This window comes from Cololabis saira, chromosome 16 (genome assembly GCF_033807715.1).
Source record: "Cololabis saira isolate AMF1-May2022 chromosome 16, fColSai1.1, whole genome shotgun sequence".
NCBI lineage: Eukaryota > Metazoa > Chordata > Actinopteri > Beloniformes > Belonidae > Cololabis > Cololabis saira.
Window position 1 is genome coordinate 811,994 of NC_084602.1, and position 71,339 is coordinate 883,332.

A 71,339-nucleotide genomic window follows, 5' to 3' on the forward strand; every position below is an offset into this window, starting at 1 on the left:
CAGACGGCTCAAACCTGGATTATTTTATTAAAATGGTATAAACAATGTAAAGTTGTGATTTGTGAAACCGTTGTTGCATTTGAAAATATAAATTGACTCAATTTCCCTGTACTTTTGGCAGCCAGCCCCTCAGACCACAGTACATGGTCCAGTCGTCTCTACAGAAAACACGGGTTGTGAGTTTGACACCTTTATTGTCTTTGGGTAAAATGCTGCTTCTTGTGTCCATCAGACCACCTGAGACCCGGTCCTGACCAGAACCTCGGCACGGAGACGGCTCAGAGTTTCCTGTTTGAAACTTCCCTTGAGACTCATGTTGGGCCAGGGCTCATCTGGACCAGTTGCTCTTTATCTCCACCAGTAGGTCAGGGCCAAACATGCTAGAAGCTGTGCAGTTGTTTCACTTCCCTTGAGACTCAGTGGTTCTGATGAGATGAAGAGAACCGGTCCAGACTGGTACTTGGATCAGTGCAGGTGAAGACAGGCGCGTCTGAGATCCTGCAGATGGAGGTTCTGACCCGGCAGTGGGCTGAACACTCCTGGATCTCAGCGCCACGTTGGCACAAATCCCGTCGGGTTAAAGGAACCACGTCAGTCTGGTTTGGGTCAAGTTGATCTGAGGTTCCAGTTTATTCATAATTCAAATTCAAAAAGACGTCGTAAATCCCTGAACGCAAATTAAGAAAGTGAAACTAATGAATAATTTAATTTAATGAGGTGTCTCCATCTCGTGTTCCACAGGGTTCTGGACTTGGACCGTTACTTTATTCTCTACACACGCTTGCTAATAATCAGGCAGCGTTTGTTGCAGATGATACTCAGATACACGTATCCCTGAAACCAGATGAGACCAGAACACCAGCTGCTCTCAGAACCATCAGGCTGCTGGTTCAGATAGAACTTTGTCTTTTTTAGTTTCTGCTGTTATAAACCTAGATGTTTGGAGACCTCCCGTGATGCACAAGGTCATTACATTTGCTGCAGCCTCATTCTTTGCTCCGGAAGGATCTGCTACTCTCAGGAAGCCAGAAGGGCAGAAATAAAGACAACAGATTTAAAATGGAGCAACATAGATGTTTATTATGAAAAAAAAAAAGTCACTAATCATCTAGTCATCTAATCAGGACCGAATCTGCCACGGTTTAACTTTACACTCAAACATCTTTTACACAGTGAAGTTAATGAGCCCGGGACTCCTCCTTCTCTTCAGGGGGAGGAGCTTCCAGCAGGATATCAGACAAAAAACATCTAAAATATCAGGCTGCTCCTTCAACTCATTTTATTCAGGTGTTTTAAAGTAGAAATCTGATGGGTTGAAGCAGCAGAAAAGAGCTGCACCTGCCAGGAGGCGGAGCCTCTCTTCCTCTGAGGCCGCTGGTTGGTCGGGGGGGTCACATGTTGTTGAATCCCATCATGCCTTTCATGTTTCCAGCAGCTCCCTGCTGGAACTGACGCATCATCGACTGAAGGCCCGCCATGCCGCCTGAACACACACACACACACACACACACACACACACACACACACACACACACACACACACACACACACACACACACACACACACACACACACACACACACACACACACAACACACACACACACACACACACACACACACACACACACAAACACACACACACACACACACACACACACACACACACACACACAGTGTATCACATTGTGATATCCTGACCAAAAATAAACTAAAAAAACTATTGTGCAAAAAACCAAAACAACCCAAAAAAAAGAAGAAAAAAATCGAGAGAAAAAAAAAAAAAAAAAAAGATCACACACATGAAGAAAAGAGCTGAAAGTTCACGACTGCTTCACGAACCAGAACTGGAAATGCGTTGCTACCAAACGAACCAATCACAGCCTCTCCGTCTGCGTTGGGTCTGCGTTGCCTCCACGCGTAGTTACATTTTTTGGGAGGTGCAGGTCAGGCTACGGTGTAAGCTACGGAGAGACTCCCGCGTAGCCACCGCGTAGGTGTAACGCAGAACCAGAATTCAGCCTTCAGTCTGATTAGCAGCCAAGCTAAAGTAGTTAACTCCCAAGAAGGGGACGTGTCAGCGCCTCTGGGCCCGTTTGTCCCGCCCATTTCAGTCTGTTCCTACCAACATGGCATCACAACAAAAAAGAAATGAGGCTTCAAAAGAACTCTTTAGAAAGCTCTTGAGGACATCACAGTCCAGTTCTTTTTGAAATCTATAGAACCGCACCTGGACTGACCAGAACCAATCTGAACCGCCCCAAATGTACCTGAATAAACCCAACCCAAAGCAGCTAAAGGGGTTTCCTGTTCCCTCGGGGTCGTACAGGTCTGATGGTGCAGGGGAGGAAGACTCTTACCCATATAATAATGATAATAATAATAATAAACTAATAATAATTACCCATATGGTGCAGGACGCGGGGGTCCATCATCTTGGCCATCTGTTGGTTCAGTTTGGCCATCTGAGACGGGTTCACGTTCTTGGACATGTCTCCTCCTGCAAAGATGTTCAGTCAGGACTCGGGTTCTGGTGTCTGGTCTCAGGTTCTGGTGTCTGGTCTCAGGTTCTGGTGTCTGGTCTCAGGTTCTGGTGTCTGGTCTCAGGTTCTGGTGTCTGGTCTCAGGTTCTGGTGTCTGGTGTCTGGTGTCTGGTGTCTGGTGTCTGTCTGTCCCCCCCCCCAGTACCTTTGAACAGCCCTTTGATGCCTCCCATCTTCTTCACCATCTGAGCGAACTTGGTGTACTGAGTGAGCAGCTCCTGCACGTCTCTGGTGGCCACGCCCGAGCCCCGGGCCACCCTCTGGATCCTGTTGGGCTGCTTACTGAACAGCTTGGCTCCGTCTTTGCTGTCCAGTTCTGAAGGAAGACAACCAGTCAAACCAGTCATGCCACTATAACACTGCACCACTTACACTTGATGCACGAGTAGCTGAGGCCCCGCCGGTCAGGACCGGTCAGTGCCAGTTAGTGGCCAGTTAGCTGACAATCCTCAACCAATCCCGGTGTGGGAACTGTTCAGAGAGAACCGTGGAGTCGGCACCTGTTGTGTTCCCTGGTTATTGCTACTTTATACCGCTAGGGGGCAGTGTTGTAGAGCAGATATTGTTGAGACGTAATGTGTATGCAGAGTAAGAAAGAATAGATGGTACTACTGAAATGTATGATACTACTACGATCTGCTGCTGAGTTATATTTTGCTGTACTGCTAGTAAGTTTAGTAAACAGCATTTTTGTTCTACATTCCGGCCATGTCATTGAGTTGCCAACACGACAGCACCAGTCCACTGATACCGAGTGTCCTGTTTGAAACTTCTCTTGAGACTCATGTTGGGCCAGGGCTCATCTGGACCAGTTGCTCTTTATCTCCACCAGTAGGTCAGGGCCAAACATGCTAGAAGCTGTGCAGTTGTTTCACTTCCCTTGAGACTCAGTGGTTCTGATGAGATGAAGAGAACCGGTCCAGACTGGTACTTGGATCAGTGCAGGTGAAGACAGGCGCGTCTGAGATCCTGCAGATGGAGGTTCTGACCCGGCAGTGGGCTGAACACTCCTGGATCTCAGCGCCACGTTGGCACAAATCCCGTCGGGTTAAAGGAACCACGTCAGTCTGGTTTGGGTCAAGTTGATCTGAGGTTCCAGTTTATTCATAATTCAAATTCAAAAAGACGTCGTAAATCCCTGAACGCAAATTAAGAAAGTGAAACTAATGAATAATTTAATTTAATGAGGTGTCTCCATCTCGTGTTCCACAGGGTTCTGGACTTGGACCGTTACTTTATTCTCTACACACGCTTGCTAATAATCAGGTTGTCTTCTTTCAGAACTAGACAGCAAAGATTGGGGCTGTAACTAATCTCAGGATAGGGTACAATACACCATATTGAGATAACGATACGATATTATAGCAGTATTTTTTAACAACCTTGAATGAGGAACATATGACTGGAAAAAAAATTTGCGTTTGCCCTATTGTTACAGTTTGTAATTATTTATAACTGTTTAAGTTTTAAAGAGAAAGCCAGTCCAACCATTTTCCACAAACTGAACTAAAAGTAAATGTCAGGTATGCAAGTAAAAATATTTTGCCACAAACTTTCTCATGTATGACTTGACTTTTTTCTTTTCCAGAAATTTAACAACTAAAATTAAATAAATAAACTATGAAAAGTCACAAACTCAAATTGCAACATGACTGTTATTTAGTTTATGACAGAGCTAAGAGCTTCACCTGCTCCAGCCTGAGGCCGTACGGTCTGGGGTCCAGTACACTGTCATTAGGTCCAGCTCTGGTTCTGGTTGTATAACGTCTAGAACACACGCGGATCAGGACTGGTGTGTGTGTGGTGTGTGTGGTTACCTTGGTCGTTCATGCTGTCCATGATGGTCATGAGCTTCTTCAGTCTGGCCATCGACTCCTGCTCATTCCCTTTACTCATGAAATCTGTTCCGAAGCCTGGAATCATCCCCTACACACACACACACACACACACACACACACACACACACACACACACACACACACTCTAAATGTTGTGCTTTCCACAGGTAACTGAACCACAGCCGGTGCAGTAGATGCTCACTAACAACCCCTAAAACCCCTTAAACCCACTAACGCCCCCTTAAACCCACTAACAACCCCTTAAACCCACTAACAACCCCTTAAACCCCTAACACCCCCTTAAACCCACTAACTCCCCCTAAAACCCACTAACAACCCCTTAAACCCACTAACAACCCCTTAAACCCACTAACAACCCCTTAAACCCCTAACACCCCCTTAAACCCACTAACGCCCCCTTAAACCCACTAACAACCCCTTAAACCCACTAACAACCCCTTAAACCCACTAACAACCCCTTAAACCCCTAACACCCCCTTAAACCCACTAACTCCCCCTAAAACCCCTTAAACCCACTAACTCCCCCTAAAACCCCTTAAACCCACTAACGCCCCCTTAAACCCACTAACAACCCCTTAAACCCACTAACGCCCCCTTAAACCCCTAACGCCCCCTTAAACCCACTAACGCCCCCTTAAACCCCTAACACCCCCTAGCAGGCGTGTTCAGGTGAGAGCAGGCGTGTTCAGGTGAGAGCAGGTGTGTTCAGGTGAGAGCAGGCGTGTTCAGGTGTGTTCAGGTGAGAGCAGGTGTGTTCAGGTGAGAGCAGGCGTGTTCAGGTGAGAGCAGGTGTGTTCAGGTGTGTTCAGGTGAGAGCAGGTGTGTTCAGGTGAGAGCAGGTGTGTTCAGGTGAGAGCAGGCGTGTTCAGGTGAGAGCAGGCGTGTTCAGGTGAGAGCAGGTGTGTTCAGGTGTGTTCAGGTGAGAGCAGGTGTGTTCAGGTGAGAGCAGGTGTGTTCAGGTGAGAGCAGGTGTGTTCAGGTGAGAGCAGGTGTGTTCAGGCGTGTTCAGGTGAGAGCAGGCGTGTTCAGGTGAGAGCAGGCGTGTTCAGGTGAGAGCAGGTGTGTTCAGGCGAGAGCAGGTGTGTTCAGGTGAGAGCAGGTGTGTTCAGGTGAGAGCAGGTGTGTGCAGGTGAGAGCAGGTGTGTTCAGGTGAGAGCAGGTGTGTTCAGGTGAGAGCAGGTGTGTTCAGGTGAGAGCAGGTGTGTGCAGGCGAGAGCAGGTGTGTTCAGGTGAGAGCAGGTGTGTTCAGGTGAGAGCAGGTGTGTTCAGGCGAGAGCAGGTGTGTTCAGGCGAGAGCAGGTGTGTTCAGGTGAGAGCAGGTGTGTTCAGGTGAGAGCAGGTGTGTTCAGGTGAGAGCAGGTGTGTGCAGGTGAGAGCAGGTGTGTTCAGGTGAGAGCAGGTGTGTTCAGGTGAGAGCAGGTGTGTTCAGGTGAGAGCAGGTGTGTGCAGGCGAGAGCAGGTGTGTTCAGGTGAGAGCAGGTGTGTTCAGGTGAGAGCAGGTGTGTGCAGGTGAGAGCAGGTGTGTTCAGGTGAGAGCAGGTGTGTTCAGGTGAGAGCAGGTGTGTGCAGGCGAGAGCAGGTGTGTGCAGGTGAGAGCAGGTGTGTTCAGGTGAGAGCAGGTGTGTTCAGGTGAGAGCAGGTGTGTGCAGGCGAGAGCAGGTGTGTTCAGGTGAGAGCAGGTGTGTTCAGGTGAGAGCAGGTGTGTTCAGGCGAGAGCAGGTGTGTTCAGGTGAGAGCAGGTGTGTTCAGGTGAGAGCAGGTGTGTGCAGGTGAGAGCAGGTGTGTTCAGGTGAGAGCAGGTGTGTTCAGGTGAGAGCAGGTGTGTGCAGGTGAGAGCAGGTGTGTTCAGGTGAGAGCAGGTGTGTTCAGGTGAGAGCAGGTGTGTTCAGGTGAGAGCAGGTGTGTTCAGGCGAGAGCAGGCGTGTTCAGGTGAGAGCAGGTGTGTTCAGGTGAGAGCAGGTGTGTTCAGGCGAGAGCAGGTGTGTTCAGGTGAGAGCAGGTGTGTTCAGGTGAGAGCAGGTGTGTTCAGGCGAGAGCAGGCGTGTTCAGGTGAGAGCAGGTGTGTTCAGGTGAGAGCAGGTGTGTTCAGGTGAGAGCAGGCGTGTTCAGGTGAGAGCAGGTGTGTTCAGGCGAGAGCAGGTGTGTTCAGGTGAGAGCAGGCGAGAGCAGGTATCAGTTTGAGATCATGATCTGTCCATCAGAGGCTCCTCCTCCTGGAGCTCTCAGATGGGACGGGGTTGCATCAAAGGAAAGCTCTGATACAATCCAACAGTTCCCTTAGCGAGGCCATCATCATCATCATCATCATCATCATCATCATCATCATCATCAGCTGTTCCTGACTGGATCTGCTGGTGCTGGTGTGTGATTACCATGATCTGTCCAAAGGGGCCCATCTTCATGATGTTCTGGAACTGCTCGTACATGTCTCTGAGGGTGAACTGTCCTGCAGGTGAGAGCGCACAGGTGAGACACGCCGTCTGACACCGACCTGGGGTGCAACTACCTACTTTTTGAGGGGTACGCAAAAACGTTACAGCAACCCCCCCCCTCAGCCTCAGTTTCTTTTGTTTCCGTGTATAAATCTTATTCATTCATGAATTTGCATTCCAGTCTTTTATTTCAAGTTCCATACATACATATAACAGCAGAATGATCAGCTCAATCACAAACTAAAAAGAAATTATGACATCTGAACAACAGTTTGTACCGTATGTAACAATGTTAACACTAAATTGTAACATGTCGTGCCTTTGCACTCGCCCATTTGTCAAGAATGTCCTCAAATGAAATAGACCGTGCCACACTGTTTTCAATAGAGATCACTGCTAACTGGGTCAAGCATCATCTCTGTCATTATTGACTTGTCATGTCTGCCTGCACTAATTTTCCCGAAAGGACACAAGTTGGTCAGCAGAAATTAAACTATACTGAGCATCTAGGTTTTTGTGCAACAAGCATTTTTAATAGCTTTGAATAAATTGCACATCTTGCTTATGCAATGTTTCAATATAAATCATATTTAGAAATTAATTACTTAGTATCAGTGGCCAACACTTCCACCTAATATTAGAAAAACTTCTTCACTTCCCCTGTCTGATTCTTTCTCTCTCTTTTCTTGTGAAGGAGCAGAGGTGCGTAATCAGTGACGTGCTGCTGTTATTAATCATATAAATTACACATAAACGCTGTTAAATACAGAAAATGCACACTCCAAATAATTCCCCCCCCCCTGTTGTTTTGGCGCCCCGATGCGCCGCATAAAGTGCATACACACTTTTTGCACCACTGACACCGCGGGCGGCACCGCGGGCGGCACCGCGGGCGGTGGGATGCCAAGCTCGCCTCCTCACCGTGTTTCAGCTTGTCGATCAGCTCCTCGTTGTCGTCCAGCTTCAGCTCGTTCACCCTGTCGATCAGCCCTTCGATGTCGCCCATCCCTGGGAGAAGTTCAGACGTTTCAGTGACAGACAGACACCAGCAGCAATTCTGAGGTGATAAAAGAGACTGCAGACTGCAGCTGCCACCACTCTCCTACACACATTTCTTACAGTCCGTCTGTAAAACCTGTAAAACTCCAGGATTAATGTTCAGATGGACATGGTGTTGGTACGAGGACCAATCCTTGTTTCTCCCGAGGGTGGTAGAACAGGTCCTGAGCTGGTTCTGGTCTGTCTCAGAAACATTCTGGTGGTGGTTGGCCAAAGGTCAGACTGAACCCAGCACTACACTGCAAGTGTCCTTGACAGCGTTTCCTTCAGACTCGCTGCTGTTCACTTCTGAAACACGTTTGGACGATGTTCACCGACTCCAGCGGGCGGAACCACAACCCGAACTGAGAAGGTTCTTACCAAGAAGTTTACTGATGAATGGCTGAGTCTTGAAGGGCTCAAAGTCGTCGATGTGTTCTCCTGTGCCGATGAAGATAATGGGACTCCTGGTGGCCGCCACACTGCCAGGAAACCGCACAAGGAGGAGAGTAAACCAACACCTTAGTGACATCGTCACACACAGAAGAGGCTGGACTTACGCGCTCAAAGCTCCGCCCCCCTTGGCGTGTCCGTCCAGCTTGGTAACGATCACAGACGCCACATCCACTTTGTCTTTGAAGGCCTTTGCCTGAGCCTCGCAGGCCTGACCGATGGACGCGTCCATCACATACACAATGTTGTCGGGTTGCTATGGAAACAGGAGCATCCTCTCACCACTGAAGGTCCAACATCTGCTGCCTACTCACAAGCCCACTGTGGTGCTTTCAGGTACTCACCACAGCGTTGGACACCTGCAGCATCTCCTCGAACAGCGAGTCCTCCTGCTTGTGTCGTCCACTCGTGTCCACGATGATGATCTCAAAGTTCTCCGCTTTGAACTTCTCCACACCCTCGGCGGCAATCACCACGGGATCCATCTCTGTGTAACTGAGCACAACTCTGGGTCAGGAGGGCCCCAAACGCCCCGCTCAACGCCGTCAGGAGGGCCCCAAACGCCCCGCTCAACGCCGTCAGGAGGGCCCCAAAAGCACCACTCAACGCCGTCAGGAGGGCCCCAAACGCCCCGCTCAACGCCGTCAGGAGGGCCCCAAACGCCCCGCTCAACGGCGTCAGGAGGGCCCCAAACGCCCCGCTCAACGCCGTCAGGAGGGCCCCAAACGCACCGCTCAACCCCGTCAGGAGGGCCCCAAACGCACCGCTCAACCCCGTCAGGAGGGCCCCAAACGCCCCGCTCAACGGCGTCAGGAGGGCCCCAAACGCCCCGCTCAACGCTGTCAGGAGGGCCCCAAACGCCCCGCTCAACGCTGTCAGGAGGGCCCCAAACGCACCGCTCAACCCCGTCAGGAGGGCCCCAAAAGCACCGCTCAACCCCGTCAGGAGGGCCCCAAACGCACCGCTCAACCCCGTCAGGAGGGCCCCAAACGCACCGCTCAACGCTGTCAGGAGGGCCCCAAACGCAACGCTCAACCCCGTCAGGAGGGCCCCAAACGCACCGCTCAACGTGCCCCCCGCTCAAATGCCGAGGCGTTCCCCTCCTCCAGAGCATCTCCTGGTCTTACCACATCAACATCCTGGTGAAGAATTCCCAGCAGCAGCTCCAGCACCTCTAGAGCACGTGTCAGACTCCTGTCCTGCATGTTTTAGATGTGTCCCTGCATCAGCACACCGTGATACAAGGAGCTGTGTCACCAACAGAACTGTTCAGACCTCTTCGACAAGCTGGTGACGAATCAGAATCAGGTGTGTTGTTGCAGGGAAACAACTAAAACATGCAGGACTGGAGTCCGACACCCCTGCAGAGACTCCGACACTAGAAACTCCCACTACAGGTCCTAAACCACTCCGCCACTGTGTTCCTGAGTGGGAGCATCATTCTCTCAGCAGAGGGGACCCCAGGGACCCCCAGGAGCTCCCTGGGTACAGGCTGAGAGCCAGGAACCACCAAACACCTCAGTCACCCTGCAACCATCAGGAGACACCTGCACCAGCTGAGGAGGAGCTTGTTGGATCTGAAACAACTTCCTGTCACTGAGACCATCTGCTGTAACATCTGGACAGCATCTGGACACGTCCCAGTAACACTGCTGCTTAACAGCGTCTACTGTTAATTCGCTCGTGCAGCTTTGAGACACTGATTTTCCTTTGATGGAGGTGCTGCTGATTCTGCTGGACACAACAGCATCGGTGTGGGGGAGTATAGAGGGGATTAGCATGACGTCACAGATGAGACTTCACAGCAGGTTACGCCCACTGAGTGTCAGAAAGACTGAGTGTCAGAAAGACTGAGTGTCAGAAAGACTGAGTGACAGAAAGACTGAGTGTCAGAAGGACTGAGTGTCAGAAACACTGAGTGACAGAAAGACTGAGTGACAGAAAGACTGAGTGACAGAAAGACTGAGTGACAGAAAGACTGAGTGACGGAAAGACTGAGTGACAGAAAGACTGAGTGACAGAAAGACTGAGTGTCAGAAAGACTGAGTGACAGAAAGACTGAGTGTCAGAAAGACTGAGTGACAGAAAGACTGAGTGACAGAAAGACTGAGTGACGGAAAGACTGAGTGACAGAAAGACTGAGTGACAGAAAGACTGAGTGGCAGCGTAAACTTTCAGTTTGAGCAACTGGAAAACATCTAAAATGGGAAAGAGCTGTTGTGCGATCAACTGTACTCATAGATTTAGCAAGAAATCAGAGTTATCGTTTTACAGACTGCCGAAAAATAAGCTTAAGAGAGACAAATGGATCGCTGCAATTCACAGAAACAACTGGATTTCAGGCACCAAAACGTGGATTTGCGGTTCCCATTTTGTATCAGGTAATGTTGGATTTTTGGGTAGCTAACGTTAAACGGTCAAATCATAAAGTTCGGTGTCCTCATCACTTTAATTTCACCAACAAATCCTGCCTTGAAGTCGGACCAAGAGTCAAGACTTTTGTATTTCCCCGGCGTAGAAATTAAGTACATATAAATATCAGGAAACTGGATTCGTGGCCAAATATTAATGTCTATGGACCACTGGTTCTTGGTAACTGTACCAAATATTAATGTCCATAGACCACTGGTTCTTGGTAACTGTACCAAATATTAATGTCCATGGACCACTGGTTCTTGGTAACTGTACCAAATATTAATGTCCATAGACCACTGGTTCTTGGTAACTGTACCAAATATTAATGTCCATGGACCACTGGTTCTTGGTAACTGTACCAAATATTAATGTCCATGGACCACTGGTTCTTGGTAACTGTACCAAATATTAATGTCCATAGACCACTGGTTCTTGGTAACTGTACCAAATATTAATGTCCATGGACCACTGGTTCTTGGTAACTGTACCAAATATTAATGTCCATGGACCACTGGTTCTTGGTAACTGTACCAAATATTAATGTCCATAGACCACTGGTTCTTGGTAACTGTACCAAATATTAATGTCCATGGACCACTGGTTCTTGGTAACTGTACCAAATATTAATGTCCATGGACCACTGGTTCTTGGTAACTGTACCAAATATTAATGTCCATAGACCACTGGTTCTTGGTAACTGTACCAAATATTAATGTCCATGGACCACTGGTTCTTGGTAACTGTACCAAATATTAATGTCCATGGACCACTGGTTCTTGGTAACTGTACCAAATATTAATGTCCATAGACCACTGGTTCTTGGTAACTGTACCAAATATTAATGTCCATGGACCACTGGTTCTTGGTAACTGTACCAAATATTAATGTCCATGGACCACTGGTTCTTGGTAACTGTACCAAATATTAATGTCCATAGACCACTGGTTCTTGGTAACTGTACCAAATATTAATGTCCATAGACCACTGGTTCTTGGTAACTGTACCAAATATTAATGTCCATGGTCCACTGGTTCTTGGGGTAACTGTACCAAATATTAATGTCCATGGACCACTGGTTCTTGGTAACTGTACCAAATATTAATGTCCATGGACCACTGGTTCTTGGGGTAACTGTACCAAATATTAATGTCCATGGACCACTGGTTCTTGGGGTAACTGTACCAAATATGAATGTCCATGGACCACTGGTTCTTGGTAACTGTACCAAATATTAATGTCAATGGACCACTGGTTCTTGGTAACTGTACCAAATATTAATGTCCATGGACCACTGGTTCTTGGTAACTGTACCAAATATTAATGTCCATGGACCACTGGTTCTTGGTAACTGTACCAAATATGAATGTCCATGGACCACTGGTTCTTGGTAACTGTACCAAATATTAATGTCAATGGACCACTGGTTCTTGGTAACTGTACCAAATATTAATGTCCATGGACCACTGGTTCTTGGTAACTGTACCAAATATTAATGTCCATGGACCACTGGTTCTTGGGGTAACTGTACCAAATATTAATGTCCATGGACCACTGGTTCTTGGTAACTGTACCAAATATTAATGTCCATGGACCACTGGTTCTTGGTAACTGTACCAAATATTAATGTCCATGGACCACTGGTTCTTGGGGTAACTGTCAAGTCCAACTGACTTTAATTTAAGCTGATAATCATCTGTTATTCCGTCTTCTCCACTAGTTTCAATTCAATTTTATTTATATAGCGTCTAATACAACAGATGTTGTCTCTAGACGCTTTCCAGAGATCCAGAACATGAACATAAACATAAACATAAACATAAACCCCCGAGCAATTATTATATAAACAATGGCAGGTAAAAACTCCCATAGTGGGAGAAAAGCCTTAAGCCAAACAGTGGCAAGGAAAAACTCCCCTTTAGGAGGGAAGAAACCTTGAGCAGGACCAGGCTCATAAGGACCCGAAGGCCAGGAGGGTCCCCCCTCTACACTAGCTGTAGAGGGAGGAGAGCTGTAGAGAAACAGCTGCAACACTAGTTGCCACTCAGTGTGAGTAAGGGGGGAGGGGGGGGGTCCAGTGGGGAAGTGACGTCAATGCAGACCCTCTATTTGGGTTTCCTTTTTACAAACAGACTTCCAGAAACAACTGCCGTGTGACTTCCTGTTTCCAGGTGTTGGACTGGGCTTGGTGTCAAGCATCAGCATGAGAACTAGGGCTGCAGCTATCGAATATTTTATTAATCGAGTATTCTACTGAAAATTCCATCGATTAATCGAATAATCGGATAAAACATATTTTTGTTTAGTTAAAGAGCAATTATAAATATACATAAGATGTTAGATGTTAATTGACATCACTAAGACTAAATTATATAATACAGTAGGTTCTTGGATGTGCATTTAAAAACCCTGAACTTACACCAGTTGACCAAATTCACTGCCTTCACTCAAAAAACTAACGATCTTACCAAGAAATTTTCTTATTTCTAACCTAAAAATGCCATTACACCTGATAACACACATCACTTAAAAGGATAGGTGTTTTTCCCCACTTGTTTCAATTGAACTTTAATTTGTGTCAAGCACATTTTAAGTTCTAGTTAAGTTTTAAGTTAAAGTATAAGATTTTGAGTTTTGGCAGTGTTTAAAATAAAATTCTGAGCCCTGCTGTATTGGAGCACATTAGACACCAGTGCTGCTTGTTTTATCCATAAATAACTACAGAGCTAAAATTGAAAACTACCCAGTTAGCTTTATTACGTTTTTATTTTTCTGACATTTTTTGCCTTTTCTTTTAGTTAAAGCTGTAACGGGAACAGATGTTTAGAGGAACCTATGTATGTACCGGGTTAGAGGGGGAACATATAGGAGAACGGACCAGAAGAATATAGCGTGGATTGAAAATAAAAGTTAAGCACTGAGCTACATGTGTCTCGCGTCTGGGCCATTGCAGACTGCCTGAGCACTTTATATATATCTATGCCTGAGCATTGCATGTTACTAAAACCAAACATATCCACCGCCTCTTTCTTCTTCCTTTACGTGCGCGGCGTCAGCGCGTTGTGCTGCATTAAATGTAGTCCGGGCGAAACACCCTGCTTTGAGCTGGCAAAATTAAACGATTCCTCGAGGCAGAGAAAATTCCTCGATCATTTTTTGTAATCGAATTACTCGAATTATTCGAGGAATCGTTTCAGCCTTAATGAGAACGCTTTACTGGAACATCCAGGACACGACCCCACGCCCAAGTTTCCAGAGGTGGAGCATTGTTAATAAACATTTAAGTTGAATCAAGCTTCGCCTTTCAACTCAGCTCCCTCTTCACCACGACGGTCCAGTACACCGACCGCATAACTGCAGACGCTGCACCGATCCGTCTGTCAATCTCACGCCAATATCCACTCTAGTATCTCAAAATTCATTTGGAAAGGGAAGCAACCTATAGTAAAACTAGCCACTCTCCAGCATGATAAAACCGCAGCAGGTCTATCACTTCCTAACTTCAAACTTTATGCATTAGTTTTTATTTTCAGACTTCTTTCTGTTTGTTTTGACCCACACATACAGGTGTCTTGGAGGCCCATAGAAGAACATTTAGGCCCAATCTCAATACTCCCCCTACTTTTCTTCACTCGCCCTTCTTTTCTTCCCTACCCCCTAAAAAAGAAGGGGGAGATTTTAGGGCACTTGAGATCTAGGGCCCTTGGCCCAGATGCCTGTCCCATTTCTCCTACTCCCCCTCGTTTTCATCCCTACCCTGATCAGGAAGCTGAGAGCCAAAAGCTGTTTTAATTTCAGCTGTAGCGCTGTTAATATGCCACTTTATTAAGTTTTAATATTTTTTCAGCCGTAAAAGTAACCGTTAAGATCCCCAACCTGGGCTCAGTTTATCCAAATAACGCCTGTTAAGAAATTTGCTCAGAAGATTTCGGGATTTCTGCCTGACTGCCGGCTCCGGAGCTTATGGGTCTGCGTTAAATCGTCGCAGAGCCTACGGCGTAGGGTTCGGTGTACGGCGCGCGTCGCAGCGTAACCTACACCGTAGGCTCTGCGTCGATTTAACACAGAACCATAAATCAGATCCGCTATCTTCACTTCAGCTTTATCTGAAAGTGTGTAAATTACCCAGATAACAGCTGGATTACTTTGTGGTTTCTGAAAACTATTATATCAGAAACATCCAAAACAAATCTGACGAGTCACAGGATTATTTCTCTCTATTTCTCACAAAAAAAATGCTTGCTCCCTCGGTCACAATCTGAGACGAGTCTGCAAATGATGTTTGCCCTCGGTCGACGAGTCAAATCGACGCAGAGCCTACGGCGTAGCTTACGTACGGTATTACGGTATTTAACACCAAAAAAAAACAAATCAATTCATCTCTTTGCAGTTTTTGTTAAAGTAAGACCACAGGATCATTCCTTCACATGTTTTGGCAATACCCGCCTGTATTATCATTCTGGCAAAAAGTCTGTATATATCCAACGTCACTGGAAAGGCAACCCCATGTCCTCCCAGGGTCTGACTAATGACGACTCTCAGTTACATTTACAATACAAAGAAAAAGTTGTGGACCTGGCAGGATTAACAGTTGCTAAAAAAATGCTTGCTCTTCGATGGAAACCACCGATCTACCAACATGTCACTGGTTTAATCTGTTGGACATTCTACATATGGAACTTTCAGTGGCAAGAATTCATGGTGCGGGACCCGGACATTAAAAATATGGACACATGCCATTGAAAAACTGTCTGGTACCGCCGTCGCCGCAACTGCCCAAGACAAGGAAACTGGGAAGGTCCCTGAACTCAACACAGGATCCATCTCTGTGTAACTGAATGCAACGGGGACTCTGGAGGGTCCCTGAACGCACCACCTGCAGAGGAACCACTTACCTGCCGTAAAACGGGATTCTGGCTTTGGTGGCATTCTGCTTCAGTTGATCGAAGGCACCTGAGAGAAGAAACTACGTTTAACAAAAACACCAGTCCTGCTGCTGGAAATGAGTTCCCTGAGGGGCGTGGCTGTGTGTGTGTGTGTGTGTGTGTGTGTGTGTGTGTGTGTGTGTGTGTGTGTGTGTGTGTGGGGGGGGGGGTGGCTGTGTGTGTGGGGGGCGTGGCTGTGTGTGTGTGTGTGTGTGTGGGGGGGGGGGGGGCGTGGCTTGGCTTGGGGGGGCGGGGGGGGTACCTGCTCTGAAGGTGTCCGCACAGATTAGACAGGTCTTCCACCCCTTCCTCTGGTAATAATACGCCAACTGCAAGAAGAGCACACGTCAGAGAAGACGCCTGTGTGGACACGAGTCTCCGTCCTGACTGGTTCTGACTGGTTCTAGCTAGTTCTGGTTGGTTCTGACTGGTTCTAGCTAGTTCTGGTTGGTTCTGACTGGTTCTAGCTAGTTCTGGTTGGTTTTGACTGGTTCTAGCTAGTTCTGGTTGGTTTTGACTGGTTCTGAGCTCGGTTTTGACTGGTTCTGACTGGTTCTAGCTAGTTCTGGTTGGTTCTGACTGGTTCTGACTGGTTCTAGCTAGTTCTCGTTGGTTTTGACTGGTTCTGACTGGTTCTAGCTAGTTCTCGTTGGTTTTGACTGGTTCTGACTGGTTCTAGCTAGTTCTCGTTGGTTTTGACTGGTTCTGACTGGTTCTAGCTAGTTCTCGTTGGTTTTGACTGGTTCTGACTGGTTCTAGCTAGTTCTCGTTGGTTTTGACTGGTTCTGACTGGTTCTAGCTAGTTCTCGTTGGTTTTGACTGGTTCTAGCTGGTTCTCGTTGGTTTTGACTGGTTCTGACTGGTTCTAGCTAGTTCTCGTTGGTTTTGACTGGTTTTGACTGGTTCTAGCTAGTTCTCGTTGGTTTTGACTGGTTTTGACTGGTTCTAGCTAGTTCTCGTTGGTTTTGACTGGTTCTGACTGGTTCTAGCTAGTTCTCGTTGGTTTTGACTGGTTCTGACTGGTTCTAGCTAGTTCTCGTTGGTTTTGACTGGTTCTGACTGGTTCTAGCTAGTTCTCGTTGGTTTTGACTGGTTTTGACTGGTTCTAGCTAGTTCTCGTTGGTTTTGACTGGTTCTGACTGGTTCTAGCTAGTTCTCGTTGGTTTTGACTGGTTCTGAGCTGGGTACTGACTCTCCTCTGCCCTCTAAGGGTTCTGAGACTGAGGAGCTTCCTGGAGTCAACCTTCATGGTCATTTAGAAACCTGGCGCGTCAGAGACCTATAGATGACATCACATACCCCTTTTACACCAAGCTGGTTCCAGGGCTGGTTCTGGGCTAGAGCCAGACTTAGCACCAGTTTTTTGGTTTTACACAGCCTAAGCGCCGGCTCCTGGCTCTCAAAACGGGTGCTACGCCAGCCCCTTTGAGCTGCTGGGCCAGCTCAAAGAACCGCTTTACGTCGGGGGCTGGGGGCGGGGCTGGGGACGGTGTTACTGAACAACCAAAGCAGAATAAACACGGAAGCGCGCCGTTTTTAAACAACGGAGCGTGGAAGACGGTGGTTAAGTTAGCAGACTCTTTTATTATTACATCCATTTATTTAATAATGGATGTAAAACAGAAGCAGCAGTGGTCTACGGTACAATCCATCAACAGTAACGTCTGCGGGCACGGAGTCCGCCGATGCAGCGGCTCCCAGCCCGCGTCCCAGCCCGCGGGGAAGCGTTCCAGCCCTGGGACGCTTCCCCGGGGGCTTGGACGCCGGGGAAGCGCTGCTGCCCCGGCGGGGAAGCGCTGCTGCCCCGGCGGGGAAGCGCTGCTGCCCCGGCGGGGAAGCGCTGCTGCCCCGGCGGGGGAGCGCTGCTGCCGAGGCGGGGAAGCGCTGCTGCCGAGGCGGGGAAGCGCTGCTGCCGAGGCAGCGGCGATGGCTCCGTGCCCGCCGGTACTCCGGCTCCGTGCCCGCCGAGGCAGCGCAGCTCGATCCATTTATTTAATAAAAATGCCTGGCCCGCGGGGATGCCTCCCAGCCCACGGTTCTGGTTCTGGTTCTGGTTCTGGTTCTGGTACACCAACGTAGAGCCTACGGCGTATGTTACGTAGGAGGAGAGGAGAAGAGCTCCTGTCCCCCGGGGCTGCCGGCTGTGACGATCGACGCAGAGCCTACGGCGTAAGTTACGCGGCGACGGGCTCCGTACGCCGTACCCTACGCCGTAGGCTCTGCGTCGATTTAACGCGGAACCATAAATCAGCTCCGGAGCCGGCAGACAGCCAGAAATTCCGAAATTTTCAGAGCAAATTTCTTAACAGGCGTTATTTGGATAAACTGAGCCCAGGTTGGGGATCTTAAAGGTTACTTTACCTGAAAAAATATTAAAACTTAATAAAGTGCCATATTAACAGCACTACAGCTGAAATTAAAACAGCTTTTGGCTCTCAGCTTCCTGATCAGGGTGGGGATGAAAACGAGGGGGAGTGGTGACGTGATGACGTGGCTCTCTGGCCAGCTCCTGGGCAGCACCAGCTCTGTGTAAAAGCAAACGGTTCTTACTTAGAACCAACCGCGAACCGGCTCTAGCACCAGCACTAGCACCAGCCCTGGAACCAGCTTGGTGTAAAAGGGGTAACAGAGGTGTGTCCAGGATCGTACAGCACGGCTGTGTGTCATCTTTACACCATCGTCTTCACACCTTTAGATGCCAGTTTTTGAATAATTTCTCATTGTTGCGCTGATGCTCCGCTGCTTAAATGATGGTGGTGGTTATTTTGAAAAGTGGGTTATAGGGGTTTCCAACAGGAAAGGCTGCACAGTCCTTCAGAAGGAGGTACCTTGGAGCACGTGGTGGTCTTGCCGCTGCCCTGCAGACCCACAAACATGATAACGTTGTTCTTTCCTTTGGTGGGGGTCCAGGCTTTCACACCAGGGTCCACCAGCTGCAACAGACATCACACGTCAACATTTCACACCCCAGAAGGCCCGACATGATGAGCTGGTCCCGCTGTGCTGGTCCCGCTGTGCTCACCTTCACCAGCTCCTTGAACACGGCGTGCTGGATCATCCTCCTCTTGTTCAGCCCAGAGGCCATCTCCTCCAGGTCTATGGCCGACCTGAGGGACAACACGCCTCGTCAGCAGCTGCAGGGACACAACCCGCCGCTGCAGGGACACAACCCGCCACCGCCGCAGGGACACAACCCGCCGCCGCAGGGACACAACCCGCCACCGCCGCAGGGACACAACCCGCCACCGCCGCAGGGACACAACCCGCCACCGCCGCAGGGACACAACCCGCCACCGCCGCAGGGACACAACCCGCCACCGCCGCAGGGACACAACCCGCCGCCGCAGGGACACAACCCGCCACCGCCGCAGGGACACAACCCGCCACCGCCGCAGGGACACAACCCGCCGCCGCCGCAGGGACACAACCCGCCACCGCCGCAGGGACACAACCCGCCGCCGCCGCAGGGACACAACCCGCCACCGCCGCAGGGACACAACCCGCCACCGCCGCAGGGACACAACCCGCCGCCGCAGGGACACAACCCGCCGCCGCAGGGACACAACCTGCTGCACGTTTGGTTGCTGGTTTATTTAGCATTAGCAACAGCATTAGCTAGTCTTCCTGGGGTCCGACACACACACAAATTAACACTTAATACATAACATACATTATACATGACAAACAAAACAATAATAGACACATCTCCCTTAGTTACAAACAACACAGAGGATAAAACTAAATCACCATCATTCTCAGACATAAATACATAGAAATTAAATCAAATAGCACGGTGGCTTAGTGGTTAGCACTGTTGCCTCACAGCAAGAAGGTCCCCGGTTCGACTCCCAGGCCCGGCAGGGTCTTTCTGTGTGGAGTTTGCATGTTCTCCCCGTGCTTGCGTGGGTTTCCTCCGGATACTCCGGTTTCCTCCCACAGTCCAAAAACATGCATACTGGGTTAATTGGTGATTCTAAATTGCCCGTAGGTGTGAGTGTGGTTGTGAGCATGGTTTGTGTGTTTATATGTGGCCCTGCGATGGACTGGTGACCTGTCCAGGGTGTAACCCCTGCCTCTCACCTGAAATGAGCTGGGATAGGCTCCAGCAGACCCCCGTGACCCCGCAAGGGATAAAGCGGGTATAGATAATGAATCAAATAAATCAAATAAAACGCCTTCATAAACAAAACCTGCCTGAAATGACCTGATCTTAGAATTCTTGACCACTTTTCACCTTAATAATCATATTAATAAGCTTGTAATACGGCTTCCACTACCTGTAATTTTATTCAAACTTCATTCTGTTCCTTCTAAATGTCAAATCATCATTCTCATCAATCATCATTTTAAAAGATATTGTTTCAACTGAAACTTAAACCAATCTTTGATATCTGCATGAGAAATATGAACTTGTATAGAGTTCCAGCCAACCATGGCTCTGTAAGAAAAAAGTTCTCTGAATCCTTTCTGATATGATTCTTGTACTGTAACCATGGTGAGCAAAATGATAATATAATCTGTCATACAGTTGTTTCGGAGATCGTGTCACCAGTATATTCCTCAAAGAATTTAACAAAGTATAGGTAGACCTTTGTCTTATAGATATCCAGCCTAGATTCTTATACTGGACATATTAAATCTCACATTAGGTCTCTGGAGGAGCTGCCGACTCACTTGACATTCTCTCTGAGCTGTTTGACCAGTTTGATGTTGACGTCGGCCTCCAGCAGAGCGGCGCAGACCTCCTTCAACATGGCGTTCAACACCTGGAAACAAACACATCAGGATCAGGAGGGGGGTGGATCCCTCAAAGCTGCAGTCCTTCACTGGTACAGGTCACGTCTGACTGACGGGAGTGTTTCTGGACCGTTTGGTGACATCCGTCACAGGTGGAGAACCCCACAGAACCGTGCTGGGCCCGCCATCGCCTTTGTTAAGACACATAGTGTGCGTCCCAATCCTCCCCCTCGCTTTCTTCACTACCCCTAAATTTTGCTCGTTCCCGTGAGGGTAGTGGTGTCCCAATTCCTCTTTTCCCCTAGGGGGAGGGGGCATAACGAGGGCGAGGGGCTGAGAATAGCCCCTTCAAATCGAGGGATTTCAGATGCTCACTTCGCGAGCGAGGGGGTATAAAAATTTCCCAGAATGCTTTTTGTCCTCATTTGCGGGCTGAATCAAAAAAAAAACAAACATGGCGGACATTTCTTATATGAATAAAATCAATATTTGAGTATAAAAATGCGTTTTGATTACATTTCTAACGAGAAATATATATTTTACTTTCATAATATTCACTCAGTGAATGTACATAATCCCTTTTTTGTCCGTTGTTCACGAAGATCGCGCCGGAGTAAAGGCTGTTAGGTTACGCCGTAGGCTACGTAACCTACGCCGTAGGCTACGTAAGCTACGGCGTAGGCTACGTAAGCTACGGCGTAGGCTACGTAAGCTACGCCGTAGGCTCTGCATAGATTTGACACGCCGACCGAGGGCAAACATCATTTGCAGACTCGTCTCAGATTGTGACCGAGGGAGCAAGCATTTTTTTGTGGGAAATAGAGAGAAATAATCCTGAGACTCGTCAGATTTGTTTTGGATGTTTCTGATATAATAGTTTCGGAGCAAATTTCTTAACAGGCGTAGCTACAACTGTTAGATTTCATCTACTCACTCACTCACTCATCTTCTCCCGCTTTATCCGTTACCGGGTCGCGGGGGCAGCAGCCTCAGCAGGGATGCCCAGACTTCCCTCACCCCAGACACTTCCTCCAGCTCTTCCAGGGGGAGTCCGAGGCGTTCCCAGGCCAGCCGAGAGACATAGTCTCTCCAGCGTGTCCTGGGTCTTCCCCGGGGTCTCCTCCCGGTGGGACATGCCTGGAACACCTCCCTAGGGAGGCGTCCAGGAGGCATCCGGTACAGATGCCCAAGCCACCTCAGCTGACTCCTCTCAACGTGAAGGAGCAGCGGCTCGACTCCGAGCTCCTCCCGGGTGACCGAACTCCTCACCCTATCTCTAAGGGAGCGTCCAGCCACCCTGCGGAGGAAACTCATCTCGGCCGCTTGTATCCGCGATCTTGTCCTTTCGGTCACTACCCAAAGTTCATGACCATAGGTGAGGGTAGGGGCGTAGATTGACCGGTAAATCGAGAGCTTCGCCTTTCAACTCAGCTCCCTCTTTACCACGACGGTCCAGTACATCGACCGCATTACTGCGGACGCTGCACCGATCCGCCTGTCAATCTCACGCTCCATTGTTCCCTCACTCGTGAACAAGATCCCGAGATACTTGAACTCCTCAACCTGAGGCAGGACTTCTCCACCCACCCGGAGAAGGCATGCCACCCTTTTCCGGTGGAGAACCATGGCCTCGGTCTTGGAGGTGCTGATTCTCATCCCTGCCGCGTCGCACTCGGCCGCAAACCGCCCCAGCACATACTGGAGGTCCCGGTCTGATGAAGCCAACAGGACAACATCATCTGCAAAAAGCAGAGATGAAATCCTGAGGTTCCCAAACCGGATCCCCTCCGGCCCCTGGCTGCGCCTAGAAATCCTGTCCATAAAAATTATGAACAGGACCGGTGACAAAGGGCAGCCCTGCCGGAGTCTAACATGCACCGGGAACAAGTCTGACTTACTGCCGGCAATGCGAACCAGACTCCTGCTTCGATCATACAGAGACCGGACAGCCCTTAGTAGAGGGCCCCGGACTCCATACTCACTCAGCACCCCCCACAGAATGGCACGAGGGACACGGTCAAATGCCTTCTCCAGATCCACAAAACACATGTAGACTGGTTGGGCAAATTCCCATGAACCCTCGAGCACCCTGCGGAGGGTATAGAGCTGGTCCAGTGTTCCACGACCGGGACGAAAACCGCATTGTTCCTCCTGAATCCGAGGTTCGACTATCGGCCGTAATCTCCTCTCCAGTACCCTGGCGTAGACTTTCCCGGGGAGGCTGAGAAGTGTGATCCCCCTGTAGTTGGAACACACTCTCCGGTCCCCCTTTTTAAACAGAGGGACCACCACCCCGGTTTGCCACCCCAGCGGTACTGTCCCCTTCCTCCATGCAATGTCGCAGAGGCGTGTCAACCAAGACAGCCCTACGACATCCAGAGACTTGAGGTACTCAGGGCGAATCTCATCCACCCCCGGTGCCCTGCCACTGAGGAGCTTACGAACTACCTCAGTGACCTCGGCTTGGGTGATGGACGAGCACGCCTCCGAGCCCCAACCCTCTGCTTCCTCAGTGGAAGGCATGTCAGTCGGGTTAAGGAGATCCTCAAAGTATTCCTTCCACCGTCCGACAATGTCCCCAGTCAAGGTCAACAGCTCCCCACCAGCACCATAAATGGTGCCGGCAGAGTACTGCTTCCCCCTTCTGAGGCGCCGAACGGTCCTCCAGAATTTCCTCGAGGCCGACCGAAAGTCCTCCTCCATGGCCTCCCCGAACTCCTCCCAGACCCGAGTTTTTGCCTCCAAGACTGCCCGAGCCGCGGCCCGCTTGGCCTGCCGGTACCTATCTACTGCGTCAGGAGTCCCACCGGCCAACATAGCCCGGTAGGACTCCTTCTTCAGTCTGACGGCATCCTGTACTTCCGGTGTCCACCACCGGGTTCTAGGATTGCCGCCACGACAGGCACCGGAGACCTTGCGTCCACAGCTTCGAGCCGCCGCGTTGACAATGGAGGCAGAGAACATGGTCCACTCGGACTCGATGTGGACCATGAGTCCACAGAGTGAGATTAAATGTGGTTTAATAGATTTCATCTATTAAACCACATTTTCCTAAATTATTTATTTCAGCCAGCGTAATTCTCAACAGAGCTGCAGGTTTCTCTCCCGGGACGACGGCGCAGCTTTACCCAGCGATCACGTCTGTCCCCCCGGCTGTGAGCTGCTGCTGCTCCCCGGGGCCGGGGGCTCTTCTCATCTCCGAAAACGTCGAGTCAAATTTCTTAACATGCGTTATTTGGATAAACTGAGCCCAGGTTGGGGATCTTAAAGGTTACTTTTACGCCTGAAAAAATATTAAAACTTAATAAAGTGGTATATTAACAGCGCTACAGCTGAAATTAAAACAGCTTTTGGCTCTCAGCTTCCTGATCAGGGTAGGGATGAAAACGAGGGGGAGTAAGAGAACTGGGACAGGCACCTGGGCCAAGTGCCCTAGAATCTCCCCCTTCTTTTTTAGGGGGTAGGGAAGAAAAAAAGGGCGAGTGAAGAAAAGTAGGGGGAGAATTGAGATTGGGCCATAATCTGTTCTTTCATTCCTCTGCAGACAATGTCCAAACATGTGACCCGACATGAACTCAGCAAACCTAAAATGTCTGCTGGTGAACGATTGTGAGAGATGATAAACAAGAGGAAACCGCCATACGGACACACACACACACACACACACACACACACACACACACACACACACACACACACACACACACACACACACACACACACACACACACACACACACACACACACACACACACACACACACACACACACACACACACACACACACACACACACACACACACACACACACACACACACACACACGGGGGATAGTCATTGTGTGGTTCTTCAGGAGATTCTGTCACCAGGAACATTTGTAGAACCATGAAGATGATCAGACTTTGACAGGACAGTCTGAGGAGGGTAACAGGGAGCAAAGTGTGGAACTGGTTTAGTCGAGCTGTGACCGGTTTAGCAGGTTGGTCAGGTACCAACACTCTGCGGAGGTCAGTGAGAAGGTTATGCAGATAAACTGAATGACGTTTTGGAGGATTTCATGATTCATGGGAGTTGGTGGGGTCTAGGGGGACTTGTGGAAATGTATGGGGGTCCAATTAGGATGTATGGAGATTATTGGGGGGTTTATGGAGATTATTAGGGGGTGATTAGGTCTGTGATGGAGTCAGTTACCTCTTCATTGATGATTGTGGCATTGCTGAGTGACCTCAGCGCCGAGGTGATCTTCCTCCCCAGATCAGCCAGCACCATGGCGGCGGTTTGAAGGGAACCTGAGAGGCAACAGAATCACACAGAAACGTCAGCACAGGCCGGATCCAGCTGCATCTTTGCATCAGAGCACAAACGTCACACTTACTGTGGGTGTTGGCGTTTGTTGTGGAGGAAAACCCCCCAGCTGAGCTCTAGGTAGATCAGACCAGTGAAGGCTGCAGCCGCCCACTTCCTGTACACAACAAAGAAAACCCATGAGCTGGTCGACCTGCATCAACTACAAACGGGAAATAAACCCAACTGGACCAAAAGTCCTCTGCAACAGAAGATGCTCCACTCTGTCAAACACAGCGTCTTTCACACCGACACCCGGAGGGTTCCCAAATCCGGAAATAAACCACCAACTTCAGGTTTTCTTAACCTGGAACAACTAATCCAGAGCCGCCAGCGACACGGCTTATGAGTTAATGTTAGGCCCACTGAGTGCAAGCTGACTCATAGGGGGACATATTTTAGAAAATCATAATAAATAAAAACGGAGATCGAGGTCCTCGAGGACTGGACTCGTCCGCTGAGGTCAAAACCACGCAGGACAGCGGGGAACTGGGTTGCAGAGGTCGATAATCCAGGTGCCATAAAATAAAAATCCAGTCCAAGTTGTTCCAACCATCACTAAAGCAGCTCCTCTGCAGGTAGATGGTTGTTAGTGAAAACACCTGTTCTAAACGTACAGGCTGATCCAGAAACACAGCAGGGTTTTTACTTTATGGCATCTGGATTAAACACCTCTGCAAAAAACAACCAATTCCCATGTTGCAAACAGCAGAAATTGCTGTAGCATTGTCTTCACATGCTTCTTCAGGGGGGTGGAACAACAGCTGGACAGGAGTTTTACTTGATGACACCTGGATTAAACACCTGGATTAAACACCTCTGCTGGGTTGGGAAACACTGGTCGAGATGGATGATTAACTGATTAATTGATTTCCTCTCAAGTTGCTGTTAGCTCAAGCTATGTTTACGTTAGCTGGTTAGCTTTATTTGTCTCAACGTGAATTATATCATAATAAATATTATTTGTATAAATCCAGCCTCCAGATATCCAGCACCGGTCCAATTTGGACGGAGACGTGGGCCTGAGCTCCAACTATTGACTAGCAGCATGTTAGTTCCCCAGCTGGTTCGTGTTGGTGAAGTTCTGGGACGAGTGTTGCCATCTCCGAGCCTCCGTGAACGTAGCACGCCGTTTCTTGGAGACGGTGAAGAGAAAAAGAGATTCATGTTTGAGTAGCGAAGAAAAGGCTCAGGTACCGAAGCTCTGGGCTGACACCGAGCCGTCACCGCCGCTGGTTCTGGTCAGACCGCTGTTCTCCGGGACTGGGCCGGTGTATCGTTCCTGGACACGGAGACCTGATGCAGCCGCAGCAGAACTCTTTCAAAACAACGTCATCCAACCTGGAAACCGGAAATATGACGTCACATAACCCGGATGCAGATCGAGGGTTTTTTTCTACAGCTTTATTTAAATAAAGTACGGAAAGGTATTAGGGCCAAACTAAGACAAAAAAAAAGGAAATTACGAGAATAAAGTCATATGATGAGAATAAAGTCGTAATATTACGAGAATAAAGTCGTAACCTCACCAAAGTAAAGTCGTAATATTACGAGAATAAAGTCGTAATATTACGAGAATAAAGTCGTAATCAGAATCAGAATCAGAAAGGGGTTTATTGCCAAGTTTTCACACGAGGAATTTGTTGTGGGGATTGGTGCAACACAATACAAATATAAAAACAAATATATAAGAGATAAAATAAAATAGAATGAAATGTATACACAATAAAAAGTATAGACAGTAAAATAAAATGTAGACCGGAAATGTACAAAATGAGGTTTTAAAGTGCCGGGTGAGTCTGTACAAAAGTGACTTAGCAACTTAGGATAGGTAAAAAGTATAGACAGAAATGTACAATGAGGTTTGTAAAGTGCCGGATATGAGTCTGTGCAAAAGTTACAGGATTGGAGTTTTTACGAGAATATTACGAGAATAAAGTCGTAATATTATGAGAATAAAGTCGTTATTTATGAGAACTCTTCTCATAAATAGAAGAGCTTCTTCTCCCTGTGTTAAAATGAGGAATATTGAGCATCTTATGAAGTTATATTAATATATATATATATATAATATATTTAATATTACTTTATTCTCGCAACATTATGACTTTATTCTGGTAATTTTACGACTTTATTCTCATATTATTATGACTTTATTTTCGTAATTTCCTTTCTTTTTGTCTTAGTTTGGCCCTAATACTCCGTTGTAATAAAGAACATTAAAAGGACACAACAAATAATTTTATTTATATAGCAGTTATAACAAACCAAGTCTCTAAGCGCTTTCCAGAGTAGTTTGGATCTAGAGTCCTGCGGTTCCTCAGGTTTTTTTTTATTTTTTGTTTTTTTGTTAACAAAAATGTATTGAAAATATACAAACTCTCAAAGAGGATAATGGAAAAATATCCATTTAAATGCAATATGAAAAGAAAAGAAAAAAATGGAGATTCTTGTAAGGAATACAAAAAACAAAAAACAAGGCGCTCTAAGAATCAAAAGGTGCATTTGAATAACAAAATAAATTAAAGCTGCAAGCAGCGATGAAAGGGCCCTCGCAATGTGCAATTTTCACCAATAAAAGTCAAGGACTCAAAACCGAGTCCGATGACACCACTCACGACTCTCTATATCAAACCAATCAAAAGTTATGGCAGAAAATAGGAACTATCAAATATCGACCAAACAGAAGAAGGGGCGGGGCTAATTTGGAACAATTCAATTCAATTTTATTTGTATAGCGTCTAATACAACATATGTTGTCTCTAGACGCTTTCCAGAGACCCAGAACATGAACGTAAACCCCTGAGCAATTATTACATAAACAATGGCAGGTAAAAACTCCCCTACTGGGAGAAAAACCTTAAGCCAAACAGTGGCAAGAAAAACTCCCCTTTAGGAGTGAAGAAACCTGGACCAGGACCTGGATCATAAGGGGGGACCCTCCTGCCGAAGGCCAGACTGGGGCAGTCAGGGACGTCAGCAGCACACAGCAGGCAGGTGGAAGCAGCAGCGGGATGATGGGGCGGGATGATGGGGGGGGGGGTGCCGCAGGCAGTGGGAAGGCCAGAGGGGGGGGGGCGCAGGCCAGCACGCAGCTCCCGAAGCCCTGCTAACATGCACAAAAGAGAAAAAAAGGGGGGCCAGCACAAGAAACTGCAGGAACGATGGACAAAAATGATAGCTATGAGATATTTATAATAAATAAAAATGGAAAAGGAGAAGAAGGGTGGGAGGCACCGCCCAGTGGATCATGTCGGTCCCCCCCTGCAGCATAGGCCTATAGCAGCATATCTACCACGAAGCTATGTTTGAGACTATGTTTGAGTCAATTATAGTCAAGGACTCAAAACCATGTCCGATGACACCACCCACAAGTCTTTATGTCAAACCATTCAAAAGTTATGGCAGAAAGTAGGAACTATCAAATATGGACCAATCAGATGAAGGGGGGGCGCGCTTTTTGGCGTCTAGCGTCACCACGGTCGAGGATGGAGACGCACATTTTGAGGTATAACACACCTGGGTGCACGTTACGGTTCGGGCCGCATCAACTGCCGAAGGAATGGCATAAATTGCGCCAAAATTACACGATTAATTCAAAATGGCCGACTTCCTGTTGGGTTTCGGCCATGGCGTCAAGAGACCTTTCTTTAAGTTGCGACATGTTACAGGTGTGTAGCGATTTTCGTGCATGTACGTCAAACCGTATTGTGGGGCTTGAGGCACGAAGTTTTCTAGGGGGCGCTGTTGAGCCATTAAGCCACGCCCATTAATGCAAACCATTAAATATCAAATTTTTCGTCAGGCCTGGCTTGCGTGCAAAATTTGGTGACTTTTGGGGCACGTTTAGGGGGTCAAAAAGGCCCTCATTTCGTCGGAAGAAAAACGAGGAAATAAAAAAAACAATCCCTACAGATACAATGGGGCCTTCGCACTGTCAGTGCTCGGGCCCTAATAAAGAAATCATGGAACGGCACTAATTAAAAAAAAAAACCTCCCTAATGTCAAATAAATATTTTTACGCTTCTAGGTTTTTCGGGAGATTGGATAATCCGGCAGTGCGGGATGTGACGTAGTCGCTCAATCTACAGTCATCAACAATTGGTTCCACCTGTTTCCTAATCCTTGTTACTGCGTTACATCAGGACTTCTGAATAATCATGAATGATGGTCCGCTCCTTCATCATCTATTCAAAATAATTTATCAAAGATAAGAGATGTTTTTGTTCATCTTCAACGTTGACATTTTCTTTCTCGTTGTTTTGAAGAGCCGTCTCGCAGTCCGATTTACGAGAGATAGGTTTATTTGAAAAACAGCAATCACGGAAACACCGCCCCCCCGCAGCGGTGTCTTCATCCAACTATCAGAGATTTAATTTTGTTTTGAGAAGAAGCGTCATGGAAAAGATCTAACCTTAATACAGGAGGTGAGGAAGTTCCTCAGGTCTTCAACATCATGAAATTCAACCTGTGTAAGTTTAAAGAACTTAAAGTCCTGACTTGTACTGGGAGCTGCAGCTCATTGGTCATTTACTGGTTCCATTGTGGTAGAACCTGGAGAACAACTGCATGAAAAAAAAACGGTGCCAATAATCAAGATCATTTATTCAGCTTCAACATCTTTAAAAATGGACTAAGTGGTTGGATCAGGAAGTTTTTGCAACCAGAAAAAAAACCCAAACAAATCAAAGCGATTGTGGGATGTGACGTAAGTCCGGGTCAGAATCCATCTCCAGGTGCAGCAGCAGGAGGAGGGTGAGGACGGTGCGTATCAGAGGTCACGTGACTGCCGTCCAGCGTCCTCCACTGCAGGATCCTGGTGGACAGAGTCTCCGTCTCTTTCGCCAGCATGAGCAGCAGCGTAGCCGACGTGTCCTGACGGGGACAGAGATTCAGGGCTTTACTAGGACCCAGAAGCAGGAACCAGGAACCCACCGTTCCCTCCCCGGGCCTGGCATGAACCTGAATCTGGGGGAGGGATATGTGGATCAACCTCAGGGCCGCCTGCGGAACCAGCTTTCCTCGTGGGGAAACTGGTGTTGCTTTTCACCAACTCAAAATCGGTATCGGTGCTGGGCCGGTGCTGGGGCCAGTTCCAACCCGGTTATATAAAGAACTTATTGCTTTTCCGAGCACCAGAAAGCCAGGACCTACGTCATTCATTAGGTCACCAAAGCAGAAGCAGGAAACCTGTAAACCGAGCATGAAATCCCTCAGAACAACCAATAATCGCATTTCTATTACTCCAAACCTGGCCAATTCAATTCTATTTTATTTGTATAGTGTCTAATATAACAAAAGTTGTCTCTAGGCGCTTTCCAGAGACCCAAATATCACAAAGAAAAACCTGAATTACAAACGTCTCACAGAAACTCTTTTCTCTGGCAGCGCTGGATGTGACGTAGCTGGTCCATCTATAGTCATCAACATCTAGTTTCAGCCGTTTCTGGCCTCATGAATACGATGTAGTTGTACTATAACACTATTTAATCATTATTACTGCGTTACATCAGGACTTAAAGGGAACGTTCAGTTTTTTACAACCTGGACCTTATTTCTGGCATTTTTTATGGTCGTATACTCACCCAGGCAAGTTTGGTGTCATTTGGAGTCCTTCGGAAGATATTAGGGGGTTTTTTGCGAGCCGCTTCTCCATATAACGGTAGTGAATGGGGCACAGCGGGACACAGACGATGCAGCCTCTAAATAACACATGATTGCTGCAAAACTCGTTCATTTCTTTTATGAATCACTAGATCTGCTTCCAGGACCTGTTGTCTACATCCAGGGCTGTGTGTGTAACAAATAAATCAGTTTGTAAACAAGACCTCTGAACTCATGACGTCATCTCTGTGCGCGCACTCTGTCCTCCGTTCAGTGAGCTCTTCAGCCGTATACTCTGGCTCAAAACGGTAAGGACGTCCATCATATTCAAAGACATCGTCCACAACCTCAGAATTTGACAAATATTCAGACATGTTTCAAATAACTAACAGTAAACTAACAGTAGAACTCCAGCCGTACACAGAGCTGTGTCTGGGATGCGCGCACAGAGATGACGTCATGAGTTCAGAGGTCTTGTTTACAAACTGATTTATTTGTTACACACAGCCCCGGATGTAGACAACAGGTCCTGGAAGCAGATCTAGTGATTCATAAAATAAATGAAGAGTTTCGCGGCAATCATGTATTATTTAGACGCTGCATCGTCTGTGTCCCGCTGTGCCCCGTTCACTACCGTTATATGGAGAAGCGGCTCGCAAAAAAACCCCTAATATCTTCCGAAGGACTCCAAATGACACCAAACTTGCCTGGGTGAGTACACGACCATAAAAAATGCCAGAAATAAGGTCCAGGTTGTAAAAAAACGAACTTTCTCTTTAACCTCGGAATCATCATCTGAATAATCATGAACAATCATCCTCTGCTGACTAAAGATGGTTTTGTCCATCTTCTTCATAGTCGAGATGAAGTCCCATGTAAACCAGATAATCTAATTTCAATATCTGCCCATGCTGATCCTGGCCCTAAAAATCATGATTGGGCTCTGGAATTGACTTCTTGCAAAGTTTTGCCATCAACATCGGCCATGTTTATGTTTCAGGATGAATCTAGACCCAAACTAGCACAGAATTAGCCCTGAACTAGTCCCAAACTAGCCCCAAACCAGCACAGAACTAGCCCCAAACTGGCACAGAACTAGCCCTGTACTAGCCCCGTATTAACCCCAAACTAGCCCAGTAGTAGCCCCAAACTGGCACAGAACTAGCCTCGAACTAGCACAGAACTAGCCCTGTACTAGACCGTACTAGCCCCAAACTAGCCCCGTAGTAGCCCCAAACCAGCACAGAACTATCCCCGTACTAGCCCCAAACTGGCACAGAACTAGCCCTGTACTAGCCCCGTACTAACCCCAAACTAGCACAGAACTAGCCCTGTACTAACCCCAAACTAGCACAGAACTAGCCCCGTAGTAGCCCCAAACTGGCACAGAACTAGCCCCAAACTAGCACAGAACTAGCCCTGTACTAGCCCGAACTAGCCCCAAACTAGCCCCAAACCAGCACAGAACTAGCCTCGAACTGGCACAGAACTAGCCCAAACTAGCACAGAACTAGCCTGTGCTAGCACTGGAAGCGTTTGGTGGAAAAGAGCTGTAAGGCACAGCTGTGACTGTGCTTGCAAACATGGGACCCAGTTGGACCTGGGTCTCATCTATGAGGCATCTCAGTTGAAGGAATGATGGCATTAGGGGTCCCAGACAACACAGACGGCACAAACCTCAACCCCTACAGTAAACGCCTCTCGGGAGAGGAGGCGTGGCTTCAGTCAGGTCATGTGACTTACCAGCAGAGTGAGGCAGTCCTTAGTTGAGCTCTGGTTGTGGGCGCAGCTTAGCTTCTCCTCAAGGCACCCGATGAAGTCCACCATGAGCCTGAAGGAGTTCACCACGGACCTGAAACAGCACACATCACCTCAGAAGGTCTGCCCTCAGGGCTGGATAGCAGGTTACCATGGAGACCATTGCTACCTGTGTGCGTGAGATGGGACAGGAAGGTTGGTGCGAGCCAACGGCCTCATCAGTCTCTGTCTAATACTCCTCTGCTCCTTCAAGAGGTTCAGGAGGTGACCACCCAAAATCTGCAGCTTCTGGTCCTTCTGACCTGTAGGGGGGGCATCATCTTCATCTTCATCATCATCATCATCAATAGTAATTCCAAATTGAGGTTTACATGGAAAACACGTTTGATCGGCTTTATCCAATTCCCCTTAAGGTCTGGGGGTTGGGAAGGTTCTGATTGGATAGGGGGGCGGACCGGAAGTTACGTCTACCAGAAGAAAAAAAAACTTACAACCTACAACTTAAAAAGCTCACAATTTTGATGTTTCTTGTTTCCATCTGTTCTTTTAATTATTTCTATTTATTAAATAAATGGTCTCTGCTCTTGACCAGCGTTTACTGCGTGCTGCCATCTTGCGCGGAATATAAGCGTCATGGAGACAGACGGGTGAGGGAACGAGCAGAAAGAAAGACCAGAATTAATTTAAAGAGGAATGAGTGTAAACATAATCGAGGAATTATTCTATTCGGATTTAAAATCGGAATAAACCAGTCACTTACTTCGGAATTAAGTTTAATTCTGAATAGCCATTTTCATTGGGAATTAGGTGTTTACATGGTAATTTTTACTCATTTTAAATCAGATTTAATTTTAATTCTGAATTAAAGAGGAATTAAACTTCCCATGTAAATGCACTCAGTGTAGGATCCTGTTGTCAGATACACACATTTACTTTGACTTCTATGTTACTGAAGCATTTGGGATATAAAATCAACTCCAGCATCAACAGTTCTACAGTTATGTCCTTGTATCTCAGTCCATGTCTGTCTTTTCTTTTATTTATCTTCTATTGCACATGAGCGATGCATGATGGTACAGATGTTTGACTGGTGAAAGTTGAGTGATTTTCTGATGCATTGTGGGAGGTGTAAATTAGTAGAATTTTTTTTATAATAATTTTTCACCACCACCACCACTATCATCATCACTATCATCACCACTATCATCATCACTATCATCACCACTATCATCATCACTATCATCACCACCATCACCATCATCACCACCACCACCATCGTCGTCACCACCACCACCATCACCTCCATCATCATCACCACCATCACCACCATCACCATTACCGTCATCCCTGTCATCATCATCATCATCACCACCATCATCATCATCACCACCATCACCATCATCACCGTGATCACCATCATCACCACCATCACCACCATCACCGTCATCACCACCATCATCACCACCTCCATCATCATCATCACCATCACCACCATCACCACCACCATCATCCCCGTCATCATCACCACCATCACCGTGATCACCACCATCACCATCACCATCATCACCATCATCATCCCCGTCATCACCATCACCACCACCATCACTGTCATCCCCGTCATCATCCCCACCATCACCATCACCACCATCACCGTGATCACCATCATCACCACCATCATCACCACCATCACCGCCATCACCACCACCATCATCCCCGTCATCATCACCACCATCACCGTCATCATTACCATCATCATTACCATCATCACCACCACCATCATCATCATCACCACCATCATCCCCGTCATCACCATCACCGTCATCACCATCACCAACACCACAATCATCCCCGTCATCACCATCACCGTCATCACCATCACCAACACCACCATCATCCCCGTCATCACCGTCAGCGTTTTTGCTCCGTGTAAACGGGCCTAAGAGGGACAGCAGATGAAGCTTTCATGCCAGCAGTGGATCAGATGTGGACTCACCGAGGTGGAAGGCGTTGGTGACGTCGGCGCTCTGCTCCTCAACCTTCAGCAGCTCCAGCTGGAGCTGCAACTGCATCACATGAACACAAACAACAACAACTCAATCTTTACTTAGAGAGCACAGTTTAACATAACCCAGGTTGAACAAAGTGCTGTACAGTTAAAAATAGCTGAATAAAAGGCATATATTACAAAGATAAAATAAATAGAAGATGAGAACAGAATACAAGGAAATAAAGAGTAAAATAATAAAAAATTTGAATATGTTTTAAATAAAATTTGGCCAAAATCTGCTAAAACTAATCAAAAGCCAGGGAGAAGAAGTGTGATCCATAGCTTAAGGCTTAATTAAGGTTCTGCTTCACACTAATCGCACATAAACGAAGAAAAGAGCCCTGAAAGTTCACGACTGCTTCAAACCCGGAAACCGGAAATGCGTTGCTTCCAAGTGAACCAATCACAGCCCTCTCCGTCTGCGTGTGGTCTGCGTCGCTCGACGCGTAGTTACAATTTTCGGGAGGTGCGCGTCAGTGACGGCGCAGGTGACGGCGTGTGGTCTGCGTGGACGAAAACCACACACCGTAGGCACGCCACCGTTTTGACGCAGAACCATATTTCGGCCTTTAGGGGCCGCCGCCACAAAGGCTCTGTCACCTTTGGTCTTCAGTCGGGTTTTAACTTGAATTTTGATGAAATGTTTTGATCCACTTCAGTTATGGATGGCTAGAAAAGCACACGGCTGGAGGAGCTCCAGAGGAAATTTACAGACACTGAAGAGAAGCTAAAGTTCACTCTGGCCAGAATTGATCCCAAGCAAGTCAAAGTCAGTTTAAAACCTACAGGGTTTAATAATAATAATAATAATAAGTTCTCCTCTGTACTGGAGACGGTCTGTTTTCATTCATTTCATCCTGTTCTCATTTAGCTGTAAAGTGTCCTTGAATACCTTGAAAGGTTACCGTGAGTTAAATAAAAAGTGTTATTATTTGCTGGTTTGAAAGGCCAAAGCCTTTCCCATTGGAGTATGTTCAATTACAGGGACTTGCCCCAGCGACGAGCTTCAAATTTTAACTTTTGTTTAACTTAGCTGTTTATTAAGTTTTTGTACTCCACTTGCATTGGAAGCTGTCCTTGAACAGAGTGGCAACCCCTCTCTTATGTATTCTTGCTTCACTAAAGAAACTAAAATTCTGGGGTGTTGACTCAATAAGAACTGCTGCACTATTATCCTGACTTAACCAAGTTTCAGTTAAAAACATAAAATCAAGGTGGTGCGCGTTAATAAAATCATTGATTAAGAAAGATTTGCCAACCAGAGACCTGATATTTAAAGGGGCTAAATGTAAATCCTTAACAGGAGACACTGGTGAGTTTTGAGGATGACACGCTATACTCAACAGATTGGCAGATTTAATTGAACTCTTTTCATTTCTCACTAGGTTGATACATTTTCTGTTATCTATCATCACAGGGATAGAGAAAGCTGATTGAACTCCATGGGGCCCAGACTTTTCCTGGGACAGAACGATGTTAATATTGACATCATAGCCTGGACCCGCCAAAAGGTCAAATTTCTAATTTGCCCAGTAATGATAAAGAAAGTTTGGTAATACCATCCCACCTAAACTTTTGGGCCGTAAAATTTGCCGGCGCAACCTGGGAGTTTTCTGGTTCCAAATCCCTATTTACTTTACCAAAAACAGAAAGAAGAAGGAAAATGGGAATGCATTGAAATAAGTATAAAAAGCGCAGAAAAATGTTCATTTTAACTGCATTTATCCTGGCAGATATGGAAAGATCTAATAGAGACCAACGCTCAAAATTCTGTTTAACTCTCGAGAGCAGAGAAAGAAATTTTTTCCTATAAAGGATATCCAAAGTTTTGGCAACGTATAATCGAAGATAAATAAAGCCAGAGTTTGAGATCTTAAATGGCAAATCACAAACTGTAAACATCTCACTCTTGCTAAGATTTAATTTATATCCAGAGAATTTGCTAAATGTTTCTAAGATTGAGAGGGCTGCAGGAATCGAATGTGACAAGTCAGATAATAACAACAAAAGATCATCTGCGTAGAGCCCCTCCCTCTGTTCCATATAAAGTTAAACATTTTTTAGACTGTCCAGTACAAAAACAAAAGCCTTTCCTTTTTTAAAACCGTGCGGCCAAACGATAGCTGGAAGGTCCGCCGGCTAAGATAAGATAAGATAAGATAAGATAAACCTTTAATAGTCCCACAGAGGGGAAATTTGCAAAAATGAGAGCCTGCGTTTAGTACTTTTTACGTGTTTTAAACGTGTTTTTGGTGAACAATCACAAACCGGGGCTCCTCTTTTTACCATAATAATAATAATATAGCCACCACTGAGAAACATACCTCATGGAGCCGTTTCTGCGTCCTGATTCGCTCTTCAACCGCCCACAGATGAGAAGAGAAGGCGGGACTTGGCTCTGAGAAGGCAGAGTCTATTTCCTCCTGAGGACAGGTGAAGACAGAACATCATCCTCAGGTTTTCCTCCAGTCTGCTGCAGGGCAAACCCAACAAACCTCAGAGAGAATGGCTGATGTTCAGCTGTTTTACACATCCCACAATGCATCAGAAAATCACTACTTTCACCAGTCAAACATCTGTACCATCATGCATCGCTCATGTGCAATAGAAGATAAATAAAAGAAAAGACAGACATGGACTGAGATACAAGGACATAACTGTAGAACTGTTGATGCTGGAGTTGATTTTATATCCCAAATGCTTCAGTAACATAGAAGTCAAAGTAAATGTGTGTATCTGACAACAGGATCCCACACTGAGTGCGTTTACATGGGAAGTTTAATTCCTCTTTAATTCAGAATTACAAAAACAGATATTTCCCCCTCTACGTTTTGAAAAATACCATAATTTCCACAAACCCGCATAAACAGCTGTTAAGGTGCTATGAGCAGCCAAACCTACAGGGGGCAGTGTAACGAGAAGATAAAGTCATGCTAGCCAATCAGAATCCTGGAAAAAAACATCAACAAATGACACAAGTAACTTCCAGTTACTTCCAAGATGAACGAGAGTCTTTCGTTTGGAGTGACAGAGAAGTGCAGTTACTTTTAAGTGTGACGTTAGAATATAAAACAGATATACTGAAAATATTGACGGTTACAAACAAATTGTAAACACAGGTGTCACTCATGACGCTGGTGACGTTTCTGTCTCATAATGTGACGTTCTGAAGCCTAAATGTCCGTTTCCCTCTGTTTACAAGCAAACGTGAAGACGGAGTTTTTGCAAATCTCCACTTTGGCCAGAGTTTTCAGAAATGATGGTTTTTGGTGACTTTGAGCTTCGTTTTCGTGTAAACGAACGGCCAAAACGCATGAAAACACCACCGTTTTTTCTACGTGTAAACGGGGCCATAGTTTTTGACTTCCCTTAACCTCGTCTGTCCTGACTGTGTGAAACTGTGTCTCGTAAATACAATTTACATAAACTTAATATTGGTCTGAATTTGTGTTGTGTTATCTCATTATTTGAACTGGTATGGAGCGTCTCCAGAGTACGGAGGACCCCAGACTGCTGGAGGGCAATGGAACCAGCCTCACACAGCTACTTGGGGGGACACATGTCCTGACCTGGTCTGCAGCTCCCACAGAGACACATCTGGACAGCAGGCTGGCAGCTGGAGTCACTGCGAACGGAGTCAGAGCCATCTGCAACACAAAAACACACGAGGACACACAGAGGACAGCCGGTCAGCGAGCCTGGGAGTGGACACATGTACCTGGACAGACCTGGACAGACCTGGACAGACCAGGGGCCTCATTTATAAAAGAGTGTGTAGGATTCATACTAAAAGTGCACGTAAACCCAAAAGCCGAAAATGGCGGGCGCAAAAAAAATACCTGATTTATAAAACCGTGTGCACGCAATGTTCGCTTTATAAATCACAGTCCAGCTGGAAGGTTGCGCAGGTGAATTCGCCTCATATCCCGCCCTCTACATGCCCACTACATACCATAAATGGGCAATCCAAAGTAGTTCATGACTGTATTTGCATATAAATGAGCCTGCTGAGCATGCGCAGCGGCTTCCTGCAGCCTGTTGATGAATGAGATGTGTCGAACAACCGTGCCACTAAATTTCACGGGGACTGAGATGGAAATGTTGTGGATGATGTGGAGGCAGGAAAACCACATTATTTGGTGGTCAAAGTAAAAGTAGAAAAAGTATATAAATAGTATAAAATAAAGCGAGTGAGTGGCAGCACGCCGTTGCTGCGCTAAACGCCGTGAGTGCCTGGGGACAGGGGGGACATGTCCCCCCCACTTTTCAAAATCATGTATTTGTCCCCCCCACTTTTTACAGTTTAAAAATTAAGGGTAGGCTCAGCCTGTAATTGCAAATCATCAAGACACTGTGCGAAGGCGATGCGAATGCACAATCCTGACTGACGCTGTGCTTCAAACACAGAGGGACACGATCAGCAGCGCTATAATATTACAAGTCTGATATGTGATGACATTATTAAGAGTATGACATGAATCTGGCTTCACTTCACCACCTCACCGCCTGCGTCACCAGTTCCCCATATCTTAAGTAAGTTCCTACGGGAGGGTCAGGGTTGGCGTAGGGAAGGCCCCAGGACAGACCTGGACAGACCTGGACAGACCTGGACAGACCGGGACAGACCTGGACAGACCGGGACAGACCTGGACAGACCTGGACAGACCTGGACAGACCGGGACAGACCGGGACAGACCGGGACAGACCGGGACAGACCGGGACAGACCGGGACAGACCGGGACAGACCGGGACAGACCGGGACAGACCTGTCTCACCTCCTCTGTGAGGTCCGCTGCTGCTCCGGTGTGCAGGACACCAGTCAACACACTTGTGACATTTTACAAACCCTGATTCCAAAAAGGTTGAAACGATCTGCAAAATGTAAATACAACAATTCAATGATTCATAAATGCCATAAATCCATATTTACTCCCACTCGAGCAAAGACAACACATCAGATGTTGAGAGATTTGAGCATTTTATGAAATTATTGTCTTATTGGTGACAGGGAGTAAATTATGGATTTATGAGATTTATAAATCCTTTCATTCTGTTATTTACATTATACACATCATCCAACGTTTTAGTAATTTAGGTTGAAGTTTATTAATATTTGTCTAAATTGGGATCTCATTTAAATCTCAATGAGTTTATTAAACCAAATCAAAATTCATCTAGCAGAGCCTTTTCCTCTGGAGCAGCTCATACCTGGAACACTACCCCCATACAACTAAGGAACATCACATCTCTTTATTCCTTCTCTAAAAACATTAAATATAATCAAATCAATGGATAATCAAACATGCTGTCATGATCTGGTATAATCAGGTTATTGTTTTTACTACCTGTTTGTGCTTATGTGCTTTTGTGTGAGCTAATGTGTTTGTGTGCTCTTGTTCTTCATTTATGTTGTTTGTCATTATTCGGAGTTATGTCATGGTTTTACTAATTGTTTGTACTCTGTGCTCTACTGTTTTAGTGTGTTCTCTTTAATGTTTTTATATAAGCCATCAACCTGCCAGGGACCTGTAAGGCTAAATCTGGCACATTTACATGATGGACTCAAGTGCTCAAATTCATTAATGTGCGTTGTCCTTTTTTAAATATATAAATGAAATAAATAAATAAATGAAGGTGAATTAAAAGAAGCCCGGGCGTGTCCTGTTCCGGGTCTGGTGGAGCGGTACCGGGAGAAACTCTTACCTCCTCATCGGTGTCTGGTGGAACCAGATGATCAGTACCAGATGATCAGTACCAGCAGAGACGTTCTTTAGTACCAGGTGATCGGAACCTTTTCCCTCCACGACGCCGGGAACCAAACAAACCGCCGAACACGCGTCACTTCCGCTTCCGCTCGCAGCGCGCTCTCCGCACCAATCAAACCATAGATATATATATATATATATATATATATATATATATATATATATATATATATATATATATATATATATATATATATATATATATATATATATATATATATATATATATATATATATATATATATATATATATATATATATATATATATATGTATATATATATAAATATATATATATATATATAAATCTTTTTATATCAATAAATCTTGTTCCACTGGCAGATGTTTCTACTTATTTCAAGTGAAAATCTACTTGACCTTGAAACAGGTGAAAATTGTTGTGTTGTCCAGTGATGAGTCTTGTTTTAAGTGTAATGAGATTTTTTTACTAACATGAGACATTTTAACTAAAAATAAGACAAATATTCTTGTTAAGATTTTGAGTTTTTGCAGTGATCCATTTTACTTATCCTGTGAAGGACAGAGTCATATAGACCCCTTTCCAGCCTACGTCATCACAGGATGCGCGCGCATTGTTGCGGCAGAAGAGCGGTAGAAGTTGTATGAGTTTGAATGGAGCGAGGGAAGATTTGTTTCTTAAGTTGCGTTTTTGGAGTTGCAGTAACGTTATAGAAGAACAACATGTCCACCAGCTGTTGTGTGTACGGGTGTACAAATCGAAATCCTGCGGAACATACATTTTTTGCAATTCCCAGAGGAATAATGATGATATTGTTATTGTGTGTGCTAGTCTCACAAACCTTAGTAAAAGTGTTGTTCCGAAAAAATCCTAGAAATAAGGGTTCTGAATAATAACATCAAGTCTTGACATTTTTTTATTTTCTCATCAGTGATTTGGAGCTGTGACTAGGAATTGAATATCAGCCATTAATGATTTACTTGACTATTAAAATTTTGCTAATAAACTACCGGAGTTATTTGTTTTTTCTCACTGATTGTGTAAATGTATTGATTATTTTCTCTTTTTAAAGCTACAAACATCCAACTTCCACAGCTGTAAATATGCTGCACAAATATACATATATTCACTATATGTGTTGTATATCAAACTCAGGTATATTATAGATATATTAATCCCCACAAACCCTCAAATAAAAATAATGAATTTACCTAAAAATAATGAACTAAGTTTTAAAAAACAGTATTTTGCATTATATGCCTTTTAATGTTTTTCTTTTTATCATATTAGTGGGAATATGTTTCTGTAAATTAATGGTGATAATGTGAGATGCAGGATGGACAATAAAGCTCATATAATTTTTAATTTTTATTTTTTTTTAAATAACTATCAACTTCATTCATTCAGCACAGACAAAGGTACACATGACATGGCTTTCATTCAAAGAAAATGCTTAATGAAACTCATTAAGAAACAAAGGGGACACAGTAAATTAACAAAAATAATGAGATAAATTAAATAAATATGAAACAATAAAATAACTTAAAATGTCTAGTGTATAAAATACATTCAGTTGACTGTCATAATTCTTTACAAACTTCAGCTGTGACAGCTGCTGACAGTGTTGCAGCTTCTCCTGAGTGTAAACACTAGGTTTCTCAACCAAATACAGATGAATACCCGGCCATTGGACATCGGGCCACTTTGTGATATCTTCCTCCGGGAAGGAAGTTGCTTTCCATCCGCCAAAGTTAGTTTAGTAACGTAATTTCCACGATCTTTTTCCATCAATCGGCTGGTGTAAACTGACATGAACTCCGTCTTTCTGCCGCAACAATGCGCGCGCAGCTTGCCTACGTCATACTTGTTTACAAACACGGAAAGGGGTCTATTGATAAGTTCAGAAAACTGTTTTTTATTGTTGTGTTTTGATGTATTTGATGTAAGCCCAGTGGATATTTAAAGCTTACAGAAGGCTGCATTTAACTGCTGCTATGTCATTCCTGCAGTATTTCTGCAGGTGTTTTGGTCACTGCTATTATTTGTAATATATTATATTATTTGTAATCTATATATATATATATATATATACACAGACGTGTATATGTCTATGGTTTTTCCCATAGATATATATAAGTGTTTGGCGCCCTCTGCCGGCCATCACGAGAAGGCTCATCACCGTCTCGCGAGAGTTCCCGTGTTTGTGCTGTCGTGACGTCACAGGGGCTCAGGCTCGTCCAGACTGTGTCCGGTCGCTCTTCTTCCCCTGGATTCCCCTCTTATATGTGAGCAGAGGGCGGTGTTCTGGTACAGATCCGCTCTAACGTAAGTACACCGAATAGAACCGTCAGTCGTCAGCTGAGCGCGTGCCGCCGCGGCGGGCCGACGTCACCGTTAAAGCGTCTCAAGATTCGGTAGAAGTTCTGGCAGCACAGTGACGTCACTGGTGCGTCAGACCCCCACAGCTGCTCTCAGGTGAGCTCACCTGAGAGCAGCTGGGCTCACCTGAGCTCAGCTGCTCTCAGGTGAGCTCAGGTGAGCCCAGCTACTCTCAGGTGAGCTCAGGTGAGCCCAGCTGCTCTCAGGTGAGCCGGTGTGGGTACCAGATTGTATCGGGCTGCAATATTTTCCCCGGAAGTGTGCATTCATGGTATTATGCGATGGTATTTTTTTGCCATGTTAAGCTAGGAAGGTAGTTTTTCACCATGTATTCACATTCAAAACGTTTTTTGGCAATTGCGGATTAATCAGTGAGCGCTTAGTTGACGTTACATTTTTTTAATTATATTTATATAATGTATTATGACTATTTTGCTTAGACATTTACAGATTCAACAATGAGAACATATAGAGACATACACTTCTGTAAAGTCAAAAGCAGCAGATCATAGTGGAGGTAAAAGGGAGAAGAAACATATACAAGGAATTATCAGAATTATCAGTGATCTTCACGTACGGTCAAAAGCCAATCACAAGACGGAACGTCATCACGTACGGGGAGCCGGTAAAAAAAAGCAGGTGGGAAAAAAAGCACCGACACCGGTGTTCTGCCAATCTTTGCTACCTGCCGAGAAATGCTACTTTGTGGTTCTGCGCATGCGCAGTCGATTTTCAAAGTTTGATTGGCACGTCCATCATTTCTTGCACGACGTAAAATTGATAATATGGGATGTTGAGTATTTGATCCTTCAAAATACACTACCCATGACATGAATTACATTACACTTTGTGAATATTATACGATAAAGAGGGAAAAAAAACAATTCTATCGCTTTATTTGATATTCATTCAGTCGTTCGCCTTTATTTAACCAGGCAGGTCGTTAAGAACACATTCTTATTTACAATGACGGCCTGGCAAGAGACGAGGACCACTTTGGGGAAAAGGAAGTGGTTTAGGGAGTAAAACACAGTAAAAATGTAGCTCTACAAAGGTAGAAAACCAGCATTTTTTGGCAAAGCAGCAGAAATTGGCAGAACACCAGAACCTGCGGGGCGATCAGAGCGGCTCATCTGTCCGCTGTAGAACCGAGCTGGTCCAGTGCGGGGTAGTGCAGTGGTTCCGAGCCATCCAGGGGCCTCTGGTTCAGAGAGTGCGTGGATTTCAACAGGAATCCGTGCGTGGAATTCTTGCATACGCAAAAAAAAAATATTCAGATGTTCAAAACTGTGTTAACTCCCAAATCCATGCAGGTTCCTTTGAACATCACAATCAGCGTGGATCTGAGCGCACATGCAGGAGCACAACACCCCTCCCTGTCTCCTCCCTCAAATACATACATCTGAATATGATAATGAGCATAATAGGGCTTGGTCACCAAGGTGCATTCTGGGACGCGGCGGCCATGTTGGCAGTTTCGTGAGTGTAAACAAACAGCAGTGTAGTAGCACCAAGTGAACAGACAGAACGCAAAAAGAAAATGTTAAAATGCCGGAAAGCAACTGGAATTTACCGAAATACCTTAAACAAGGAAGCCAGGGAGCAGTATATGGAGAAAAGAATGATTATTAACGGTTTGGATCCCAGTGTTTCCCCTAGAATTTTTTTCAGGCCCGGTGGTACCCACCGAAAAAACCCTAAACAGACGAGGCGCGTGGGACGGCATATTGGACATGTGACATGCAGCAATATAATTGATTGATTGGGCCGGAGCTTCGGGAGCTGTGTGCTGGCCTGCGGTCCCCACCCCCGGTCATCCTGTTGCTGCTTCCACCTGCCTGCTGTGCTGTTGCCGTCCCTGACCCACCAGTCTGGCCCTCGGCAGGAGGGTCCCCCCTGATGAGCCTGGTCCTGCTCAAGGTTTCTTCCCTCCTAAAGGGGAGTTTTTCCTTGCCACTGTTTGGCTTAAGGTTTTTCTCCCACTAGGGGAGTTTTTACCTGCCATTGTTTATGTAATAACTGCTCGGGGGTCATGTTCTGGGTATGGGTCTCTGTAAAGCGTCTAGAGACAACTCTGTTGTATTAGACGCTATATAAATAAAATTGAATTGAATTGAATTGAATATAACAATATTACATTAAAAATCATTGTAGGCCTATATTGGTGAATGATATCACTTCAATGAAATCATTAGACTTCATCTAACCTTTAACCAGAGTGTCCTGGGCCTGAAAGGCTGCAGTGTGCTGGTCTGACCCATATGAGCATTGATCTATTCTATAAATTTCAGAGGGATCTCTATGAAAACCCTCTGGGATGGTCCTCTTTTAACGGCTGCTTGTGCTGACGGCATATGCCACAAAACATCCCTATTCACAGTTGAGATTATATCAGTTATAGATAATTTAAACATTGTAGAAGATTTTTTTTCCCCCGTTTTGTTATAACAGGGTTACATGCATTTGACTGGGGAAAAAATGAACCTTTAGTGGTTCTAGTGGAAAGACAATCTATTGTCTGTGTTATTTTCATTATTATTGCTTACCAAAAAAAGCTCAATCAGAATAAAAACCTAAGCTAAACCACAAGCAGAACCTACGGCGTAGGGTACGGCGTAGGATACGCGGCGACTCGCAAGGTGCGGTGCGTGTCGCCGCGTACCCTACGCCGTAATTCTGCGTTGGTGTAACGCAGAACCATAAATCAGCCTTGACGCGCTCATACCATAGGCACACGCCTGGCACTAGGACCCCGCGGACGCATGGTGCGTCGTCGGGCTGTGTTTTCCTTCATGGTTCCCTGCGTCACATGCAAACACAAACACACGTACCTGGCAGAAACATTTCTTTCATGTTGTCTGTCGCCCGCGATATTTTTTCTTTTTTTGGCCGGCACCATAGTTGGCTGGCTACAAACTCTATACATCCCATAATGTATAATAATATTCCCGCGCTCTAAGCAGCGGTACTCGCATCGTTAAGGCTGATTTCGCGTTACACCAACGCAGATCAACGGCGTTGGGTACGCGTCCATCGGCCGTACGGTGCACGTCGCCACGTACCCTACGCCGTAGGCTACGGCATAGGCTCCACGTCGATTTAACGCCGAACCATAATTCAGGCTTTACTAGGCAACGGAGCAGGTTGACTCCCGTTGCAGAACAGCGCTGCAGAGCCGTTCCTAAACGTAAATGATCATTGATTTTTTTTTAGGCCTGGCTGGGGGTCTCGTTGGCCTGGCGGGCCCGCCAGGCCTGTACAATGGTAGGGGAAACACTGGATCCATATGAAATCCCTACTTAAGAGTGGAGCTCCGAGGAGGATTTACTGCTGCAGTTCTGCACAACCCACGTCTTAGGCTACCTTGTTTAGGAGTGTTTGGCAGCTGCTTTGGTAAATGTTTGACTGGCCATGTGTTTCAATAAATGTGTATAATAGTACAACATACAGTACATGTTTTGTATTACTATTACTTTTTTCTTTTTTTTGACTGCTATATTATGCGGAAGAGGCTCCGAGGCGTGATGAGCAATATTTTTGTTTTCCTCGTGGGATTATTTTTGTCCTCTGCAGTTAATATTTTTTCCTCATCAAACTAGTTTTATCTGAAGATTGGGGTTAATCGCACCGCAGAGAGCTGGCCAGCAACTGCGTTTAGCTCGAGAAGAATCGGGAATAAAACCCGTGTTTTGATCCGACCCCGGTCTGTGTGAGTGTTTGTTTGTGGTTTATTGTGGAAGGTTATGTTTGGTCGTCTTACAGTCGCGATCCAAGCGGACGACTCTTCGCTATCTCAGATACTCGGCCTCCGTGGTTCTGCCTCCGAGCAGGAAAGCGGTGAAAAGTTAAACCATTAGCGATCTTTTCCCCACGTCTGTTATGTGTGGAGCTGCTGCAGCTACTACAAAGCAACAGGTTACCATGGTTACAGAATAACGGAAAGTAACGATTACAAGTACCGGTAGGCTAAGACAAAACGAAGAGGGAGCACGTCTGTACACAGTGCTCACTGGTCCGAAGAGCAGCTCAGGTAGCTTCCAGTATGACAGCTCCGCCAGGTGATGACGTCAAGACGACCAAGCCGTATTATCCATTAAAAACAGCTCATCCTAACAAGGAACGTGGAAAAACAAGTAAAAAAAAAAAAACATCGGCTGTGAGCTGGAGACAGTCCTGTCAGAAGTTTAGGCTGTAAAAATAATTTATTTGGGGGCATTTCTTTTCCGATTTAAGCTGCATTGCATTATGGGTATTGTTGTTCGCTGCATTGTGTTGCGTTCCGTGAAGAGTTGTGGGTTTATTATGATCGTAAGGGTTCGTGAATGTCAATATTTAGTGTCAGTGCATCAGTACATTCTTCTCTTCTTGTTTGGATTTTAAGAATCGACACCAGAACTGAAATTGGTGGGACGAAAAACGGCTCCTCGTTCCGCTTTATTGTCATGCGTATTATATACTGACGGATTAAGACCAATGTACACGTTTATTGAGTTTTACACATTGTGGATCTCCGCGATCACCTCTCATAAGTATAACAATGTGAACAACATAAGCTTATATTGTTCCAACGGGATTATCGAGGTGCAAATGTGAGAAATAAAGAGCAAAGTTGCTGTAACTCGGGGTGTTGCATCCGCAGGAGGAGAGACCGGTCTGGATCCCGGTCCAGGTCCCGGCCCAGGTCCTGGTCTTGGTCCAGGTCCTGGGAGGAGAGACCGGTCCAGGTCCCGGTCCATCACTGGAGAAACACTTTCTGGACCTGCAGCTCCTGCAGCTGACTAATATCAGACTCTGAAAGTTGCCTAAACATTCAATAAAAACTTTATTCATTCATTTCTGAATCACATCAGTTCGTATCAACCAACCTTTCAGAGACATCTTAGTTTTATTTTAAAAGACAACTTTACAGAACCGGTTTATCACTGCAAAATGTATTTTAATGTTTTTCTGTCCAGACACAGTTATGGGATGTTTTAGGATCTGGCTTTAATCTCCAGTAGTCGTCCCATACGGTCGTCATGGTGACAGAGATGTCTGACCTGCAGCTCCAGCTGAAAGATCATGTTGGTCTGAACCGGAGCAGCTGGTCCAGTTCAGGACAGAGATCCAGAAGATCCTCTTGGTACCTGAACCAGCTGATGGTCCAGTCTTAGTCCTGGACCAGCAGATCCAGACTAAACCAGCTGATGGTCCAGTCTTAGTCCTGGACCAGCAGATCCAGACTAAACCAGCTGATGGTCCAGTCTTAGTCCTGGACCAGCAGATCCAGACTAAACCAGCTGATGGTCCAGTCTTAGTCCTGGACCAGCAGGTCCAGACTAAACCAGCTGATGGTCCAGTCTTAGTCCTGGACCAGCAGATCCAGACTAAACCAGCTGATGGTCCAGTCTTAGTCCTGGACCAGCAGGTCCAGGACTAAACCAGCTGATGGTCCAGTCTTAGTCCTGGACCAGCAGATCCAGACTAAACCAGCTGATGGTCCAGTCTTAGTCCTGGACCAGCAGGTCCAGACTAAACCAGCTGATGGTCCAGTCTTAGTCCTGGACCAGCAGGTCCAGACTAAACCAGCTGATGGTCCAGTCTTAGTCCTGGACCAGCAGGTCGGTGTGATCTGATCATCAGCAGGTTCCTCTAACGGAGCCAAAGCTCCATCAGGATTTGCTGGTTCCATCGTTGAGCTCCTTTAGTTGTTTGTTCAGATCATGTGGTTGATTGTGAGATTGTTGCAGCTCCACTCTAGTGTAACTTATCTGGTGATGTGGGGACTGTCGTGTCCTTCATGTGGTCGTGAACTTATTGTTGACGTCACGTTTCCTCATATTCTGCACTTCACTGCATCACCAGTGAGAGTCGCCAACGGACAAAACCTCAGAAAAGTGCGTACGCCAGTGCGTAAAGGACCGCAACTTTTCACGTTCAAATCAATTTTTGAACATCCGACCGTGAGCGTAGAAAGTGGTGTACGCACGTTTTTTGTCTACCGCACGTGCATTTCAGAGTCTTTCCATGTTTCTCCAGGACCTTTCAGCTTCCCTCCATGTCCTCCAGGACATCTCAGATTCTTTCTATATTTCCCCAAGATCCTTCAGCTTCATTCTATGTCCTCCAGGATCTTTCAGGTTCCTTCCATACACTCCAGGACCTTGTAGTTTTCTTTCATGTTCTCCTGTGACCCCTCCAGTCCGCATACTCGGGCTTTGAACCCAGTCTACATGGTGGTGGTCTGGGTGCTCGCCTACACTCCTGGTTCTGGTGGTGCTGGAAGATGAGCAGCAGTCCAGGGTGACGCAGGTGATGGAATGAACTCCGACTCCCGTCGTCATGACGACAGGTTATTGTACCACTTGGGTCTGGTGTGTTCCGAGACCGGGGGTGACCCGGTGAGAAAACGTTATTGTGAACTTGTCCCAGGTCACCTTGAAACATCTGCTTCCTGAGCGTGTTCACACCTGAGTTCAAGCCTGAATTAAGGCTCTGGGTTAAACCAACTCAGAGTCTACGTCGTCACCGTGACGCCGTCGTGAACCTTCGGACTTCTCCGTCACTCCATTTCACCGCGGTGCAAAACCCCCCAGAGTGCTAGTTGATACTTTGTTTAACTTTCGGGTTTTTCCGGTCACAGTGAATCAAAGAGATAAGGATAACTATTGTGCAAAAAAAAAAAAAAAAAATCACACACACGAAGAAAAGAGCGCTGAAAGTTCACGACTGCTTCACGAACTGGAACCAGAAATGCGTTGCTACCAAGTAAACCAATCGCAGCCCTTTCGTCTGCGTTGGGTCTGCGTCGCCTCCACGCGTAGTTAAAATTTTTGGGCGGTGCAGGTCAGGCTACGGCGTAGCTACGGAGAGACTCCCACGTACCCGCGTACCCTACGGCGTAGGTTTAACGCAGAACCATAACTCAGCCTTCACCTGGGATTGGCTCAGGAGCACTTTAACACCTGCCGTACCAGAACGTTCCACTGAAACTGGACTCTGTCCTGCAGGGAGTTGAGCGTCCACGCCCACGGGACAGGAGGAGGAGCAGGGACGCTGACAGGCTGCTGTGGGAGGGGCCTCCTTTCTGCTGCTGCGCACACTGACCAGGTGACCAGTGAGGAGGTGAGCAGGCGACCAGGTGAGCAGGCGACCAGGTGAAGGCCCGGGACGTGGCTGCAGATGGGGAACAGCGCTCTGAAGTCTCACCTGGAGACCTCCCAGAAGACGGGAGTGTTCCAGCTGACGGGGAAAGGCCTGCAGGAGGTGAGTCAGTGAACAAGTCACCGTCAGTACAGACCAGCTCAGACTGGGCCGGGTCAGATCCAGACGTGCAGGACAGGACAGTCAGAATGGGTCCCGTCCAGAACTCTAGATGAGACTAGATGAGGGTTTCAACCAGTCAAAACAGTCTCCCACAAGTCTACCTGATAAAGGCACATTTAAAGTCCCCGTCCAGTCAGGAATGTGAAACCAATCAATCAATCAGGCGTCTTTTCTAAAGCGCGTTACAAACCACGAGGCAGCAAAAGTGCTTTACACCTGCAGGTCTGGATCCAGAGCCTGGTGGTGGTAGGAGAGCCGCAGGGCTGGTTCCAGACCCTGGTGGGGGGAGGGGAACTGGTGGTCAGCACCAGAACCACCTGAGACAAAAAAAACAGTCCAGCTGGGATTTGGGCGTTTCCATGAAATCTGGTGGTTTTCCACTGGAGTCTACGTCTGGTGGTGAATGACAAGACTCCCAAGTCCAGGTCGGTGGGAGCTCTTGAACCATGTTGGCGACCCGCAAGAGCGTTAGGGTAACCACCCAGAACTATTCTGGTTGTCTGGACTTCAGTGAGGCGTCTAGAACAAGACCATGAAGACCTTGTTGGTACCATCAAACCAAAGCTGCTCTTGTACACCGGTCTGCTGGAGTCCCTCAGGAGTTTTTAGAAACCAGAGTCTTGTACTCGGGTCTGCTGGAATCTCTCAGGAGTTCTTAGAAACCAGAGTCTTGTACACTGGTCTGCTGGAGTCCCTCACTCGATTCCTTCCTCAGAAACCAGATTATGAACCTGCTAGTTACTGAAAAAACATGTCTTAGGCCCAGACCCAATACTCCCTCTACCCCTACTTTTCAGTCCTACCCCTAAATTTTGCTCATTCCCGTGAGGGTAGGGGTGTCCCAATTCCTCTACCTAGTGGCAGTGGCTTAAACGAGTGTTAGGGGGCATCAATCTGTCCCTACACAGCAAAGGGTTTTCCGATGCTCACTAGCTGACCGAGGGCTAGAAAAATTTCCCAGAATGCTTTTCGTTGTCATTTGCGGACTGAATAAAAAAAAAAAAAATGGCAGACATTTCTTATTTTTTTAGTGAATAAAATCAATATTTTGAGTTAGTTTCTGCATAAAAATGTGTTTTGATTACATTTCTAGCGAGAAATATATATTTTACTTTCATAATAATCACTCAGTGGATGTACATAATCACTCGCTTGCCCGTTGTTGCGAAGTCTTTTTCAAACCTCGTCAGAATAAAGGCTGATTTATGGTTCCGCGTTACACCAACGCAGAGCCTACGGCGTGGGTTACGCGGCGATGCGTGCCGTACGCCGTACCCTACGCCGTAGGGTCTGCGTCATTTTAACGCAGAACCATAAATCAGGTCCCGAGTTCTCATCCGGAAATTTTCGGATCAAATTTCTTAACAGGCGTTATTTGGATAAACTGAGCCCAGGTTGGGGATCTTAACAGTTACTTTTACGTCTGGAAAAAATATTAAAACTTAAATAAAGTGGCATATTAACAGCGCTACAGCTGAAATTAAAACAGCTTTTAGCTCTGGGCTTCCTGATATGGTGTGACGTATGTGCAAACGTAACTACGCAGTCGCTTACGTACCCGAACGTAAACCACGCAGTGACGTAGCAAGCTAAATTTAGGGGTGGTGCTGAAAAGTAGGGGTAGTGGGTGTATTGGGACAGGGCCCTGGGAAGATTACAAGTGCACTAAAATCTGTGACTTCTTTTTTAGGGCTAGTGGTAGAAAGTAGGGCTAGTGATAGAAAGTGGGGGGTGTATTGGGATTGGCCCTCACTATCTCTGTTGTGAACCGTTGTGAGGCAGCACCAGGTTCCAGTGGACCTGAAGGTCTCTGCGTGGTTCTGGTTTCAGTTTCCAGAGGAGCTGCAGAGGCTCACCGCCAACCTGAGGACCATGGACCTGTCGGGCAACAAGATCGAGGCTCTTCCTGGCTCCGTTGGAAACTTTGTGCAGCTGAAGAGCCTGACCCTGAACTCCAACCGGCTGAGTGAGTTCTGGATGCTCCGTCCTCCGCCGCTCATCTGAGCCACAGGTGTTCTAATGCTGTTCTGGTTCTGTCTGCAGCCGGGCTTCCCGCTGAAATTGGAAAGCTGAAGAAGCTGGAGACGCTGAGTGTGAACGGGAACCTGATCAAACAGCTGCCCCCTAGCGTGGGTCAGCTCAAAGCCCTGCGGACCCTCTGCCTGGCCGGGAACCAGATCTCAGAGTTCCCCACGGGCCTGGGAGTCCTGAGGCAGCTGGACATGCTGGACCTGTCCCGGAACAAGATCCAGAGCGTCCCCACGGCGGTGTCCGAGCTGCAGGCCATCGAGATCAACCTGAACCAAAACCAGGTCTCACTGTGCTAGTAAAGCCCGGTCCCGTAACAAGTCAGAAAAAACTATTGGTGCGTCCGAAATGCCACACTAAACAGTATATACTAAAAAGTATACTTAAATTTGGCACACTTTTGAGTAAATATCAGTAGTGTAAATTCATTTGGATGTACTATTAAGAGCGCACACGTCACTTCCTGCCGTAGGGAGGGGAGGTTGTTACCATGGTAACCTGTCACAGCAGCAGCTCCGCTTTTTCCCGTTTATTCTGGCCGAAATAAGATGACATTATATAATATTATATACGAATATTATAATATTAATATTATATAATAATATTATTATAATTAATATTATACTAATGACTATACGTATCGCTTAGCAACCTAACGCCGCTGCATTGCATTGTGGGACGTTTCTGCTCAGCTAGTGTCCATCAATCCACACTTGTAAAATTCTCCAGAATGAGTATGCATGGTGCACACTATTACATTCTAATGTTTCAGACGCACTAAAAAATGTTGCATACTCATTTTCCATACTCATTAGGGTGGAAGTGTGGGACTTCGGACACAGCCCATGTTAACCAGCAGCCAGTCTTTCATTTCTCCCACTTTGATTTCTTTTTTTTTTTTTTAAAGGTTTTTTTTGGCACTATTGGCATTTATTTAGAAAGTAGGTAGACAGGAAATAGGTAGAGAGATGGGGCGGGGGGCGTTGCAGTATAGAGGGACTGGCCCGGGACTCAAACCTGCATGAGGACTAGAGCCTCAACCCACTGAGCTGTCCAGGGCCCTGAGCACTGTCATTTATGTTCTGATAGCATGAAGCAAAGATGTTTCCTCTGGATTCCATCTGGGACTCCTCTCAGGGGCCGGCACAGCCACTCATCTGTCTCCGTCCCTGTCCTCTGCATCCTCTTCTCTCACACTAGCTGACTTCCTGTCTCCTCTCCTCTGCCGGAGAGAAGGAACACAGTTAAAAACAACAGTTGTGTCATGAAGAGGGTTGGAGGAGAAGAGGTTTCAGAAGTGTTAGGGACCAAGCAGTCAGCAAGGAGGAGAACAGGAGTTGGTTTAAAAAAAAGGGTTTTATTTACTACAAAAATGTATATATAAACCAAAACTAATTATCCAGGTTTATAAAAGAGGTCAACAAAACCAGAACTACACTGAAACTATTAGCAGCATAACAAGACACCAACTAACAAAACTGACTCTCCTATAATGACACAGAAGGGAACATATATATAGTGGCTTGGCCAAACCAAATAACACACAAGGGGAAACCAAAATGGACAACAAGTACAACTAATACAAAAGGAAACCAACTAAACCCCAAATCCCCCCTCTAACATAACAGCACATGGTATGGCTTAATGGGCATGCCACAGGATTTAGCAGTCCTCCACCCTTGGCCACGCCTTTTGCCTCACCAGGAAAGGTAACTCCTCCACCAGCATGGTAACTCAAAAGAAGGAAATAAAGATTAATAATAATAGGTTATAAACAAACAAATATATATCAAATAAACTAAACCTTAATGTTTAATTGAATTGTTTGGGGTGTGGCTGACTGCAAATAAAATTAGCCTGTGTGCTTAAAGTAATGAGGGCCTAGTGTATAGGGTATTACCCTCTTCAACTGGCCTGTGTGGCTGGGGCCATCACAAGAAGGAAGATTCTTTATTTACATTTACTAATTACAAGAGATCAACATGTCTTAAACCTCAGGTGGGGACCTGGACGTGGACTCTGAGACGTCCCCAGGTGATCCAGGTGTAGTGGACTCTGAGACGTCCCCAGGTGATCCAGGTGTAGTGGACTCTGAGACGTCCCCAGGTGATCCAGGTGTAGTGGACTCTGAGACGTCCCCAGGTGATCCAGGTGTAGTGGACTCTGAGACGTCCCCAGGTGATCCAGGTGTAGTGGACTCTGAGACGTCCCCAGGTGATCCAGGTGTAGTGGACTCTGAGACGTCCCCAGGTGATCCAGGTGTAGCTAGGTTCTTTGAGCTTCTGCTGTCTTTAAAGACATAAAAGCAGTAGCGGAGCCAGAGGGGGGTTAGGGGCCGGTCTCCCCGGGGCCCACAAGTTCATAGGGCCCAATGATAGGGCCCCGTTTTGTGTGATACGTTCATATATAATATATATCGTAAATTGTAGGCTATAATAACATAAAATGTGCATTGTGCGGCCAGTGTAGGCTAATTCTTACTTTACAACTGTCCTGAACGCATCGGGGCCGTGAGCCAACGCTGATTGGCTGTAAAGCCTGAATTATGGTTCTGCGTTACGCCTATAATTTACAACTGTCCTGAACGCATCAGGGCCGTAGGGTACGCCGTGGCGTAGGGTACGGCGTGGCATAGGGTACGCCGTAGGGTACGGCGTGGCGTAGGGTACGGCGTGGCATAGGGTACGCCGTAGGGTACGGCGTGGCGTAGGGTACGCCGTAGGGTACGCCGTGGCATAGGGTACGCCGTGGCATAGGGTACGCCGTAGGGTACGCCGTGGCATAGGGTACGCCGTAGGGTACGCCGTGGCATAGGGTACGGCGTGGCATAGGGTACGCCGTAGGGTACGCCGTGGCATAGGGTACGCCGTGGCATAGGGTACGCCGTAGGGTATGCCGTGGCATAGGGTACGCCGTAGGGTACGCCGTGGCATAGGGTACGCCGTAGGGTACGCCGTGGCATAGGGTACGACGTGGCATAGGGTACGCCGTGGCATAGGGTACGCCGTGGCATAGGGTACGCCGTGGCAGAGGGTACGCCGTGGCGTAGGGCAGGGGTTCTTAACCTTTCTGACCTTGGGGCCCAATTTTTTCAGTACAGAGTGGCCCGGGGCCCATTAAATATAAACACTGTATAGCAGGGGTATTCAACTTTAAGAGGTCCATTTAGAGAAAATGTACTCAAGCGAAGGTCCAGAACATCATAATATATATATATATATATATATATATATATATATATATATATATATATATATATATATGTGTGTGTGTGTATATATATTCAAGTAGCCTCATAGTTGTATCAACATCTGCATCTGACTGTTATATTAAAAAAAGTACATATTTGCCAATTAACATGTTTAACTTGAATTAAACATATTTTTTTCTCTTAAAAATAAAGTAGATTTTATTTTATTTTTCAAATGCTATCTTATTTTATTTCTCTACCAGCAGTTTGAATTTCCCCTTTTCTTTGTTAATTGTCTCAACACATTTTTATACTAAATTAATATAAACACATCTTAACAATTTAAGGTTCAGGTTCTCATATGCATGTGGAGGTGCTCATTGATGAGCCTGAAACGATATTTAGTTTTAATTATGTTCACTGTGGAGAAAGCTGCTTCACAGCTGTATCTGGACCCAAACATGGGTGTTTTAAGATGCTCAGCTTATTTTTCTGTGACTTCAGTTCAGACTTGAGTGGATATGTTTGATGAAAAACTTTGTGTTTTGTTTCAGTGGCGTTTCACTTTCGCACTTTGAACGCCACGGTCTCTGAACGTATGAGACACTGGTTTTGTCCCAGTGGGAAGACTGAACAGGATGAATTTGTCCATTCCGGGTTGCATATTTAAAAATACAGCGAGGACAAAACTTAGTTTGATTTTACTTTAAGTTATTTACATTAATAAGTTGTCAGGACTCAGTGTGTCGGGTTCATCCGAGCCTGATCAGCTGCGACGGGCACAGCCCGCACCGCAGCTCTCTGGTCGCGCTGCAGCAGTTACTTTCTGATGCTTTTTCGAAAGCCCGAACAGTCCAGTCCAGCAGACACGACAGCCCACGCATCTACATCTACCATCTTTCAGCAGTAACGACGGAGCCCACCGCCCGAGCGGCAGCCTCAGCCGACCTCCCCGGCCGCGGGGACGCGCCGGGATAAATGATCACGCCGCGCTCGCTCGCTCTGGGCGCAGACCCAAGTAATCGATCCCTAATCCTGGCGGATCTAAACCTACTTTGTGCAAAATGAAGGATTTTCTCTGTAAATACACACCATTTCTCTTACTATTACACGTACAGCTAGCTGAGTGTCTTCTTCTCCTCATTTGGTTGGGAGTTGCTATGCAGTCCCGCGGCCCTCGCGGCCCACACGTACAAAACTGATTTTTTTTTGGCGGCCCACTAGATGGCGCTCGCGGCCCAAGTGTGGGCCGCGGCCCTATGGTTAAGAATCACTGGCGTAGGGTACGCCGTAGGGTACGCCGTAGGGTACGCCGTAGGGTACGCCGTGGCATAGGGTACGCCGTAGCGTACGCCGTGGCATAGGGTACGCCGTGGCATAGGGTACGCCGTAGCATAGGGTACGCCGTGGCATAGGGTACGCCGTAGGGTACGCCGTAGGGTACGCCGTAGGGTACGCCGTGGCATAGGGTACGGCGTAGGGTACGGCGTAGGGTACGCCGTGGCATAGGGTACGCCGTAGGGTACGCCGTACCCTACGGCGTAACGTGTGCGTCGCCGCGTATCCTACGCCTCCCAAGGGGGTGGTGGTAGTAAAGTGGTTTGTCCTCTGTGTCCAGATCTCGTCCTTGTCGGTGGAGGTGTCCCGCTGTCCCCGTCTGAAGGTTCTCCGTCTGGAGGAGAACTGTCTGGAGCTGGCGTCCATCCCTCACTCCATCCTGTCCCAGTCCCAGGTGTCCCTGTTCTCCGTGGAGGGAAACCTGTTTGAGGTGAAGAACCTGCGGGACCTTGAGGGATACGACAAGGTGAGTCCTGTCCCCCCTCCTGTCCTGTCCCCCCCGTCTCTGCTGCTCCTCACATCCTCTGTCTCCCCTCAGTACATGGAGCGCTTCACGGCCACCAAGAAGAAGTTTGCCTGAAGGTCCTGGACAGAAGTCCGGATCTCTGATGGCCCTCACTCCCGGCACCAGCTGATGCTTCTCCTTCTCCTGCTACGACCCGGACATCAGGCAGTGGAGCTGGGTCTTCAGGACCCTCAGAGTCTCCAGTCCCCTCAGTCCTACACGGACAGATGGGACACTTGTACAGGGACAGCTCTAGATGCTTCAGAACCTCTGCGTTGCAGCCAGACTTCAGGGTAGATTTAGTCGGCGGCTCTGATCCAGAGGAACACAAGGGTTCAGCTCCGGTTCTGCTACCCAGCGGTTCTGAGCCTAGTCTGGACCCGTCCTCCCCCCTGCAGCCATTCTCCTACCACCTTAGAGGGCTGCCTCATCTCTGGACTGTTACCGTCACCATGGAAACGTCTGTCACCGTAGAGACGGAACTCTGAGCCCACCACAGACCCGGGTTGGAGGTTGATGACGTGGTGGAGATCCTCTCCACATTAGATACAACTGTTTAACAATAACTGCAGAAATGTGCTTGACTTTAATAAACTGGTGTTAAATAAAGCAGCATGTTTTTATTGGCTCCCAGTAAAGACTTAATTAAATATTTGCATTAGGGCTGTCAGTTTAGCGAAAATTATGAAAATAAATAAAGAAAAGTGTCCACGGGTGCAAAATCCAGGTAAGGAGGGCAAAAAGCAAAACAAAACACTCCGTGAAGCCCCTGACATCCACTGAGACCCAACCTTTGGTGGCATCAAATCGTCTCTTAGCAAGTTCTGGGATATCAGATTTCTTCACGACTAACCTCCTGTTGCACAAAATGGACTTTCCATCATCACTCAAGGAATACTTGTCCCTATTTCTCCATACTCTGACCGAAGCTGACCGTTGAGTTTACGTCCTGTCTGCAACCGGGACATCAAATTCCCCCTTGAGTACCTTAAGTATAGTACTGTAGGTCTCATCATCCATTGGGCGTACGCTTTGTCCAGCACATATCATACAGAGTGTAGACAGTAGAATCAACGTTATGCGGAGATTCATATTCAACCTGCGAGAACACAAATATGATTTGGTATAAATCTTTTATTCTTAGGCAGTAGTGCAATGTGCAATGCAACAAGCACTTTATATTTCTGTACAGCTGAGTTCTCTCAGTATAATAAAATGACTTTTATTGTTGGTATTTAATTATTGTAATACGTAATGAGAATTGTGCAATTAAAATAGCACTTTATATCTATTGTGCAATTGGGCAAGTTGCAATATAATACGTACTCAACACGTAACTTTGTGTGTTTTATTAATAATGTGATTTCTATGTTCAAAACCAACCTGCCAATGGGACTAGAGATGGAAATTAGCCATACGGCTATAATCCCACATGTTCACATGAATATGTGCATCAGCATGTCCCATTTTTTCAAAAATAAATCAATTTACAAATCTACAAATGTTTTACATATAGTACCTTTAAGACTGGCAGCAGTCAGTCTGTGACCATCGCTGTCTATGGTCCTGAAATCTCAGACAGGTCACAGCCTAGAAGGTCCTACAATAAAACACATAAGATTTCTGAGCATTTACACCTCTGACCACAACGGTCATATAGACCACAACTGTAATATAAAGTTTTACAATATCAAACTGCATTTTGTGAAAACAAACTAAATGCTGATGTTGTAAATAGTACGGGCTATAAACATTATGCAGAACATCTTAAAACAACATAAACATCTCAAATGATCCTTACTAATAACAATTAATGAATTATAATGTTTTCAAACATTATAATTGAGGGGATCCTAACGTGCTACATAAGAGAAAAAAATGTAACATCGACATGTTTGACAATCTAGCGGACTGAATGTCTAAGGTAGATTTCAACGAATCCATTGATACCAAATACATCATGCTGGCTGACTGGGAAAGGAGTGAAAAGTTGTTGCAAAGTTGAACTGCTTTACCGCAAAGTGACTATCGACTTCATTTTAAGCTGGCATGTGGTGCAGCTAATTATGGTGGAGTATCATGCTACTGTGGTGTGTTAGGAATCACACACACGAAGTAATATCCATTTGCTGAACTTTAATAAACACCTTCAACACATACAGGTTATTATGTAGCTGTCTCTCTAACGCAGTAGCTCGTTATTAAAAACCTTGTGTGTCTCATCTCGCGATACGTTACTTTTATTATGAGAACACTACATCTTCCCTCTTTTTAATAATGAAATTCCTGGAGGTAGAACTAAAGAAAATAAATAATATCTACGCCAATGTAGCTAAAACTACGTTGAAACTTAAATTATATCAGCATTCTAAGCTAATCTCATTTCAACATGTAAACATAAATGTTCTTTCTTACCCCAGATTAGAATGAAAAATAAACTTCTGTTTTAAACCAAATTTAGAAATAATCCTACCTTCCCTCTTTTCTAAACAACAAATCACACTTTCTTTCTTTTGAGCAAAGTCAGAGTTCAGGTAGACATCACATAGTCCTTCTGCCATGCCGGTGGACATCTGACACGACTTCACAGGAACATCAGGTGACGGTACAGCTGTCATGGGCCCTGGATCCATGGGAGTGGGGGGGTGGGCGGATGTGGGATTGGTGAATGGGACAGACTCAGCTGGTGTGAGAACTGGGTTTGGAAAGGAGGGGGTGCTGAGACCGATATCTCCGTCGAACTTTTTATCGGTCATATCGGTGAAGCTGGGCAGTTTGTCGCAGAGATCTCTGTTCATCAACAGCTTTGCCGGGGACACTCCTGTGACTGCATGAGGAGTGGTCCGGTAGTGGAACAGAAAACTTCTCAGTGCAACCTTCCAATCTTTCTTTTAAATTTTGGCCGCTTTCACTGATTTCAGAATTGTTCTGTTGAATCTTTCCACTTCTTCGTTCGACTGAGGCCAATATGGTACTCCTTTCAGCTGCATGATGCCATGTGTGGTGAGGTAATCATGGAACTCTCTGGATGCAAATGGTTTACCATTATCACTTCTCAGATACTTGGGATAGCCATGAATTTGGAACATCATTTCGAGAGCATTAATCACATTGGTGGCATTTGTGACTTTCATGTAATAATAATAATAATAATGACTTGGATTTATATAGCGCCCTTCAAGGCACCCAGAGCGCTTTACAAAGATCATTATTCATTCATACCCATTCTCTCCAGTGGTGGTAAGCTACATTTTGTAGCCACAGCTGCCCTGGGGCAGACTGACAGAAGCGTGGCTGCCATATCGCGCCAAACGGCCCCTCCGACCACCACCAACATTCATACACATTCATACACATTCACACGGGGCAAGGTGGGTAAGGTGTCTTGCCCAAGGACACTACGACAGCAAACTGGGACAGAGCGGGATTCGAACCGCCGACCTTCCGATCATTGGACGACCCGCTCTACCACCTGAGCTACTGCCGCCCCAATGTAGGCAACTTCGGGCCACCTGGAGTAGTAGTCAACTACAGCAAGCAGGTAGTTACCTTCAGAGATGCTCAGTAGGTCAACTGCCAGGTAAGTCCAGGGTTGGTCTGGCAATGGCGTGCACTCTAACTCTTCTGGTGGAGCATTCTTGCCGATCACTTGACATGGGTAGCATTGCTTGACTTGCTTTTCCACCATTTTGTCAATTTCAGGCCACCAGACTTTAGTTCGCAGTCGGTTCTTTGTCCGCACAATCCCTTGATGTCCTTCATGTCCTAACTGTAGCACGTGCTCTTGCAGGGTTTCGGGAATCACGATTCTGTTTCCTCGCATGACCATCTGTCCAGCCGTCCAAAGTTCATCTTTGATCGCCTGGAACACTGTGCCTTTGAAGTAGGTCCAGTCATTTTTCTGTATGGCTTGGCGTAGCTGGGAGATGGTCGGATCATCCTTTGAAGCCTGCTCGATCTCATGGGGGGTTAGAGCATGAGGTGTGGAATCTTTAATGATGCTGTAGATATACTCATCTGTTTCTCTCTCCTCAGCTTTGTCGCAATGACCAACGGGTTGGTGACTCAGGGGGTCGGCCTTGTTGGTTTTGCCGGGAATGTGGACTACTTGGTAGGTGAACTGTTGCAGGTACAGCAACCACCGTTCCACTCTGGCGGATGGAGGCAGTGAGTTGGGCGACAGCACTTTCACAAGTGCCTTGTGATCTGTGAGGATCTTGAACTCACATCCAATGAGGTACAAACTGAATTTCCGACAGGCCCAGAATACTCCGAGAGCTTCTCTTTCAAACTGAGAGTAGCGTGTCTCAGTGGGTGTGAGCTTCCTGCTGGCGTAATACACTGGCTTCCAGACTCCATCTGTCTGTTGTTGCTCTAGGATGGCACCTACTGCAATGGGGGAAGCGTCACAGGTGATTCTGGTTGGCATTCCAACTGAGTAGTATGCCATGATGGGGGCATCGGTCAAAGCATCTTTGAGTTGGTCAAACGCACGCTGTTCTTCCTTCTCCCATTTCCAATCAGCATCTTGCTTAGTGAGTTCCCAGAGAGGCGCAGTTATTGTGGCGAATTGTGGGACGAACTTTGCACAGAACTGGGCCAATCCGAGGAAGCTGCGCATTTGTGACGCATCAGTTGGTGGGGGAGCATGTGCGATGGCTTTGACCTTTTCGTCTGACACTTTCAGGCCTTCTTGTGATAGGACATGACCCATGTACTTGATGGATGTCAGTTTGATCTGGCATTTCTTTTCATTGACTGTCAGGCCTCTTTCAGCTAGCCGTTGCACCACGGTAGCCAGCCTTGCGTCATGTTCAGCTTCTGTGCTGCCAACTACAACTATGTCATCAGACATGTTGTATGCACCTGAGCAGTCTTTGATAACTTGGCTGACTATCTGTTGGAATTTTTCTGATGCCATGTTCACTCCGAAAAAGAGCCTTTTGTATCTGTAGAGTCCTCCTGGTGCAGCGAATGTTGTGATTTCTCTGGAATCAGGGTGGAGCTCTATTTGGTGATATGCCATGTTGAGGTCAATCTTGGAAAAGTATTTCCCTCCGGCCATTTCCTGGATGGTTTCGTCGATGGTAGGCACTGGATGACGTTCACGGACGATGGCCGCATTGGCTCTTCGCCTGTCAATGCAAATTCGTACATCTCCATGTTTGCAGTCATTTTCTGGCTTTTTCTCCACAGTAACTAGTGGATTCACCCAATGAGCTGGTTCTGACACTCGCTCAATTACGTCTAGATCCACTAGCTCTTGTAGTTTTTCAATTACCCACTGCCGTCGATTGAATGGAATTCTCCGCACGGGTTGAATGACTGGAGTGACGTCTGGGTCAATTTTCAGTCTGAGCTGGTAGTTCTTGAGTTTCCCCAACCCAGTGAAGACTTGTGGGTGCTTTGTGCGTAGACTTGACCATATGTCAGCTCCAGAACAGCTCAGGATGTTCGCGTCTATGCAAACTCTCAACAGTCCTAGCTCTTTGCTGGTTCTGCTGCTTAGGAGTGATGCTTGAGCTTGCGGCACCACGAAGAATGAAGCAGTGGCACACCGTGTCGTGTTCGGGACCTCAACTTCAAGTGTGCATTTGCCTAAGAGCGTGAGGGCTTGCTTGCTGGCATAAGGATACAATTTTGTAGAGGCAGGTTGCAGACTGACATCAGGCCTGGCCTTCTGTAGCCTTTTAAAATCATCCACGGACAGCGTGTTGTGGTGAGCACCAGAGTCTATCACCATGGATAAGGTGAAACCGTTCAGATGCAGGTCTAAGGTGTCCTCTGTTTTAGATATTCTGAATAGGTAGAAATCTTCAGAATCACTCTGTGAGTCATTGCTTTCTCCTTCTTCTACCCTATGTTGGCCTTTTTTATTTCGACCCTTACTTTGTCTTGGATCACCCCTGCTGCGACCTGACGCTCTGCTATGACCTTGTGAGCTTGGCGTGACATCTTGGCTTGATTTGGATCTATCTTTGTGTAAACAGAGATCATCAAAGTGCCCCTTTTTCCCACAGTGGCTGCACTTGTGGATGCATTCGCGACCTATGTGTCCTTGTGCCCCACATTTGTAGCATCCTGACTGTGATGGTGTCTTGGGCTTTGGTTTGGGCCTTGCTCTGCCGGAGACATGGTTTGTATTTGCTGGAGAACTGAGAATTAGCGCCTCCTTGTGGTGGTATGAGCCAATTACCTGGATGAGGCGATCCAGTGTGAGATTATCTTCTCTGTATAATTTGGCTTTCAACTCTGAATTTTTAATGTGCAGTATTACTTTGTCTCTTACATGGTTATTAGCTTCAGCATTGAAGTTGCATGTTTTCACCAGTACTTTGAGGCGAGTGATAAAATTATTTATTGTCTCACCAGGATTGGGTTCTGTCTCCCAGAACTTTGTACGGGCTTTTGGTATGTTCTCCCTTAATGCAAAGGTGTTGTCAAACAGTTGGATGGCTACTTGATATACATCTCGTGCAGGTTGCTGTGCATTAGCGGGTTGGTGGGCTTTCTGCTCATCAGTGAAATTTTTCCATATCTCACGCAGTCCCTCTCCCCCTGTCAGCAATAATACAGCTCGCTTTTGTGCAGCATTTACAACTCCTGATGCTACGATGTATATTTCAAGTTCCCTCTTCCACATTTCCCATCGTTGATGTAAAGTTTCTGGCTCGCCAACAGTGTCTAATGGTTTCGGGGGCGTGAGCCCACCAAGAGGGACAGCATGAGCCATTTTCCTTTGATGTTAAACGAGGCTTCTAACAGGTTCTGTAAGCAGTAACTGTGGTTTATGCACGCTGAATTTTGAATATCAAACGTTTTGGCATCACACAGAAAACGTATTTCACTTCCCTGAGAGAGTGTCTTTGATTTCCAGTGAAGCTCCGGAGTTGTAGCTCCGACGGTTGCGCAATATCACTGCCGCGTCGGCACGTGCAGCTCCGGCCTTTTCCTTTTTTCTTTCCGGCTTCGGGTCCGTCAACAGCTGAGAGGGCTCTTTAATTCCGTCCTTCTATGCTGTCGGGCACATCCTCGTCGCCAGTTGTGGTGTGTTAGGAATCACACACACGAAGTAATATCCATTTGCTGAACTTTAATAAACACCTACACAACACATACAGGTTATTATGTAGCTGTCTCTCTAACGCAGTAGCTCATTATTAAAAACCTTGTGTGTCTCATCTCGTGATACGTTACTTTTATTATGAGAACACTACAGCTACATAAGAGGAGAAAAAAAACAAGAGTGAAACTTTTGACAATATAGCAGACTGAGCTTTAAAACTACTGTGAAACCATCATATATCTTGAGATTTCAATGAATTAATCGATACATCATGCTGACTTACTGGGAAAGGGGTGAAAAGTTGTAGCCTGTTTTACCGCGAAGTGACCATTGCCTGTGCGTCTTTTTTGTTCTGATTGGAAGAGTGATGGTGCACACCCATACATTCATTTATTTGCAGCATCAAATCATTAACAATTGCATCACACTTAATTGAAAGGCCGTTTATTTAAAATAATGTAACATAATGTAACATTGGGAGATTTTCTGTTACTTACCGTAGCCTACATGGCAATTCTCACTTTCCTGCATTCACATAGGGTAGATTAATTTAAGTTCACCAGTCATTATTTATTTGCAAGCCTTTAATTTTCAGTGTTCAGACAGTCTTGGCCCATGTAACTATCAAAAAGAACACAGACCAGTCTTAAATCTTGACAAATGTTTTTTGCCTACTTCAAAGAATGGACTACCTATTCAAGTTTTTGGCTTTTGATATGCAAACATTAAATGGTTCAAACATTGGCTCATAAGCCACCAGCATAGGCTCATAGCCATAGCCCTTAAAATCATATGAGCATGAATGACCTGTGTGTGTGTGTGTGTGTGTGTGTGTGTGTGTGTGTGTGTGTGTGTGTGTGCGTGCGTGCGTGCGTGCGTGCGTGCTTGCGTGCGTGCGTGCGTGCGTGCGTGCGTGCGTGTGTTATTAATAACTTAACTAACCTGCCCCACCTGACATGCTGGTTGCTTGTCAACATTCCAGTCACTATTGGCAGGTGTATAAGTAAACAAATAAACAACAACAACAAAGATAATTATTTTGTCTCATATTACATTTGTGTGAAGTTATTACATTTACAGATTTTCACCTTCCCACATATGTAATAATTTCCTGCAAATGTAATAGTTATTACATTTGCAGGAAAGTATTACGTTTGCAGTAGGCACATTTCATTACGTTTGTGGGAAATTTATTACATTTGCGGGATTATTACATTCAAAGCTGCAGATTTGTATTACGTTTGTGGTTTATTACGTTTGTGGGCTTGTAGCAGGACACAGGTTTTCAGTGCAGGAACTCTTTATTTCACCAGACACCCAATTGCAAACTCCACCCTAAACCCTCAAATCCTGAGCCCTCACAGACTTTCAGTGACGTCAGCGTCACGTGATCAAGTGTGCGAGGGTGTGAGGGCTCCAAATGGTAAAAATAGTTTACTTTTTTTTTTACAAACTTTATTTAAAATTTCAATTTACAAAATTCCTAGTCAGATCAAAATGTTACGTACCGGTATTATAAGTTTGGGAATGATCATCCTACGGATGTTTGAAAACAAAGTGGTAGCCTATATAAAGGAGCATAATATTCAACAAAGAACACAATTTAAACATGCGCACAATACAATATGTATTTCCTTATTAATGTAGTGTATTTCTTTCAATCTACCCATACCAGCACATCCAGTATGCCAGGATCAATCGCCAAATAATTTCATTTTTGTAAGAGAGCGTATAAATTGATGGTAACCTGAGCTAAATATTTCAGTTATATTATCACTATTTACTGCAACGTTTTTGTTCAACTTGCTGAAATTGTTTAAATTTTGTGGTCATAAATAAATTAATAACCAAATTACTGCCTGACTTGTTTGTGTTGGATCTAAAACTATCTTGCTAGTATTTACATGTATGCATTTCTGTTAACATAGGGAATCTTAATTCAAACACTGTACTCAGATCAAAGAAAAGCAAGTCTTGTTTATTCAACTGAGGATTTGTCTAATACAGTGCTTCTCAATCCTGGTCCTCGTGGCCCCTGTCCTGCATGTTTTATATGTTTCCCTGCACCAACACAGCTGATTCTAATTAAAGGTCCTCATTAGCTTGTCACCAAGGTCTGCACAGCTCTGTTGATGACACAGGTACTTTTATCACGGTGTGCTGAAGCAGGTAACATCTAAAACATGCAGGACAGGGGCCCACGAGGACCAGGATTGAAAAACACTGGTCTAATATAAAATGAAAACAAATGAAATTGAACCTCAAATTATGAATGAAAAAATGATGAAGAAAACAACATTTTGTCCTCCATCTTCCCACAAATGTCAATTAACTTAGATAACTGGTCATCCCTCTTCCTTTCCCTCTCCTCCTCCTTTTCATCCAGCTCCCTCAGCCTCTTTTCCTGTCTTTAGTGTTGAAGAAAGTCCAAAACGTCATTTGTCCTTTTTTTGGTTTTCTTCCCTCCGTTTGAATGAATTAATGAGTGAATGAAAATCTTTATTTCGAACATGCTCAAAAAAAAGAAAATAGAAATATATATATATATATATATATATATATATATATATATATATATATATATATATATATATATATATATATATATATATATATTTAAACCAAAGAACAATAGTTAAATAATATGTTTGTTGGTCGCTCCTTGCTTGTAAAGGAAATAATAGGGCCGTTGAAAAATCATCACGGGACAACAGTTTCTGAATTTAAATCACCAGTGGGATATGTATTTATATTTACAGGTGAACTTTCGTCTCGCAGTCGCACATGGTTCCTTTTCCTCCGCCCCCTGTTTTGTTTACATTCTCCCTGGTAACCTCCTTTTATGTCACAACGCAATGAACTGTGGGTAATTCCCTTTCCCAAAGTGTGCTGGGATGCTGACTTGCGGGAAGGGGGCAGTAAGGGCTCAAAATGGCTGCCGGGAGCCCTCGCGCACTTAACCACTTGAGGAATGGGACAGCCCTAAGCCCTTACGCAAGGTGCGGGAGCGCGCACGTAAGTCTGCGAGTCTGTAAGACTCGCAGACTCGCAGCAGCAGCCCCTCTCTGGAGTGCAGCTGCTCCTTATGAAGGGAGGCAGGGTGGCGAGGTTGATTGGATACACCTGTACCCAATCTTCTGAGTGGCTGCTCCTCCACCCTGCCACAGGGCTCTTATTACGTTTGCGTGTGTAACACGGGACTATCAACAAGAACGCAGTGATTTATACATTTTGTAAAAAAGAATTTTCCTATCAGCGCAGCTGCTCCAGCCTGAATTATCATTTAAACGCTAAACATGTCCAGACAAGTTCCACTGTAAACGTTACAGCTACTAGTGCTAGCGTGAGCTCACTTCACCAATAAAAATGTGGATTTCAAATCTTCTCTTCTTAGTGTATTCAATTGATTAGTCATGCACTGCCATTTTGCAATGTCCTAGAATTCAAATTCTTTATTTGGGGACCTTTAGCAGATCTGAGATTAAAATGCGATTAATTAGATTAATTAATTATAAATCCTGCAATTAATTAGATTTTTTTTTTTTTTATCGCCTGACAGCACTAATTTGTATTAAATATGTTCAGACTTATAAATGGAGGGTTTGGCGGCGGGGCTTGTGATGTCTCATCTCTGGGATGCAGGTGGTCCATTTTCTCCTCTAGCTCTTGTTATCTGAAGATGAAAATAAAGGAATCAGGGCGTCCACCACACCAACCAGACCGCAGACCCACCCACCCCCCATCTAACTCTGCCTCAGGACCTCCCACGGCCCTTTCTCCTTCACCTTAGACCAAGTGAGAGAACTGAGGCGACTGAAGTCCAAGAAAGCTGCAGAGGGTGTCAGGCCCAGACTGCTCAGGGACTGTAGACCAACTCTGTGAGGTGGTCACCCACATATTCAACCAGAGCCTCGGCCTGAAGAGAGTCCTGTGGAAGACCTGTGGGGTCCCGGTTACCAAGATTGCACATGCCAATGAGCCAAACTACAGGCCAGTTGCTCCCCGTACAACTAAGAGCCCAGATATACCTGCTGTTTGAGCCTCTATTCCCCTCCCGTTCGCGTTCACAACCAACTGCAACGTCGCTAGCGTAGTATGCGAGGAGAACGCGTCGTACCGGTGGTAACCGATTGGGGGCAGTAAGCAGAGCCATAGTTAAAAAAGTAATAAAACATTTGGTAGTAGTCTAATAAACCAGCTGCTGGAATAACGGATAAATAAACAAGACAGCAACACGGGATGAAGAGGAGATCACTGCATTGTTTTTCTTGGGATCTCAGTAAAGAAAATGGCACCATCGGAGATGGTTTGTCGGGCCGTTCAACCAGAGCCATCCGGAAACTGGAGAGCTCTTCATCTTGCTGATGCAGGCAATTGATGATGAGAAACAGCGGCAATATTTTAGCATTTCCTCCGTTTCGTTTGACGACTTGTTACATGGGATTGTCCCGCTTATTCAGCTCAAAACCAGACAGACCGCAGCAGAGAGCTGGCTGTCCTCCTGCGCTACGTGGTGACAGGGACGAGCTGTCGAGCTGCAGCAGCTAGTTACAGCAGCTAGTTACACGCGTATGTCGTCAGGGGATTAACAAACCAAAATATCTGGAGCGAAGTTGGTGTCGGTCGAGCAATGACTGAAGAACCTCTGTATCCAGCACGATTGATGATCGGTGGACAAAAACCCCACCATCACCATCACCGACGAGCACGGACATAACGAGCACGACTCTATCTGCACCAGGACTGTGTTGATCTGCCGCCCGCATGTTTCCCACTGTGCCATGTGAATGTCACATCATAAATGTGAGCAGCTGCTCAGCCTCTCTTCAAAACAGTCTGCACGTTTCCGCCTCCCTTGTCAAGTCATTTGTGGTCAGCTGGTGCTCTGAGCTGGACCAGCGCCACTCACGGGCACAGCCAGAACTGCAGGTTCAGTGTCTTTTGGAGAACGTGCAGGTCGACGCGTCAAACCAACGCAGGCGGCAATGATGCATACGTGTTCTAAACAGCAAGTATATTCGCCTCCTTAGAATCCAATTCAACATTTTATTACTTGCGTATAAAGCCCAAAACGGCTTAGGTCCGCAATATTTGCAAGACCTGATAGTGCCTTATGTTCCTAACAGAGCTCTCCGCTCTCAGTGTCACGGCTCAGACAGGACAGAGAACCCAAATGCACAACACCAGGCAGAATCAGAGTCCAAGACGCTTTAATCTTTGTCAAAGGCAGGCAGGGATCAAACCAGGTAGTCAGGCAGATCAGGCAAACAAAACCAAAAGGGGCAGGCAAAAATCCATAAACCGGAATCAGGCAGGGTCACAGGCAGGGTCACAGGCAGGCAGGCAGGCAGGCAGGCAGGCAGGCAGGCAGGCAGGCAGGCAGGCAGGCAGGCAGCTGGGCCGGGGGAAGCACAGGTGAAGGGAATGAGGCTGATGAGGGTGGCAGGATCTAGATGACAGGAGTCAGTATCACAGTAAAAAAAAACCTCTGAAACTGTGACCATGACACTCAGAGTGCAGGTTTACTCGTAGTTCCTAGATTATCCAAATGTAGATTTGGAGGGCGGGCGTTCTGCTATCAGGAACCGTTACTATGAAACAAATTTCCAATCTGGGTTAAGGAGGCTGACACCACCTCCACCTTTAAAACTAAACTTAAAACCTTTCTGTTTAGTAAAAGCTATAGTTAGTGTTAGTAAACCTCTAGTTAGTGTTTAGTAAACCTCTAGTTAGTGTTAGTAAAGCCTATAGTTAGTGTTTAGTAATCCTTTAGGTAGTGTTTAGTAAAGCCTATAATTAGAGTTTAGTAAACCTCTAGTTAGCATTCAGTAAACCTCTAGGTATTGTTTAGTAAACCTCTAGTTAGTGTTTAGTAAACCTCTAGGTAGTGTTTAGTAAACCTATAGGTAGTGTTTAGTAAACCTCTAGTTGGTGTTAGTAAACCTCTAGGTAGTGTTTAGTAAACCTATAGGTAGTGTTTAGTAAACCTCTAGTTAGTGTTAGTAAACCTCTAGTGTGTTAGAGTCAGTAGTCATAGCTGCAGCTGCAGGACCAGACTGGTCTGAAACTGAGCTTGATCCTGGATATGCTGCTGTAGAGCTACGCTGCTGTAGAGCTACGCTGCAGGGGGACTCCACCGTGATCCACTAAACGTGCCCCTCTCTCTCTCTCCTTTCTCAGTGATTAATTATAAGTGTCTCATAGCCATCATTGTTCTCCGTTGTTCTAGTAGTTTGTTGTGCTGGTCTGCCCCCTCCTTTTCTCTTCTGTGCATGTTTGCAGGCCAGAGCTTCAGGAGCTGCAAACAGAGCACCATCAGATGGAGCTGTGGAACACTCCCTCTGATCCACAGAGACCTTCCTCTCGGAGAGTATGATGTGGAGCAGAACCTTCGGAGAACAGAAGTTCTGGGGCCTCATGATCAAAACGTGCGTGGAATTTTCACGTACGCAAAAAAAATTCAGATCTTCAAAACTGTGCATACGCCCAAATCCACGCAGGTTCCTTTGAACATCACAATCAGCGTGGATTTGAGCGCACATGCAGGAGCACGACACTCCTCCCTGTCTCCTCCCTCAAGTAGATACATTTGAATATGATAATGAGGATAAATATCCATTAAAACTGCTCATCCGAACAAGGAACTTGCAAAAACAAGTAAAACAAATAAAAAAAAACATCGGCTGTGAACTGGAGACTCTCCTGTCAGAAGTTGAGGCTGGAAAAATAATTTATTTGGGGTAATTTCTTCGGATTTAAGCTGCATTGCATTATGGGTATTGTTGTTCTTGTCACGGCTCAAAGACAGAGAACCCAAATGCACGACACCAAACACAATCAGAGTCCAAGAGGCTTTAATCAGGGTCAAAAGGCAGGCAGGGGTCAAAACCGGGTAGTCAGGCAGATCAGGCAAACAATCCAAGGGGGTAGGCAAAAATCCAAAAACCGGAATCAGGCAGGGTCACAGACAGGCAGGCAGGCAGGCAGGCAGAAAACTGATCAAAAATCGGGAATGCTGGAAAGTGAGGCACAAACACTCGACAATCTGGCAAACTAGAAGGTGGAAATGGGCCGGTATATGAGGGGAACTGCTGATGAGGGAAACCAGGTGTGGAGCTGGGCAGGGGAAGCACAGGTGAAGGGAATGAGTGGATTTCTGGCTGATGAGGGTGGCAGGGTCTGGAATGACAGGAGAGTGAGTTAACAAGTAAAAAACCAGGCTGGTCGGGATGAGCACGGCGGAAGTCCCGGATGAGAGTGGGATCCAAGATCCTCTGTGTAGGAACCCAGCAGCGCTCCTCAGGGCCGTAGCCCTCCCAGTCCACCAGATACTGATAGCCCCTCCCACGGCGACGGGACCGAAGGAGGCGCCGCACCGTGTAAACAGGACCACCCCCAATGAGCCGGGGGGGCGGCGGGGGCCTGGAGGCGGGTTGAAGGGGACTCTCCTTGACAGGCTTGAGGCGAGAAACGTGGAATGTGGGATGAACCCTCATGGAACGAGGGAGGCGTAGTCGAACGGCTGCTGGGTTGATAACCTTTGATATGGGGAAGGGACCCACAAAGCGGGGCGCTAGCTTTTTGGATTCCACCCTTAATGGCAAGTCCCGGGTAGAAAGCCAGACCTTCTGAC

General features: G+C 46.3%; 3 protein-coding genes across 4 annotated transcripts; 1 reads left to right on the forward strand and 2 right to left on the reverse strand.

The window, feature by feature from the left end:
• Positions 1 to 1,053: 1,053 nt before the first annotated feature.
• On the reverse strand, positions 1,054 to 26,098 carry srp54 (signal recognition particle 54). Its single transcript, XM_061743696.1, has 17 exons — positions 25,940 to 26,098; positions 24,774 to 24,860; positions 24,590 to 24,687; positions 20,336 to 20,427; positions 18,684 to 18,768; positions 18,490 to 18,594; positions 15,924 to 15,990; positions 15,632 to 15,689; positions 8,669 to 8,819; positions 8,432 to 8,580; positions 8,253 to 8,353; positions 7,755 to 7,841; positions 6,774 to 6,847; positions 4,360 to 4,468; positions 2,688 to 2,858; positions 2,404 to 2,499; positions 1,054 to 1,483 (listed from the first exon to the last, which is right to left on the reverse strand). Exons 3-17 carry the CDS (start codon positions 24,665 to 24,667, stop codon positions 1,392 to 1,394), a joined length of 1,515 nt encoding a protein of 504 aa, XP_061599680.1. The 5' UTR covers positions 24,668 to 24,687; positions 24,774 to 24,860; positions 25,940 to 26,098; the 3' UTR covers positions 1,054 to 1,391.
• Positions 26,099 to 29,326: 3,228 nt separating this feature from the next.
• On the reverse strand, positions 29,327 to 39,992 carry haus2 (HAUS augmin like complex subunit 2). 2 transcript variants are annotated; one of them, XM_061743406.1, is made up of 8 exons: positions 39,855 to 39,976; positions 38,927 to 39,023; positions 37,721 to 37,798; positions 36,476 to 36,574; positions 34,098 to 34,167; positions 32,274 to 32,406; positions 32,090 to 32,198; positions 29,327 to 29,617 (listed from the first exon to the last, which is right to left on the reverse strand). In XM_061743406.1, exons 3-8 carry the CDS (start codon positions 37,796 to 37,798, stop codon positions 29,462 to 29,464), a joined length of 645 nt encoding a protein of 214 aa, XP_061599390.1. In that variant the 5' UTR covers positions 38,927 to 39,023; positions 39,855 to 39,976; the 3' UTR covers positions 29,327 to 29,461. The 2 variants fall into 2 exon arrangements, with proteins under 2 accessions (XP_061599390.1, XP_061599389.1); XM_061743405.1 differs by lacking the exon at positions 38,927 to 39,023 and having other exon boundaries at positions 39,855 to 39,992.
• Positions 39,993 to 42,104: 2,112 nt separating this feature from the next.
• On the forward strand, positions 42,105 to 57,272 carry lrrc57 (leucine rich repeat containing 57). The gene is made up of 6 exons (XM_061743784.1): positions 42,105 to 42,220; positions 49,264 to 49,519; positions 51,410 to 51,545; positions 51,623 to 51,891; positions 56,416 to 56,601; positions 56,674 to 57,272. The coding sequence occupies exons 2-6, from the start codon at positions 49,436 to 49,438 to the stop codon at positions 56,713 to 56,715; spliced, it is 717 nt and encodes a 238-aa protein (XP_061599768.1). The 5' UTR covers positions 42,105 to 42,220; positions 49,264 to 49,435; the 3' UTR covers positions 56,716 to 57,272.
• The last annotated feature ends 14,067 nt before the right edge of the window (positions 57,273 to 71,339 follow it).

Excerpts from the sequence above, each read along its gene's own strand:
- srp54 (XM_061743696.1), bottom strand. The coding sequence starts at position 24,667 with ATGGTGCTGGCTGATCTGGGGAGGAAGATCACCTCGGCGCTGAGGTCA. Across the intron at positions 18,769-20,335 it reads CAGCTCAGAGAGAATGTCAA|GTCGGCCATAGACCTGGAGG; the intron begins GTGAGTCGGCAG and ends GTTGTCCCTCAG. Across the intron at positions 2,500-2,687 it reads CATCAAAGGGCTGTTCAAAG|GAGGAGACATGTCCAAGAAC; the intron begins GTACTGGGGGGG and ends ACATCTTTGCAG.
- haus2 (XM_061743405.1), bottom strand. The coding sequence starts at position 37,798 with ATGGCTCTGACTCCGTTCGCAGTGACTCCAGCTGCCAGCCTGCTGTCC. Across the intron at positions 36,575-37,720 it reads CTGTGGGAGCTGCAGACCAG|GAGGAAATAGACTCTGCCTT; the intron begins GTCAGGACATGT and ends ACCTGTCCTCAG. Across the intron at positions 29,618-32,089 it reads AGGACTGCCTCACTCTGCTG|GACACGTCGGCTACGCTGCT; the intron begins GTAAGTCACATG and ends TGTCCCCGTCAG.
- lrrc57 (XM_061743784.1), top strand. The coding sequence starts at position 49,436 with ATGGGGAACAGCGCTCTGAAGTCTCACCTGGAGACCTCCCAGAAGACG. Across the intron at positions 51,546-51,622 it reads CCTGAACTCCAACCGGCTGA|CCGGGCTTCCCGCTGAAATT; the intron begins GTGAGTTCTGGA and ends TTCTGTCTGCAG. Across the intron at positions 56,602-56,673 it reads ACCTTGAGGGATACGACAAG|TACATGGAGCGCTTCACGGC; the intron begins GTGAGTCCTGTC and ends GTCTCCCCTCAG.